The 72,089-nt window shown below is 36.5% G+C and overlaps 3 protein-coding genes and 3 long non-coding RNA genes across 11 annotated transcripts; 2 read left to right on the top strand and 4 right to left on the bottom strand.

Moving 5' to 3' along the window:
• Positions 1-33,655: 33,655 nt before the first annotated feature.
• Positions 33,656-38,152, bottom strand: LOC113292771 (putative S-adenosylmethionine-dependent methyltransferase RcsF). Of its 2 annotated transcripts, XM_026541633.1 has the most exons (9): positions 37,993-38,152; positions 37,763-37,884; positions 36,743-36,843; positions 36,372-36,567; positions 36,176-36,268; positions 35,992-36,051; positions 35,804-35,878; positions 34,516-34,596; positions 33,656-34,241 (listed from the first exon to the last, which is right to left on the bottom strand). In XM_026541633.1, exons 1-9 carry the CDS (start codon positions 38,078-38,080, stop codon positions 33,891-33,893), a joined length of 1,167 nt encoding a protein of 388 aa, XP_026397418.1. In that variant the 5' UTR covers positions 38,081-38,152; the 3' UTR covers positions 33,656-33,890. The 2 variants fall into 2 exon arrangements, with proteins under 2 accessions (XP_026397418.1, XP_026397419.1); XM_026541634.1 differs by lacking the exon at positions 37,993-38,152 and having other exon boundaries at positions 37,741-37,869.
• A 762-nt stretch (positions 38,153-38,914) lies between these two features.
• Positions 38,915-42,364, bottom strand: LOC113292835. 2 transcript variants are annotated; one of them, XR_003331897.1, is made up of 7 exons: positions 42,214-42,364; positions 41,382-41,455; positions 40,873-41,013; positions 40,470-40,610; positions 40,101-40,179; positions 39,449-39,623; positions 38,915-38,976 (listed from the first exon to the last, which is right to left on the bottom strand). It is a non-coding gene; the product is annotated as an uncharacterized LOC113292835 (long non-coding RNA). The 2 variants fall into 2 exon arrangements; XR_003331896.1 differs by having other exon boundaries at positions 40,873-40,990.
• Positions 42,365-42,507: 143 nt separating this feature from the next.
• Positions 42,508-44,685, bottom strand: LOC113294834. Its single transcript, XM_026543209.1, has 3 exons — positions 43,750-44,685; positions 43,516-43,650; positions 42,508-43,296 (listed from the first exon to the last, which is right to left on the bottom strand). The coding sequence occupies exons 1-3, from the start codon at positions 44,683-44,685 to the stop codon at positions 42,508-42,510; spliced, it is 1,860 nt and encodes a 619-aa protein (XP_026398994.1).
• A 6,725-nt stretch (positions 44,686-51,410) lies between these two features.
• LOC113292841 lies at positions 51,411-53,337 on the top strand. 2 transcript variants are annotated; one of them, XR_003331900.1, is made up of 5 exons: positions 51,411-51,785; positions 52,175-52,202; positions 52,306-52,356; positions 52,742-52,871; positions 52,979-53,253. It is a non-coding gene; the product is annotated as an uncharacterized LOC113292841 (long non-coding RNA). The 2 variants fall into 2 exon arrangements; XR_003331901.1 differs by lacking the exon at positions 52,175-52,202 and having other exon boundaries at positions 52,979-53,337.
• Positions 53,338-55,746: 2,409 nt separating this feature from the next.
• Positions 55,747-58,076, top strand: LOC113297755 (protein FAR1-RELATED SEQUENCE 6-like). The gene is made up of 2 exons (XM_026546329.1): positions 55,747-55,975; positions 56,147-58,076. The coding sequence occupies exon 2, from the start codon at positions 56,149-56,151 to the stop codon at positions 57,451-57,453; it is 1,305 nt and encodes a 434-aa protein (XP_026402114.1). The 5' UTR covers positions 55,747-55,975; positions 56,147-56,148; the 3' UTR covers positions 57,454-58,076.
• Positions 58,077-66,806: 8,730 nt separating this feature from the next.
• Positions 66,807-69,683, bottom strand: LOC113297754. 3 transcript variants are annotated; one of them, XR_003333649.1, is made up of 5 exons: positions 69,268-69,683; positions 68,627-68,819; positions 68,239-68,486; positions 67,881-68,115; positions 66,807-67,765 (listed from the first exon to the last, which is right to left on the bottom strand). It is a non-coding gene; the product is annotated as an uncharacterized LOC113297754 (long non-coding RNA). The 3 variants fall into 3 exon arrangements; XR_003333650.1 differs by lacking the exon at positions 68,627-68,819 and having other exon boundaries at positions 68,234-68,486; XR_003333648.1 differs by lacking the exon at positions 68,627-68,819 and having other exon boundaries at positions 69,268-69,678.
• Between the last annotated feature and the right edge of the window lie 2,406 nt (positions 69,684-72,089).

The raw sequence follows: 72,089 nt of genomic DNA, 5'->3' as shown, positions 1-72,089 counted from the left end.
AAGACCTCTATCTTTTATAAAATTCTTGAATTCATTATTAGCAGTGATCAAATTTTGACTACCTCCCTTTTTCTCCTTCATTGAGCAGATGGCATTTAGGTCTTCCACTAGGCACCAAGGGTTTTGTAACTGAGCAGTGTAATGTGAGAAATCATACTAGAATTTGTTCCTGTGTTGGTGCTGTGGAGGTCCATAAACACATAATAAGTCCCAATCATCCTCAGTTGTGTGATGAATCCTGCTATGTATTACATTCTTGTCCGCTCTTACCACTTCCAGATCAATAGAATTATTCCACAATAACACACTGCCACCACTTCTTCCTACTGCTGGAATATACTTGTGCTGATCGAAATTTAAAGAATTGAACAACCTATCTGAATTTTCCTCTCCCAATAAAGTCTCCGTGAGAAATGCAATTTGAGGGTTGCACGCCCTGAGAAACGCTTTAAGGTTTTAGACTGTTGAGGTGTTTCCCAAACCTTGAAAGTTCTATGAGAAGATTAACATTGATCTTGTGGCTGGTTTCGGGCAACCACCACACTCGTTGAATGAGGAGTTGTAGAGGTAAACTTCTTAATTGGTACATCAATCTCCATTGGGCACGCCATTCTTTTCGATCCACATCGAGCTTCATCTCTATGTTTACATTGCTGCTCATTTTTACAGCTTTTTGCTTGTCTCTTCCATCCTTTAACCTTCTTTTTCGTGCTTTCTTTTGTAGATGTTGAAGAGGAGCTGAATTCATCATCATCAGTGTTATTGATTGAACGAATTGTTTTTGATTGAAAGCTGAGATTATCTGAATTTGGGTTTATAGGGTTAGGTTGAGAAAGAAGGTTCTTTGTGTAACTGATTCGATTCACTATGGTTTTGAATGGATCTTCTACTATACCCATTGGTTTCTTAGTACCCACTCCTGTAGGGCTACCCGTATTCTGGTATGGATCTGCATACGTGGTCTTCACATCATGTCCTCGTGGCAATGACTCACCATTCACATCTGTCTCTTCATTAAATGTCTTTTTCCTTTCCGTTACTAGTCTCGTCAAACCCTGCTCCAATAACTGTTTTTCTGCCATACTTGTTTTGTCTGTACCAGGTTTTTTCCTTGGATTTGTTTGCCCACTATCCTCTGCTGCTGTCACCCCACCTGTGGTACCCTTTGATGCACCACCTTCTGCAGCTTTGTCCTTACCCTGACTCACTTTTGTAAGTTGCAGTTTTAACCCATTTGATTTTTGTATTGCTTCTTTCTCGCCGTTGGATCCATCCATACTCATCGCCTCCAGATCCAGATTGAGCAGCCGCATGTCATTATTCTCACCGTCTAGATTAAGATCCTTCATCAACGGTTTTTGTACGTCCATGTTCATCTTCTTTACTCCTGCTATGCAGCGATCCATTTCTTCATCTGTATTTTTGTAGAAAGCACGAATCTCTTTGTTGTATCTCGCATAAGATTTGTCTGTCATCCTTTGTATTATATCCTCAGTGCTTAAAGTTTCATCTTCTTCCAGTTTCTTTGATAAGTGAGGGCATTGTTTCATGATATGGCCAAAAAAACCACAGTAGAAGTATAACCTGGGGACTTTCTCATACCTGAAAGTAATTTTGATCTTCTTTTTGTTCTTCAGAGTGATATCCATATCCTTTGGAAGTGGTTCTGTTATGTCTAATCTGACTCTCACCTTAGCAAATTTACCCCATTTTACAGCCATAACTGGATCAATTAGTTCTGGAGTACCAAAAATACTTACAATGCTAAAAACTTTCTCAGCCTTTAACATACTTAATGGAATCCCATAGATGTGTAAACTAACCACAACATATATGAAATCATAGTCTTCTAATAGGAAATCTTCATTACCTCTTTCTATCAGCATCAAATCTTCCTTCACGGCCCAAGGGGTTCCTTGAATAACAGCTATCAAGTCACACAAAAGAGAAAATCTGGCATTATAGATACCACCTCCCATCTCCTTAATCGTAAAAACCCCTGACGGTCTCCAAGCTTTAGTTAGGATCTGATGTATTAGGTTTATGTTGTACTCTCTCCCTGAAATAAATTTGAATAATAAGTTCTTGTTGTGTTCATTGATACTTGCATTTGAATCCTCCGTATCTTCAAACTCATAAGTGACTGGGTCTTCAACAGAATTATTTGGAGTATGAATTTCTTCTGAAACTACACCTTTTTCCTTTGATGTAGATGCCATTCTCAAAGCCAAAAAAACGTGAAAAACTGAATCTAAGAAAGGATCGTAGTTGCTAGAGTTGCTGAAATAAAGAAGAATCTAAAACAAACCAAAGAGACAATCACAATATTGTGATAAAGAAGAACACCCTGATGGTGAAGAAAACACATCCTGAAGATGAATAAAATCGCCTTGACTAAGTCCAAGAAGCGATGGCCAACATTGACCGAAAAAGTAATAACTTTGCGTACTCTAGTATGATTTTCTTTTTTTTATCAAGTCTTATTAGGAAGCTCAAATAACAAGGATGCCGTCACTGCTTTTCATTTCTCTAAATAAATTTTGGAATTAGTATTTTATCCTGGTCAAATATTAATTGGGGTATACCGAATGAGACAAAACCCGGATCATTTAGAAGTAAAATAGGCCATCCCTTAACCATGTATTTTCTAAATGGCTAATATATCCTTGTTTAATTAACACTAAAAATTCTGATTAGGTTAATTGATTGAGTAGATTAAAACTTCTGAATTTATAAATTTAAGTTATGAAATTTTGTTTTTGATTGAACTTAAGATTTGTGATGAAATAAATTGTTCTGAAACTATGAAAAATTGGAAAGGTCGACAAATGAAGAAGATGCCGACTATATTTGGCCGGCAAGGTAGATGAATGAAGACGACGCCGACTGACTTTGGCCGGCAGGGTATTCAAATGAAGACAATCCCGACTTTATTTTTTTGACACACAGGAGACGACTAATATTAGTCGGCAAGGTCTACGAAAAAAACCCTGCAGGTTGTTGAGAAAAATGTGGAATCATGTATTAGTCGGCAAGGTCTACAAAAAAATACCCTGCCGGCTGTTGAGAAAAATGTGGAATCATATATTAGTCGGCAAGGTCTTCAAAAAAAGACCCTGCCGGTTGTTGAGAAAATTGTGGAATCATGTATTAGTCGGCAAGGTCTTCAAAAAAATACTTTCCGGTTGTTGAAAAAATTTACAGTCGCCATGGCTATTATGAAAAGTCGGCAAGATATGCATGTTACGACCTTGCCGACTAAAGACACATAAATCATAATTTTCGATTTCTAGCCTAATATAACAATCATATAACAATCAAACCACACAACACAATGATGGGTTTGAGTTTAGACATCACTTACAGTCTTCTTTTCGCCGGTAGAATCAACCATTTTTTTGGAAAATCAAAGTTGAAGATTTTCGGTTGATGGAAGAAATGGAAGAAGATGAAGGGGAAGAGCAGAGAGATAAGAGAAGAGAGATTAGCGAAGATTAAGAGTTTTTTAGTTTTTAATTTTAAATTAATTAGTTCAAAGGTATTAAAGTAAAATCACCAATTTTGATCACCCCTTAACAAGAACACTAGGTCCATTAAAATTTGGGTATATCCCAATTAATCTGGGTACCCCAATGTGGCCAGGTATTTTATCGGTGCATGTGTGTATTATGCTAGTTGCCAGGTTAACTTATTGAGACAGACTGCTTGATTTTGGCTGAAAAGGGGTTTGGATTATGAAGGAACTTCCACACTGACTGAGTATGTAACTACCCCCCTAATCGAGGTTGCACGGTAAAAGGCTAAGAAACTTCAAGTACGATAATAAAACAAGTCGGGTGAAATTATCCAACAAATTGTACGTATTATATATGTTGCTAGGTGGCTGATCACCATTGGGTGGGAACTTTAATTCTATCCCTAAGTGCATCGTGTAATTGTGCATGGTGTATGTGTACACCAACATTCGGAGATGCAGTGTCTCAGTGATACTAGTGCATGTCTTCCGCATGTATAACTACATATATATTAGAGTGATTCTACACTCACGGAAGTTTACACTCCAAATTCTTTCAAGAGTGATTCTACATACACTCAGATTTCACACTTCGATCTGTACCGAGAGGGGAATCGACGGATAATACCAAACCTTCTATGCATTTGAAACAGTAAGGGTTAAAAGTGGGTCCCGTCGTCTGTTTCAGTCGGTGCATATTTCGGTGAAAAGTCGAAGTGTATTTAGACTTTTCGTTGTTCCAAACAGCATCACACGGATAATAGGGAGCGTATTTAGCATCGGGATTAGAAAGGGTATAAGTGGGCCCGATATTATGTCTCTTTCGGTGGTGATTTCGATGAAACACCGAAGTGAATCTAGAATTATTGTATATATTATAGGTAGGAAGATTTTTCTTTTATATTTTTTGATTTTTTTTCTTCATCGGTATAGAATTTGGCGCTAGCGAGTTCCGAACCAATATCATTATCTAGCGACTTTAACATTTGATTACAGTGACACCGGCTATTATAGGTTAGTAGATTTATGAAGTGAGAATAAGCTACCGTGAAATAATAAGATTTCATTCCACTCTTTTTCTAAATGGCTCCTAAACTAGATACTTGTTTATAACAAGAGTGCAGGACGCCGGGTAGTTGAAAATGATATAATACATTATCAGCATGAATTATCCTATGATAATCGGCACAGGACTGACGATATTGTAAAGGAAAATTCTTTTCAACCCTTACATATATAATTATACTATTCTTTCCTAGTTATATGCATATTATTTGTATTATGTCTGAGTTGATTTTCCTATTTATTTAGGACTTGTTAATTTAGGACTTGTTAAAATGAGTTAGACATCTCATTGCACCTTGTACAGTAGAAGTTCATTAAATTAATAGCCTTGGGACCAAAAAAATTTTATTAATTTAGAGAGATTGTTATTAGTTTACCGAGTTAAATCTTAGCTTATGCAAGCATTATTAGGATCATAGAAAATTCTATCAATTTAGAAAGATTATTATTTTAAAGAGTTTCTACTATATGTGTTATTGGCGGTATAAATAATTGTTGCGGTTAAGATACGATATCCAAATAAGTATTATAAGAAATAACTCATATTTGTGGTATTTAGAAATGACATTTTGTGTTTATTGATCGGAGGAGGCGCTGCTGGTTTCAATAGCAACATTTATATATCACTAGGGTTTACATTATCTAGGGTTTCTCTACATCCCGACTCAATCTATGCTTAGATTATTACCTTTCCTTGATTTAAGAAGAAACAAAGAATGAAGATAGCAAAAGATTTAAGAAGTAGAGAAAAATATGACGTTTGGCCATACATTCTCAATTGATACCGGGAAATTCCATGCATTTGCTAATAAAGGAAGTAATTACAATAATGGATTACATTGCAATAACGAAAAATGCAACCAATAAACACAAAATTGTTGTAGTGGAAATGTAGGGAAGACAAAGAGGCAAGAAGTTTCTACTCATTTAGTCTCTTAGGGTTACATGGATACAATATATATAAAGGGAAAACACTAGGTAACTAGATGGACCGCACATCCATGGGCTGTAGGCCCTGTAACACTCCCCCTTGTGCGGTTCAATAACAAAACTTTATACATAATGCTTCACATATAGTGCTTCGAATGTAGTTCTTCAAATGTCGTCCTCTCCTTGATGACTTGTGATATAATCAATTTCCTTACTAAAACTTTGACAAGGAAAAACCCAGTGGGATAAAACCTTGGTACAACTCTTCATATGTAGTACTTCACATGTTGTCTCGTATTTTACATATAGTTCATCACATGCAATACGATATTCAAAGATCGACGAGTCTAAGTTAATTGCCTCGTTAAGGCTTCGTCAAGAAAACCCCTAAGGGAAAAACCTGAACTAAAGAAAAAGAGCACAATATTAATTAAACTTAGAACGTAGTTGGATTCGTATACGTTACCTCATTAAAACCTTGACAAGGAAAACCCAGTGGGATAAAACCTTGACGAAGGGAAAAGAGTACAACATGACAAATGCAAGTAAAGGTGATCTGTTGCAGATGATCACTTTGCTCCATTGAATTTGACTAGTTGCTCCACAACTCCAAAGGCAGAAAATCCTCGTGACAGAGACAATAGCCTTAGCTGGGAGATTACAATCCTGGTGTTTGTTGTTGTCTCATTAAAAACCTTTCCGAGCAATAAAACCCTGTGGGAAAAGTAACCTCGGTGAAGGAAAGAGTTCAACACACCATTAGATGCTCCCCCTGATGTCAGATAATTTTCATTAGTCTATTGTAGTCAAAGAAAGTTTATCACACTTTAGTTTGGTGACTTGCGTTAAGACCATGTTGTTGATTCTGGAAGTTATGTTGCTTAAAAGACTATCGCGTTTCATTTCTTTGATTCAGATATTTTCAGTAATATCAACGCGATGTTTATGTCTTCAACGTTTAACATACTTGATGTTTTTAGTGTTGTCTCGCTAAAAACCTTGTCGAGTAACAAAACCCATTGGGAAAAACTATTCTAGATCGAAGGGAAAAAGAGTACAACAAAGCTTCAGTTTCGAAGTAAATTATGTCGACATCATATCCTTGGATCCTCCCCCTGATATCGGCATCTCCCCCTGATTACTTTCAGAGTTATTCCAGACAGTTCCTTTAGTCATGTACTTTTCGAAACTGGATTTCGGTAATGACCTTGAAAATAGTCTACCATATCTCCCCTGATAACTTTGGGTGGAGAAGAGATTATTTTTCCTTCATAATCAACAACCTTTGGATTGCAGTTCCTTAAGCATTCCTTTTTATGTCTTTGCAGGGATAAAAGAAATTTATGTCAATGGTTAATATTAAGTACATGATTACATTCAATATACCATTCCAATGACATTGTGTTGGCGCTGAGCTATATCTAGCTAACAATTTCCCTGAGGATGTAAAATTTAATCGAGTACATTATTATACTAATTACAACAATGCGTCTATTGTACTTAGATATGGGAATTTCATCTCCCAACACATCTTCGTCATCTTCCTTTAGACGAAATAGTCACTTACTTACATTTGAACCTCGACTAATCATGGGAGTGCTATCAGCATGCATGTCTTTGTTAAATTTCCTGACAACTTTAGACATATGCAAACTGGTGGAATAATATACCACAAGCTCAGTATTCGGTCGAGCTTTACCCAAATTTTTCATCTCAAATTCAGATTTAAAATAGATTTTAAGGTCTCTTATTACATCAAGAGTACCCATCATGTCTGTACCATCGACATAAATGGCTATAATTCCAAATCAGGAACTTTCTTGTGAATACGCAAGAAAAAAAAATAACTTACTTGTCTATCCCCTCCAAATTAAATAGCCACTTAGACGGGTATACCACATCCGCCTGATTGCTTGAATCTATAAGTGAGCGTTCTATCTAACTGTAAACGCACTCTGTGGTTTAGAATCATTTGATTTGGGAAACAAAAGTCTATCAAGTACTTTTGTAAATATCTTCTATCTCTTGATTCTTTCAGAGATACGTAATAACCACATACATATGCTGCATTTCAAGTCCTTTTGAAATTATCAAGCTAACTAAGTAGCGGAACTGTATAACGTTCATTACAAGAGAACAATTCCAGGGCTTTGTGAGAAACCTCGCGCCACAAGGCAAGTCTTTGTACTTCAATACTACTTTCTTCTCATTATGCTTTATGACAAACTAATTATGTATGTCCAATAGGCTTTACACTTGGTTGGTTAACACTACCACACCAAATACCCGTATATTTACCAAAGAACTAAGTTCTACCTGGATTGTGTAGGCCAAATATGCTATTTATTTGAAATTAATCAAAATAAAGCATGGTTTGATCTCATTGTGCTCTACTTCTGGAGCAACTATTTATGGATTATATCATCACTGTGCACGCATGATCCTTCCATTGACTCATGTGCATTCTCATAATCCGTACAGGATTTCATTGTTCTCTAGAATCATTAAAACTTCGGAGCGTCCTCCATTATTGATTCATGGACATAGTCAGAGACAATCAAATGAGATGATTTCATTAATGATACAAATTAGGTTGTGCCTTGCTCATTTACTTCCTTTCTAGGTGAGCGTTGATCGAACCTGGTGGTCTATCCATCTTCCTTTATGGAGCCACGGCCTCAACTACACTTCCACCAAGTGTAGTTGCAACACCTTAGTCTATGGTGTACCCCATACTGAGGATTTCTAACCTTGCAGGAATATTTGCAGCTGGTATGTGTGATCTTGTCACTTTAGCGACATCAGTGTACATTCTGAAAATTGATTATTCTTTGTCACTTCACATTTACATTTGTGGAGTACAATAATCAATATGAGACACAGTGGGAACGCAACACGACAATTCATGTCGTTCCCTTAGAAAATACTTTTTCTTATCTCCCCCTAATGATGGGAAGATTGTCTCATTAAAGTGATAACCTGCAAATCTAGCAGTAAGATACCTCCTGCCAAAGGTTTTAAAATGAGGAGAATTGTTGAGAGTAAATATCCAACAAAGTTAATCATTTTCGTGACCCATCATAGTACGATGTGGACTCGCAATGGCACATATATAGTGCAACCAAAAATGCGTAATAACACAAATGTCAGGCTTAAATTCAGTTACCAACTGGTACACAAAAAAAGGTTGACTAATATTGGGTTCTAAAACGAATTAAGTAAAGATGCGCGTAATATTGCATATCCCCAAAGCAATAAAAGGTAGGTTGGTACGCATAGCCTATTCCTTAGACACCGTCTGTAACCTTTGATGGTAGCCTCTGCGATATCATATTGGGTATAAGATGTTCTATATTGATCTTATTAAACATGCAATATTCATCAAGTCCTTTTGATGTAAATTCTCTAGCATTAACAAGGATGGTGAGCCTTTGCACTTTGCTTTGTGTAATATGTGCTAGGAATTCTACAAAAATTAAACGCATCGTTTGTTATGAACAACAACTGATTCAATGCGTCGAATCATCCGCCAGAGCCATAAATCACTTTGAATGGTCCGCATTATGCGTGGATATATGTTCATTAACAATACTTTATTTCTTTGGAGAATGAGTTATTTATCGTTTGCATCTAAGTAAAACAAGATGGTCTCAATCATGTTTCACTAAAGAGAGACTTTGTAAGATGAGTGACGTGCTTTCTTACTCTAAAGCATAATGGGGAGAGATAGTAACTTTAGAAATCACTGATTATGATAGATGTCGTAACTTCGCATTCTATTAGTTCATTTTCTTATACACTCAAATGAAGTGATGCTCGTGTTAGTACTTTCAAAACGGAACATCGTGTCACAACCAATGTGCCTTATGGTTATGTCAAAGTCTTTATGAATCAATCTCAATCATTTCATTATCGGGGTTAATAAGGATTCAGTAATTCAAGTTCTAGTGATCTACAAATCACTAGATTGACGCGTTAATTTTTCTAAGAATATGCTTCCTTCCACATTCATTAGAAATAACTTATAGATGCAATCAAATCCATTCTCACTGTAAGGGAAGACATATGATCTAGTTCAATTAAATAGTCAATTGGCCAGGAAAATTTCTTGTTGGCATTAAAGTTGATGTGAAAATTGGTTGCTACTACGATACACATTACAGTGTATATATCAACACCTATGACCAGGTGCATTTACAACTATTTCATTTATGATGGGAGCTAGAATTACATCTTAGCTTCATCCCATATTCAGCTGATACTGGTACTTTGGTGTCATTACTACTGGGAAAAATACATTTCCGTCTCATGATATATATGTCCTTTCACATGCTTTATATGAGTACGACTAACCCTTATCACTTCGGGGTTCTTTCAATTTTCAATTGTGCTACATTTAGATTAATTTGAGAAATTTATTTATCTCAATAGGCCAAGAGAATCTCACTACACATGTCAACCACTTACTTTAGGTTGAATATATTATTAAAAATAATTAATTCTTTTGTTGTCATACTTTAACATATACCGGTTCGTTAGTATTATGGATGAAGTAGAGAAATGAAAATTTTCTGACTCATATCATCTTTTGCGAGTTCTTCCACAAAAATTGGAATACATGTGATTTTATTTGAACGTATGTTTTGAAACAACTGACATATTAATAGTCGAGCAAGTGGATACATTTCAAGGAACATTCAAATTTTGAGAGAAAAATATCAAGTACACAATAATGGTGCTTAAGTCCTTTTAAACCCCAAATGAATACATTGAAATAGAGTTGGTACAACCAATTGAACAAAAAACACCATTCAACTATGGCCAATATCATATTCAGAAGAACAAATAGAATCAAGACCAAAATTCTTAATGATCGAGATCACAATCATAATTCAAACTGACTGTTTATATATTGTGGCTTATCTTAAGAAAAAATAAACAAAGCTAGGCATGTTCTAAAACAAATAAATATGCCTAGCAAATATTCAATGTAAAAACCCATGTTATAGTTACATACCTCGAACTTTTGTTCCCACAGTATATACACAAAACCCTTGGTCGCGTACATCCCAGAACTGGGTCGGCACAGCTGAAACATGACAGGCTAGGTTGGTCCGGAACTGGTTGGACCGGAACTGGTTGGGCCGAAACTGGTTGGAACGAAATTGGACCGGATTGGGCTGGGCCAGTTTGGATCGGACCGGGTAGGACCGGTTTTGGCAGGACCGGGTGGGACTTCTCCTCTTTCCACAGATCTGAACATACGAGATGTCTGTAATGGAACTTTTCTTTCGCTTTTTCCCGGGTGCTGATTCCAAGCTATTACCACATAAATATAATAATCGATCACATAAACATTCATACGCATAAACATACGTACTCATATTATGATATTAATATTTCAAGAAAAAATACAAGTATGCTATGCGATTCCAGGGAAAAAAAAGTTTCAGTAAAAATTAGGAGAAAACAATCCCTAATTCCTGATTAGTGCATATGATTAATATACCCAATGATTAATCTAATCCCTAATTCTCATCGATTTGATACCTGATTAGTACATATGATTAATCAAACTAATCCCTAATTCCTCGCAGATTTAATATACCCATATTTATTGCCAAAATCAAAATCAAAAATAGGGGAAAAGAAAAAAAGATTGTATAGGAAAAAGTAGATGCAACTTAGCTGTGATTTGATTTCAGCGATTTTCACATTAGCTTAACGATAATTACATAGCTACGTTGATGTAAATCATCCATGTTGAAGAAGAAAAAAACTTCCAAACCCAATCTAGCTAAACGGCACAGCATCGTGCGTGATAACGTGTTGTAGTGGAAATGTAGGGAAGACAAAGAGGCAAGAGAGTTTATATTCATTTAGTCTCTTAAGGTTACATGGATACAATATATATAAAGGGGAAACACTAGGTAACTAGATGGACATGGGCTGTAGGCCCTGTAACAAAAATTTATTTACAGTTCTTCTCGTAAGACCAAATTCCAGCTGTAACTGGTTTATGATTGGGTTTTCCCTATTTTAACCAGTTACGGTTAGAAGTTCATCAAATACCAACCGTAAATGCGTAAATGCGTCTTACGATTGGTTTATATGAAAAACCCCAACCATAAGTTGCTCTTAAAATCTAAAAATTTATTTTAATATTACATTCTTCCACCAATTTTAACCAATAAAAAAGATATTGGAGTTAAGTTAGAGGTGTATCTTGTAGTTGCAGGAAATCCTACACTACACCCCTCATAAGATTTCATTAACATTCAACTCATTTTTGGATTAACAATCTTAATTTTATTGATGAATCTTTGAACAATCTTACAAGAAAAGATAAAGGGATTAAGAACAACAACCACTCTTGATTTTCTCTCTCCTAATTGTTTTTTATTCCTCTCTCTAAAAAGATCTCTCCCTTTCCTTTACAACTGAACGACTATTTATAGAGAATTACATAGTGGATGACAGCTAATCTGTCCTTTATTTTCGGATATGACTTGTGACATTATCACAATCTTATAAATATCAATCTCGCAAACTTCCTTATTTTCGTAGGACCGTCACACTTTTCTCATGATTTGGCTGATGTCGTTTCTGAAGTTGTTCTGCGACACTGTCGTGTTGTGTTGTTAATAATTTCGTTGAGGCATTATTGCTGCGAGATTCTGATCCTACATCTTGCCTCTTCTCATATCTTCTCTGCGAAGTAGAGAATGATGTGATAAATGCCGCAACTATCCATCACTTCATATTCTGCATTTGTCACACGTATCCTTTCTCCCATCTGTTTCTTGACACGTCTTCTGTAACTGTTGCTTTTCAACCGCTCACGTCTTTTCACATTAATTGTGTTTATCTTCTCGAAAATCTCCTCTTTTCAACCGCTCACATCTTTTCGCATTAATTGTGTTTATCTTCTCGAAAATCTCCTCTATATATACTCTTCTTACTCTCCTTTTTCTTTTTTTTACTCTCTTTTTTATCTTCTCTGCAACTTCATCATTTTCTCCGTAAATTCCTCTACTGTAATTTTTCTTCTATCTTCCTTCTTCAATCTTCTTAATTCTTCGTCCATTCCATACCGTTCCCTCTGTAGATCTTCACTGTTCGTAATTTGCTTCCTTTTTAATTTTTACGAATTAATCTTCCTGCTGGTGTTTTCCATGGATTCATCGAGGTTAGTTTTCTTTTTTCTTTCTTATGGGTTTTGCTGAAATTGATCTTGCTTACTGCCTTATTTGATGCTATTTATGTGATTCCCATACTATTGTTATTTCAGCAAAAACGCCTCTAATACCAAATTTACGGTTCAGAACCCTAATATTCCCATATCGCAGCATAAGGTTGTTGTAAACAAAAGAAAGTCTGCGGATCATAAGGTAGTAAGAAACATTATTCTTTTCTAATAACAATATTGTTGCCTCCGTTTCTTATCTGGATTGTGATTCGCAGGGTGATAAGGATGCCAACAAATCTCTCAAGAAATCTCGCCACCTCAAAACCGTTGAAATCTTTGTTCCCTTTCACTTACTTATCCCTTCAAAATCTCCTGCGACATCTTCGCAAGTTAAACCATTATCTCCAATTCGTGAAAAGGTTGCCTCAGATTTCATCCCTTCAACTGACCTTTCAATGATTGAAACCCCCTTATTAATCCTTCTGCGAATGAAACTTCTTCTCCTCCTATTGATAGTGTTTCCCAACCTTCTATCATTGCCAGTTCTCTACTTGAGCCTCTTCATTTTTCGAAAGAAACTGTGGAAGGGATAGATATTGCTTTCAAAGTTTTGTCTGAGGTTCTGGATGATGTTAAGAAGTCTCTCATTGATCCTGTCAAGTTTGGTGTTTGCGAAATTCCGAGTAAGTATTTTGTCCCTGACAGAGCTGCTTAGCAAACAACTTTGGAAAAAGAGATTGAAACCTTGAATAAGAATCTCCAAATGATGACTTTAGAGTGTAATGCTCTTCGTCTCGAAAATCAAAAGCTCCATAATGTTTCGCTGAATCGCGACAATCTTCGCAAGAAGAATGATGAACTGAGAGGTATGATTTCCTTATCTTTGTCTTCAATTTTCCTTTCTCATGATTTTATCCTTTCCATATTTAATTGTCCTTGAAATCCCTTTTTCGCATGTTAAGCCTTAAACCAGAAATGAATAATGGAGAGATATCAATTTGAATCTGCTGTTGAAGAAGCCCGTGTTGATAAAGAGATTTTGACGGATCAATATAACCAATTAGATAACCTCTATTCATACTCTGTTGATCATATAAATAACCTTACCAATGAAAATACCCAATTAGTTCGGAGGCAAGATTTATTAAGTAATGAAATATCTCGCCTCTCTTATTCTTTAACTAAAGATAATTTAGGGATGGAATCTTTATCAGATGAAAATAAAACTCTGTCTCAAGAGAAGCGAATTTGTTTAAATAAGATGGCGATATCTTCGCAACAACTTAGCATCCTTCAGAAAGTATGTGATGACCAAGAACAATCTCTTCGCTCTTTGAGAAATGAACTTAAAGAAGTAACAAAGTCGTCTATCGTTGAAAGAGATACACTCATTCAAGGTAGAATAACTTTAAGTGTAAAGGCGAACCAACTTAAAGAACAATATTTCAAATTAAAAGAATCTTATTCTTCACTTGTGAAGAAAAATGCCTTTATTATTTCTAAAGAGAAAAATCTTCAGTCTCGACTTAAAGGTTTAGTTGGAGATAAATTTGATGATGCGATGGACCGTTGGGAGAATAGTTGTCTGACCTTGATTCAACACCTTATTTCGCAAAAGTAAGGTAGTCATAACAGTTTGACTGCCTTAACTATCTTTTCTTTGTCATACCCTTTTGAGTTCTTCATCTTATTAAAACTTTGTATTCTAATTTTCGCAGAGTCTGAGAAAAATCTTCATTCCTCCATTTCTGTTTTGGGGGCTAAATATGCCAAAATTTGCAAAGAAAATGCACTACTCGTCTCTATCCTTACTGGTTCTTGCGACCGAGCAGAAAGAAGACTTGATTATCTTGCTTACTTTAAGGATATTCAAGATAGGAATCATCAGAGAGCACTTCTTCGTCAAGTTTATCTCCGGGCTGAAGTTCTTGTGAATGATATTTTATTGTCCAAATCTCTTCCTCCTACATCAATTGAACCTTTGGAAGTAGATGATGATGAAATTCCTCGTCCTGCTGACAGTGATTATGATTATGAAAGTGGTGGAGAGAATAATATTTTGGAAGATGAAGAAGAGATCCCTTCTAAGGAAGCAACTGCTGGTGCTAATCAAGATGGAAGCGAAAAAAAAATCCCTTCTAAAGAAGTAATTGCTGGTGATAATCAAGATGGCGGCGAAAAAGAAGTCCCTCTCAAAGAAATTATTGTTGGTGAAGATCAGAATCGAAATGAAGAAAAGGCTGGCAATAATGAGAACATTGGCGAAGAGTTTCTTATCTAGTTCTATCTTCTTGAACTGTTTCATCTTTATTATTTCTTGCGAATAATATTCTTCAACCAACTTTGGAATTAATTTTCTCTTTTAGTATTTTTCTGGCGAGAAAGATAATGCCTCTTGTTTACTGATTCCCATACTTGCCTTTCATTATCTTTCTTGCGAGAAATGATCTGTTATGAATACTTATAAATATTTTGTTTTGTCATGTGGTCTTATTTTTCCTTCCTAATTAAAGGTCTTATTATGCCACCTCTTATCATTGCGACAAAATCGCAGGACATCCTTGCATTTTCATGCAAAAACCCATTGATCTTGCCTTAACTTTTTCTTTTGTATTATTGCCTCTTCAGGATTGTTGCGACAATATGACAGGCCTAAATATTCTTGCGAAAATAAATCCCCATGACATTGCCGTCGTGCGACGAAATCGTAGGACGTCTTCGCACTTTCATGCGAAAACCCATTGATCCCGTCTTATCTTTCTCTTTAGTATTATTGCCTCTTCAGGATTGTCGCACAAATATGATAAGACTTAATACCCTTGCGAGTAAAAAGCCTCATGACATTTGCGTCTTAAGACACTTATCAGCTCCCTAATGGAGGGTGCCGCCTTTATCTTCCCCCTGGTTGCCCCTTCAAGGAGGCGTACCTCTACCATACAAGGTTGGCTCCTCCTATCCGGTCTTAACAACAACCAGTTGTTTTCACAGCCGCTTATCCCTTTTACCTATAGGGTTTATGGTTACGAGACTGCACCCTAAGTGGGGTTTTCTTCGGGCCGAGTGCAGTATAAACCAAGACTTGTCAAGAATGGAAAGGTACGCTCCAGACGCCCCTGGCACTCTTGACTCAACCGTTTACCTCGGCGCCTTGGTCAGATTCTGCACTCCTTGGGAGAGTCCTTATTACCTTAGTCGCCCAACCTAAGTCATATGCTTAAGATGAGAATCCAAGGTTCCTCTCCCGGATGGGCTTTATTGACCCCAAATTTCCATGACTCAGGTTCCGGTGGCGGTGTAGCCTTTCCCTGAGCCATGCAACAGGTACCCCCTTATATGACGTACTTTAGGTCTTACATTTGCCTCTTGCGAACTTTTATTCACGAACTAGGGTGTACGCCATAAAGGTTCGCCCCTTTCTCTTTTGTCATTGTTCTTTGATTATCTCTGCGAAAGTTTCACATATCATGATCTTGTTTTGATATGAATAATCTCGCAACTATTCTTTCATTGAATGTTTATTCGCAATCGTTTTGTTGCGTCATACGTAACTTCTCAAATCTTCTTATGGATAATATCTCTTTAAGTACAATCTGTTCCATGGTCTGTCAAGTCTATGACCAACACCTCTACCTTGTGGATCCATTGATTTATAAGCTCCTGTCCCAACTATCTGTTTAATGATGTAAGGTCCATCCCATTTTTCGCTAACTTTCCACTATTTTCTCGCTGATATATTGGTGTCTCTCGCAGAACTAAATCTCCTGGTTGAAATTCGCGTACTTTGACATGTTTATTATATTCTCGGGCTAATCTTCGCTGATAATTCTCCATATGATGTAAATCTCTTTCTCTTTTTCTTCTAACTCATCAAGTTTTCTTGAGATCAAACCTGCACTAAGATTTTTCTCCCAAGCTTCTCTCTTTGTCGTCGGAATAACAACTTATGTTGGTAACACCGCTTCAACTCCGTATGTTAAACAAAAAGGTGACATTCCAGTAGCTTCTCTCCTAGCTGTTTTATAAGCCCATACTGCATTATGCACTTGTTCGCACCATGCTCTATGATGTCCTTCTAATTTTTTCTTTAATATATCTGAAATTATTTTGTTTGTTGCCTCTGCCTGTCCATTAGCTTGTGGATACAGAGGACTAGACTTTCCACATTTTATTTTAAATGCATTAAGTAACATTTCTATGTTCTGTCCTTCAAACTGTTTCCCATTATCAGATACCAACTGCGCGGGAATTCTGAATCTGCAAATGATATTTTTGAATATGAATGTAAAGATATCTTTGTTGCGAATATGTTGTACTGCCTTTACTTCTGTCCATTTTGTGAAATAATCTGTTGCGACTATTAAGTATCTTCTTTGTCCAGATCCTGGTAAAAATGGCCCCACAATATCTAAGCCCCACTTTCCAAAAGGCAATACACTGGTTGAAGATGACAATGGTGCTCCAGGTGCATGTATTTCCTTTCCGTGCCGCTGATAATCTTCGCAACGTCTTGATATTTGTTTTGCATCTTCGTGCATGTATGGCCAGTAATAGCCTTGCATTTTTGCTCTATGTGCCAAAGATCTTCCCCCGCTATGATTGTCATCATCCCCACTATGTAACATTTTTAACACCTTTTTTCCTTCTTCTCGTGTCAAACATCTGAGTGATGGTCCATTAAAGGATTTTCGGTATAGCAGCCCATATCTTAATTCATAATTTGTTGCGCGGCTTTTTAACTTGTGTGCTTCCATCTGTTTCTTGGTGTTTCTCCTTTCGCCAAATATGCATGAAGTTCTGTTCTCCAATCTGCGATATTGTTCGTTTTTTCTTCTTCTCCACCTTCTATCATCATTACGTTCACTTCTTCTTCTTCTTTATTGATTGATGGTGACAGAAGTGTCTGTATTTTTATGCATCTCGCAGTTGGATCTGTCATCATGCTTGAGATGAAAGCAAAAGCGTCTGCGAGTCTGTTATCCTTCCTTGAAATGTGCCTCCATTTTATCTTTGGGATTTTCGCTGACAATTCTTCAACGAGCTTCTTGTATTTCTTCAAGGATGGTTCATTTGTAGTGTACTCTCCCTTTATTTGGTGAATAACTAGCTGCGAATCACTAGTGATCCTGGCATTTTCTAGTTTCATTTCTATTGCGAACTTTAAGGCATGTACCACAGCTTCATATTCTGTTTCGTTATTAGTGGATGTGAATTCCAATCTGAATGAAACCTTTCCGTGTGATAAATGCAGAATATGAAGTGATGGATAGCTGCGGCATTTCTCACATCATTCTCTACTTCGCAGAGAAGATATGAGAAGAGGCAAGATGTAGGATCAGAATCTCGCAGCAATAATGACTCAACGAAATTATTAACAACACAACACAACACAACAATGTCGCAAAGTAATTTCAGAAAAGACATAATAAACGACATCAGCTAAATCATGAGAAAAATATGATGGACTTGCGAAAATTAGGAAGTGTGCGAGATTAATATTTGTAAGGTTGCGAGAATGTCGCAAACCATATCCGAAAATAAAGGACAGATTAGCTGTCATCCACTATGTATTTCCCTATAAATAGTCATTCAGTTGTGTAGTTGCAGGAAATCCTACACTACACCCCTCACAAGATTTCATTAACATTCAACTCATTTTTGGATTAACAATCTTAATTTTATTGATGAATCTTTGAACAATCTTACAAGAAAAGATAAAGGAATCAAGAATAACCACTACTCTAGATTTTCTCTCTCCTATTTACTTGCTTCTCACTCAGAAAAGATCTCTCTCCCTTTTCTTTACAACTGAATGACTATTTATAGGGAAATACATAGTGGATGACAGCTAATCTATCTTTTATTTTCGGATATTTTGATCCATTGGTCTTTTTAATTTCGCCTCCCTTCTTCTGCGTTCATGTCTTTCTTCTCTCGCGAAATTTTGCATTTATTCTTCATCATCCTCATCTCGTCTTCTCCTGCGGTTCTCTTCCTCATCTCTATCTTGAATTCGTATATGATGATGTCTCTCATTTTCCCCTCCATGATTTTGTGATTTCTTATCAATTCTATTCGCTGTCTTTCAGCCCTCCTCTGTACTCTATCATACTCTTCATTGAGATTACCGTTATTCCAATTTTGTGTACGCCTTCTTTCTCGATAGTCATGATTGTTCTGGCGAATTGCCTCCTGAAGCTCTTGTTCTTCCATTTCCGCTCTCAATATTTCACGTTCACAAGTTAAACGTGTTTGTTCAGCATAGTGTCTTTCAATTTCTTCTTCAATCGTTTGTTGATTTCTTTGAGTTTCTCTCTCATGTAAAATTCTCCTTCCTTCCTGTCGATTCCCTTCGCCATCTTGATTATTTCGTCCCTGAAATTGTCCATTCTCCTGATTTCTATCATTTTGTCTATCATCAAAAGTTTCATTTTGTGGAACGTAACGATCATCAGTCCTTTCTCTACCTTCGCGATGTTATTCATTCGGATTTCGTATTTCTTCTCGAATATTATTTCCAGCATTAACTGTGGATGAGTTTCGCCTCATCTCTCTTCTAGTCGATCTTGAATACGATCTTGTAGTACTTCTTGATCTTCTACTCTGTAGTCTCATATTTTCCATCCTCAATTCGTGATTTTGCCTTGTTATATTTGCACGCTCTTCTGTCTCATCTCTTCTTTCTTCATGCATTCTTCGTCTCAACATCTCTACTGCTCCAATTTCCTCATCTTCACGAATTATTCCTTCAACTATTTCTTGTCCTCCCTCTGTTTGTCTATTATTTCTCGTTTGTCGTTCTTCTTCTTCATCTGCTAAATTTGATCGCCAAGTATGTATGCTCACTCTATCATAATCCATAGTTCTATTTTGTACCGGTGTTTGTTGAACTGGTTGTTGAATTTGATTTTCTCCATCATTTCTTATTCTAGTAGATTCTCCTGTTTCACTTCTCTCCCTTCCAACAAGTCTTTTACTTCTTCTTCTAGCGGTTGTTGGTTGTTCGGATATATTCCTCCTTCTAGCCATTTCTTCAATACTAATGAATTGTAAGAGATTCCGTAAAATTCTTCACCAGTTATTCTAATTTCCCACAAATCAGAATATTAATCTTCAACCTTTTCTAGGGTGATCTTCAATCTTCGTCCCTGTTTCTAGCGCCATTATATAGTTGCAGGAAATCCTACACTACACCCCTCACAAGATTTCATTAACATTCAACTCATTTTTGGATTAACAATCTTAATTTTATTGATGAATCTTTGAACAATCTTACAAGAAAAGATAAAGGGATTAAGAACAACAACCACTCTTGATTTTCTCTCTCCTATTTGTTTTTTATTCCTCTCTCTAAAAAGATCTCTCCCTTTCCTATACAACTGAACGGCTATTTATAGAGAATTACATAGTGGATGACAACTAATCTGTCCTTTATTTTCGGATATGAGTTGCGACATTATCACAATCTTATAAATATCAATCTCGTAAACTTCCTTATTTTCGCAGGACCGTCACACTTTTCTCATGATTTGACTGATGTCGTTTATTATGTCGTTTCTGAAGTTGTTCTGCGACACTGTCGTGTTGTGTTGTTAATAATTTCGCTGAGGCATTATTGCTGCGAGATTCTGATCCTACATATCTGATTATTTTCAGCAATTGATTCCTTATTTTGGTTGAGTGAATCAAAACCTAGAGTTTTCAAAGAAATCTCCAACTATAATTTTTTCTTTCTCTTTACTTTTTATTCCCACCAAAATAACTCTTAAGAGCATCTCCAATAGAGGGTGAAAATCTTATTTTTCATTGACACATAGGATTTTTAGACCCCCATTTAACGAAAATTCATCTCCATTAATAGTTAGGTCCTAAATATTAGGAGGGATGAAATACTAAATACGGAGGTGTTAAAGAAAGTTTTAACTACACCTTTGGATGCACCTCCACGTCATTAATTTTATTTAAATATATCCATATTTGATATAAAACTATACTAAAAATAGATAATATTATTTTTATCTAAATCTAAAATGCAGGATATAACCTTAACTACTGGAGACGAGTTTTAAAACAAAGGTATTATTTGGACCAAAATATGAAAACTCTCCATAAATGAAGGTCTAACAATGACCTGCACATAAGATTTTATTGACCCACTATTAGAGATGCTCTAACCTAATTTAGTTTTTTGAAGAAGAATAAAAGAAACCATATATCTAGTTATTAACTAATTAAAAGATTAACACTAACTAAATGAGGGTTACATAAAAAAAAAAAAAGAAGAAGCCTAAATGACGGTTGTTTAGCCATCATGAAAAAAATTTAGATAAGAGATTTTTGAAATTACTAACTGGTGATCCTATTTTGTCTTATTATAACAACCTTTCTATTGGAATGTGAATCCCCTATATAAGGTTTCATATAAAATGAAGTAGATGAGTTGCTCAGAGCCGGAAATTTATTACAGGTGGAGCTGCCAACTAGATATGACGCTATGATTAGGTTCATTTGATTATTTCTCAACTTCTAGTCATTTATGTCTGAAATTTGGTTGCATCATCCGAAATATATGTGACCAAAATTTGTTGGTTCAGGCCAAGAAATGCAGGTGGAGAATATGAATGGATGGACGATATGAAACTCTAACTTAATTGGGGCTTTAAATATAAAAAGGACGAAGAATTTATTAAAGTTCAAGTAGGAACAAGTTGGTTACGAAAAATCAATGGAGACTGATGTTTCAACAGATTTGGTAGTGCTAAATAAATACATTTGCTTGTTGACACCCACTTCATAACCACCAGGCCTACTAGCAACCACACGCCACTCCAATTGGGCAGAAGAGATATTTTGGTAGTTGCAGCTTCCCACAGTAGCTTTTTCCATGCAAGATGCACTGTCTAAAAACTTGGTACTTGTTTTTGTTGTTAGTACAAAAGTACTTGGGTAGCAAGATGCAGACTAATATCTAGACAAGACTCTGGACAAGTTTTCGGTGAGATGATATGATTTTGGATAGGCTCGATGATGTCGGTGCCGTGAAACTAGTATTTTTCAGATGTAGTTGCCGTGAAATTATTTCTTGAACCGTGGAAAGTACCCACACATGTAGGGTTGTTCATGGTCGGTTTTGGTTCGGTTTCTAGCCAAACCAAAACCGAAACCAATATTATTGGTTTCTAAAAATCTAAACCAAACCAATCCATTAACCATTGGTTCGGTTTCCAAATGGTTCTAGTTGGTTTCGGTTTGTCCCAGTGGTTTTTGGTTAACCAATAATTATGCCAAACCGAAAAAAAATACACAAATTTACAGATAAAAAAATCGTAGTTGCCGATAGTATTGGTTTACACAAATATACAGACAAAAAAAGAAAAATCAAGAATAGTTAAAGCTTACTCTAATTCTAGAGATCAAAAGAAGATATATAATATATCTTAATTTAGTTATTGACAAATAAAAAAGAAGGAAGACGGGAAGAAAAAAGTCGAGTAGCAGCAGCTGTAGTTGGGGGTGGAGAAGGGAGGCGGCTGAGAGAAAGAGAAAGAGGGAGAGTATCATAATGAAATATTAGATTTAAGGTTTCTATTTATCCTCTAAATCAATGGGTAGAATCTAATACTTTTAAATCGACGGTAAAAACTAAGTTTAAAAATTAATCGGTTCCCCAATGGTTTTTGGTTCGGTTTTCAGGTCAAACCAAAACCAAACCAGTAATGTCGGTTTTTCAGCTTTTTTTACCAAATCAATCCAAATCTAAATGGTTTGGTTCGGTTTCTTTCTTATTGGTCTGGTTCGGTCGGTTTCCAACGATTAACCGACACCATGTTCAGCCCTACACATATGATCAATTAGATGGTTGAAGAACAGCACAAATACGGTTGTCTACCTGTCCCGCTAACTTTTATGAAAAGAACAAAAATGTGCTTTAAAAATGGTCCTAGGGATGATTCAGTTGCACACTGCACAGTTGCACAATAGGTATTATTTCCCCACAAATGATGTGGAAGAATCGACCACAGTTGTTGCACAATAAGTACGAAAATTACCCCACAAATGATGTGGAAGTATCTACTTCACAAAGTATCAACACCTACTCGTATACAGTCCTATCATTACTCATTTGAAATATCTCAGTCGGCAGGGAGAGTCACAAACTCATCCTTTACATGCAGACCATCCTCAACTAGCGTGTCTTAGTTTTTTCAACAATTTTTGTGTCACGTGTTCGTGTTAGTGCTAATCATCGTTACTAGGGCTGCACATTCCCGACCCAACCCGTACCCGACCAAAAATATCCGCATCCGATTCTACCCATCTAGGCATGGGTCGACTATGGGTGAGGTACGCCAGAACCCACCTATCTTGGGTCGGTTGCGGGTAGAAACTTCCGTCACCCGAACCGACCCACCCATCTGCCCAAAACTAACATAGGATTCCCGACCCTTAGATATCTAATTCTAACCTAGAATGAATTATCACAGCCGTGGAATTGATGGATAAAAGACCTAGCCTAATCGCATTTTTCACGAAACTCTTCTCTTCCGCGGCCTCTTCTCTCATTCTCAGACAGAGTCCATTCTTTTTTCTTCGCTCAGTCTCAGATTCGCTTTGTGAATCACCGGCATCACCAGAAGCAAACCAATAACGAAAGGTAAGATTAGGAACCGCTGTAAACTTGTAATTTTTTGATGATGTGATTTCTTGTAATTTTCAATTTAGGGTTTATCTGTTTAGGGTGTTGTTTTTTAATTTCAGTTTGAAATGAATTGGTATGATGTTAGAACTCAATAATGAAGAGTTTAATCAGTAGATTCTAAGGATTCTTTGAGATGGTTATTGAGAAACCCAAATTGGTTTTGCTTATTTTACTGATTCATTGAGATAGTTAGATGAGACGAATACAACTTGTTTGTATAAATGATAATATCAGGGAGAAGTCTTACTATGGTGTTTGATTGCATTCTTAACTTTCGAAGTTGTGTTGATCACGTAATATCGATAGCTTCACTAGTTCTGACTTTATTATTTATGAATGAAGATGATTCTGCTTGAAAATATATCATTTTGTAATGTGTTTTACCGATGTAACTTGTTTCTTTTGTGCAGGTTACCATGGTTGAAATCTCAGAAGATGATTCTGCTTCTAATCCTCCAATTATGCATGGAGTGACATCAAAAATGGGACCTCCCCCTCCACGTCCACCGCGTTCTGGACAAGTGCATGGACCATCAGCAGGGACAGGGAGTACCGCTGGCTCATCTACACGAGCTTCTGAACCTTCACATGCTTGTGCCGCAGATGAAGCATTAGCTAATAATCCTAATGCTGGTGTGAAGAGATCAAAGGTATAGGATCACTATGATTTATGAAAATGGTGAGAGAGCGAAATGTAAATATTGCAAAAAGGCTAATTACAAGATTGGCAAGAAAAAATTGGATGGTAAGAAACATGGGACTTCTAATCTCCAACATCATTTGGATAAGTGTCAGAAGTATAAGAATGAAATGAATGAGGCTAGAGCTGACGGACAACAAACACTTGACTTCCAACCTTGCAAGCTTGGAGAGGAACCACAATTGGTTGGGGTGTCTTTTTCTCAAGATGCGTTCAGGAGAGCGCTGATTAGATTTATCGTTACCGATGAAATGGCTTTTAGAATTGTTGAAGGTGAAGATTTTATACCTTTTTGTAAGTATCTTGAGCCTCGATTTAAGCTTCCAAGTCGTATGACAATATACCGTGATGTGTGCAAGATGTTTTTGACAGAGAAGGCTAATCTATAAAGTTATTTCAAAGCAAACAAGGTAAGAGTGTGCCTTACTACTGACACTTGGACGTCATCGCAGAATTACAATTATATGGAAGTGACTGCACATTTCATTGATCATCACTGGAAACTACATAAAAGAATTATCTGTTTTTGCTTGATTGATAGCCATGAAGGTACAAAAATTGGAGAGGCTTTGGCGAAATGTTTGCTAGACTGGGGACTTGAAAATGTTTTCACTGTGACGCTTGATAATGCGTCTGCAAATAAAGTTGTTGTTGATTATTTGAGAAAGAGAGTTCAGAGTTGGGGTTCTGCATTACTCGGAGATAAACATTTACATGTTAGATGTGCGGCTCACGTACTTGCACTTGTTGTGAAGGACGGTATGAAGAAGTATCATACATTACTTCTTAGGATCAGGAAATCTCCCGCAAGATATAAAAGGTTTACGGAGGCTGCTGAGTCGGAAAGAATAGATTGTAAAAAGGGTCTGATATTAGATGTGAGAACGCGGTGGAATTCTACTTACTTAATGCTTGTTGCTTCTGAAAGATATGAAAAGGCATTTGAAAGGCTACGTGAGTTGGATAAGGCATTTTGTGAAGAGTTTTGCTTTTATATTCCAGTACCAGATAATATTATGGGTGATGGTGATGACACTGTTGATCTTGATGCTGATTATGATCTGGAATCATACAATGAAGAAGAACTTGATACTACTGAAGAAGAAGATTCTGCTGCTGTCAGGAAAGCCAAGAAAAAAAACAGGCCAAAAGTGCATGCTCCTGAACGATATGATTGGTGCAACGCGAGAGTTCTGATTAAGTTTCTACAGGTATTTTATGAAGCAACTGTTGCATTTTCAGCTTCTACTTATATTACTTCTCATTCTTTCTTATTAGAACTTGGTACTGTTCGTCAAGAATTAGAAGAACGGAAAAATACACACGAGGACCCTTTCTTAAGCCACATGGGTGCTGTAATGTTGCTCAAGTACAACAAATATTAGGGAACATACCGAAAGATGAATTCGTTGATGTTTATGGTTGTACTTCTTGATCCACGAGAGAAAGAACATGGATTATTTGTGACTATTGAAGATTTAATTATGCATTATGACCCAGCAATGAAGAAAAAACTTGTAGAAAAATGGGTTGAAGAAGTTCTGAAAAATTTTGTGGAGTTGTTTGCATCTTATAAAGCAGAAAATGTTAGATGTGCAGTATCTTCATAGGAATCTGTGGGTGAGATTAATTCTACTTCTACTCAAAGTTCTTCGAGTTTTGGAAATACTATTTCTAGCAAGGCCAAGTATATGGCGGGAAGGAATAAGCGAAAGCATCAATTGAGTAATGTGGAGGACAATGGGAAATCTGAGGTAGAAAGGTACTTGGCTGAACTGATATACAACCCCACCAATGAAAATGCTACTTTTGATATATTACAATGGTGGAAGGTAAATGCTGCGAGGTTTGACATTTTGCCACTTATGGCTAAAGATATATTTGTTATTCTCGTTTCTTCCGTTGCTTCAGAATCAACATTTAGTATCGGAAAAAGAATTTTGGATCCTTTTCGAAGTTCCTTAAAGCCTAAGACACTTGAGGCCTTAATTTTGTTACAAAATTAGTTACGTACACCAATAGACATGGATTCATCTACCCTTGGAGTCGAGGAGGAGGAGATTGATATTGCTGAGTCTGGTATGTCTAAATTTTCCTTGGCTCTATTGTTTTTCATGACACTGTGAGTTTTACTGCAGCATGTTTATTGCATGAAAGTACATGGTAGTTTACTAAACATAATGCATGCTATGTGAATAGAGTAACTGCCCTGTTATGTGAATAATCCATACTTAATGATGTATAAACTGCCTTGTTATGTGAATCTTATTATTCTAAATATCATATGATGTATAAATTGCCATGGATGTGGAGGTTTATGTGTGGTTGAATTTGTAAAGGTTTTAATCCTGCATGATAATACATGTTGTTGTTGTAGATGTATAAACCCTTGTTTAGCTAAATATCAGATATCCATTTCGAAATTGGTGTAGTACTTGTACATTTTTTATTTGGAATTGTTTCTCAACTGTTGTTTATGGATGCCCTTGTTGAAAGATGTGGTAACTAAGCAACCAATGACTTGCTGAATTTGATTAAGAAATACATAGAGTTTGGCTTGTGTGTTTTATGATAGAAACGTTGCTGAATTTTGCATTTCTGGCAAAATTTCATCTTGTACTAAAAGTTAAACTTCCAGATTGTGGAGATTTATGTGTCTTTGAATGTGTAAAGGTTTTTATCCCGTATGATAGTACTTGCTGTTGTTGTGGATGGATAAACTAAAATGTTCATTTCGCTTGCAGAGTTATTTTACTTGTTTCAAGAAATTCATCTACCCTTTCATTCATTCTAATTGTTCATTTCGCTTGCAGAGCTATTTAGTGACCTTGCTGCTTCTTTCATCGTCATAGATTATTGATTCCTATTGGCTTAGACAAGGTAATGACGCCAAGGGTCATTGTCAGTAGCTTGATCTTTCTGAGTTCATTGTTTGTTTGTTTCATCTTTTTTATTGTAACTAATTTACATACTTCGTTTTATTTCATGCTTTCAGCGCATTCGGAGGTAAAACATCCACATCTTTCTGCTGGTCGCTTTATATGATATTAGGCTTTAGTATAGTAGGCAATACTCAATAGTAATGCACTCTTTTATCTTTTGAGATTTGAACAATTGAACTGTGTTCCTTGTTATTGTTAGCTCTATCACTTTGGAGTTTGCAACTTTTATCAACTTCTTACTTCTCTGGATTTTTATTATGTAAACACTTTCTAAATCTGTAATGTCATTTTATTTTATGGTGGATAACCCACCACCCACCCGACCAAACCCGCCGTAATGTGGGTCGTGTGAAAACCGACCCATTGTGATGTTGGGTCGGTTGCGAGTGACAACTTCTATTACCCGCCATCAGTGGGTTGGGTGGTGGGTGAGGCCAAAATCGACCCAAACCGACCCATGTGCAGCCCTAATCGTTACCCGACGACAAGCCCTTCTAGATGTCTTTTTTTTTTTGAAAGAAAAAACCCAAAGATAATCATTGAGAAGAGCCCAAAGGCAAAGTTACACAATACATGAAATTTTCTCAGACACCATCTTAGAGGTGACACAAACATGAAGATTAACACACCATTTCCTACTACAAAGATTGTCCTAGCGAACTTGGCTAACAGATCTGCCACTTGATTACCTTTTCTATTCTTAAAACAAACAACAACACTTCCTAGACAAAGAACTAGATGCTGGCATTCTCTAATGATATTACCATCTTCCCAAGGAGAGAGATTGCAGAGACCATTTATGTTGTCCATAACTGTTTTGTTATCACCTTCTACTATAACATTCTTCAGTTGAAGCTGATATATCCATTGGAGAGCTTTTAAGGCTGCAACAGCTTCAGCTTGGGTAATATCTCTCACTCTTTCTACCATTGTCCAGGATTCCACGAATTGACCTGCAAAATCTCTGATAATTAGAGCAATTCCAGAAATGTTACTATCAGGAAGAACAGAAGCATCAGTGTTGATTTTTAACCATCCTCTTTGAGGAGGGATCCAACTGGTTATGTTAGTTCTGCTTCTAGCGGTTCTGTTGTGGTTGTTGCATAGCACCTGCACTTGGTTTAGTTTATTGTTAGTTTGAATTTTATTCTCCCTGCAATAATCTCTAAATCTGTTGGTAAGACTGTTGGTGGAGCTTCTTTTGTTGTCAAAAACCAGTTCACATCTTGCCTTCCATATGAACCATAGAGTAATGACAATAAGATTAATGGCTGACTGTTTTCTGAAATTTATCCTTGAATTTGTGTCACTCCAGGATTTAATCCACTGCTGAATATCTTGAACATTTTCAAGCTCTTGAGCAACTTCTTGAGATATGGCATTCCACACACTTCTAGCAAAGGTGCACTGAAGTAGCATATGAGTAGTAGTTTCCTCTCCATTCATACATCTTTTACAGCTCCTATCTTGAACTTGAGAATGTCTAGCCAGTCTTTGATTAGATGGCTGAATATTTTGAGCTAGTTTCCATAAGAACAATTGGCATTTGTGAGGAATTTTGAGATGCCATAAACCAAGCCAGAATTTAGCTTCTTCTTCCTTGCTTCTCAGGTCCTGATTGTACTCACCGAGAATTGCTTTATAGGCTGAGTTGACTGTGAAATTACCACTGTTGGTCAAAGACCATTGTATTGTATCTTCATGTTGAGTAGATGGCTTGATATTTAAAATTTTCTCCATCTGCTCTTACGTAAAATAGTTTTGAAGAAGATTAACATTCCAGCTTTTTGTCTGACTGTCAAAGAAATCTGCAACTTTCATATGCAGAGGAATATCTTCTCCATCATTGAAATTTTGTTGAACTTGCTGAGCTGTATAACCATGAATCCAGTTGTCTCTGAAATCATAAACTTTTTTGCCATCTCCAATCAGCCAAATATGAAATTTCTTGACCCATTCTAGACCTTTGCATATGCTCTTCCAAAATTCAATTCCCTTATCAGAAATATCATCTTGAAGGATGTTGTCATGTTTGAAGTATCTAGCTTCCAAAATGAGGGCCCATTCTTTGTCTTTTTCCTGGATAAGCCTCCGTGCCAATTTGATGATGGCTGCTTCATTGTAAACCTTTAGGTTCTTAAATCCAAGACCTCCCCATCTTTTTGGAATGGAAATAACACTCCAAAAAATAAAGTACAGACCTTTACCATTGTTCTTATTCCACCAGTACTTTCTTTGTGTGGTTTCTAGCTGGTTTATTGTTGCTTGAGGAAGGATGAAGTAACCCATCTGAAATTGTGCCATGGAGTTTGTGACTGATAGGATTTGTGTGCTTCTCCCTGCCTGATTGACTAGACCAGCTTGCCATTGTTGGAGCCTTTTCTGCATCTTGCCTTGGATGTTGCTGAAGCATTTTGTTTTTTCTCTGCCAATGAATAAATTTATCCCCAAGTACTTTTCTTCAAGAGGCATTAAATTCATTCCCATTACTTGAAAGACATCATTTTTCAGGTTATCATTGAGTCTCTTACTGAAGTGTAAGCTGGATTTATTTAGATTAACCATTTGCCCTGAAACTGTGCAGAACTTGTGAATGACATTATTGAGGCTTTCAATTGAGCTTCTTTTTGCAGTGGAGAATAAAATGCAGTCATCTACAAAGAATAAGTGAGAACTGGAAGACTTCCTCTGGCAGGGAAAACTGGGCTAAGGTTCTTTCTCTCTGCTTCATGTTGTATCATTCTACTAAAGCCTTCCATGCAGATAATGAAGAGATATGGAAAAAGACTGTCACCTTGTCTTAGGCCTCTTGTTGGAGTCATAGTATCAATTGGTGAACCATTGAGGAGAATGGATATTGTGGCAGTAGAGATGCACTGATTTACAAGCTGACACCATCTTTCACTGAAGCCCAATTTCTCCAACACTTTAATGACAAATTTCCATTCCATCCTGTCAAAAGCTTTTGACATATCAAGTTTAACAGCAACTGCACCATGATAAGATTTTGTGTTCTTCATGTGATTAACAATTTCATGAGCAATGATGGTGTTGTCCATTATGTTTCTGCCAGGTACATAAGCTGCTTGCCAATAAGAGATGATTTTTTGAAGAACTGGTTTTAATATGTTGGTCATGATTTTTGAAATAATTTTGTAAGATATGTTACATAAGCTTATTGGCCTAAAGTCAGCTGGGGTTTGGATGCAATTGTTTTTTGGTATGAGGGTTTGGAAAGTGTGGTTGAGTTCTTTGAGGAGTTTACCATTTCTGAAGAATTCCTGCACCATGTTGATTATGTCTTGACCAACAATTTCCCAATTTTGTTTATAAAAGCCTGCTTGGAATCCATCTGGCCCAGGAGCTGACCATGACTTTATCTGGAAAACACAGTGTTTTATTTCCTGGGAATTTGGGATGACAGTTAGCTTTCAGTTATCTTCAGCTGAAATGCAGGGGGATATAAGGTTCATAATCTCTTCATCTTCATCAGGGTTAGTTGTAGTAGTGATTTCTTGGAAATGGTTTAAAAGAATTCTTGAGATATCTTCTCTTGTGTGCTTCCATTCTCCCTCAGCATTCTTTAGGGAGTGTATCTGATTACACCTTCTCCTATAATTTGCTTTGGCATGGAAGATTCTGGAATTTCTGTCCAGGTATTTTATTTCATCCTCTCTTGATTGTTGGAAGACCATTTTGTTCTTTGATTCATAAAGCTCCTTTAGCTGTTGTTGACATCTTTGTTGGGCTTCAATGTCTATGATATGTTGATTGATAGTCTGTTGAATCTGAGCTTGTGTGTCTTTAATTTTCAGATCAATGTCTCCATACTCTTTAACTCTCCACACTTTTAGCCCCACCTTTGTATTCCTAAGTTTGTTAGTGAAAATGAATGCTTCTGTGCCTCTTTTGTTGCATCTCCACTGTCTCCTAATCTCCTCTTTACAAGTAGTATTTGAGAACCAATGAGCATAAAATCTAAAGGGTTTGTTGAGACTTTCGGCTTGAGGGTTTGTGTTTAACAGAATAGGAGCATGGTTTGAGCCACAAGGGATAAGGTTGTGAAGGATGGCATTGGGAAATATATTCATCCAGGTTTGAAGACATAGGGCTCTGTCAAGTCTGGTTCTAACTTGATTGAGTTGATCTTTGTGGTTGGACCAGGTGAAAGGACTGCCTGTGTAAGGGATGTCTATTAGCCCCAAATCATTGACAGTGTTGGTGATGATTGGGTGTGACTGAGTTGGGTTTATAGAAAAGCTTTGCCTTTCATATCTGTACAGGGTGGAGTTGAAATCTGCTATGATGAACCATGGGATATTCATGTTTTCAGCCATTTCATGAATGAATCTCCATTGAACCTGTCTTTCAGTGTCATAACAAGAGCTATATAAACAAGTGAGGAACCATTCAGAGTTAGTCTCCATATTTTTGATTATTAAATTGACCATGTAATTAGTGGAATGTATGTTCCATCTTTCCAGAGTAAAGCTAAACCTCCAGCTCTAGTTTTATCCTCATTGCACCAAATGTTGGGATATCTCATTTGTTTCAGCAGGTAAGTGGCTTTCTTAACGGTAGATTTTGTCTCAGAAAGAAATATAATGTCTGGACTATAGTTAAAAATGCAGTTTTTCAGGTGATCTCTAGTTAATTTATTTCCTAGGCCTTGCAGGTTCCAGCTAAGGATTTTCATGTTAAAGGGTATATAATGCAAAACACCAATATTAATATAAGAATTTGAGGAAATAAAGAGCTTGAGGTTTATAGTTTTATAGCAGGTTACCATTGAATTTCCTTGTCCTGCATCAGATCCATATTAGTTCACAATGTGCTTGTCCCAGTCTCCAACTCCTTCTTGCTGCTGATTATTCTCATCTTCCTCCTCAATTGGTTCAGTCATGTTGTCAGAGCTAGCTCTGGAGCTCTCAGCTTCTCTAGTCCTCTTAAACCTTCTGAAGAGCCCTCTCCTGCTACTTTGACCTCTTTCATGAGTAGAAAAAGCCGTCGAACTATCTTCCTCTTGAGCTTGTTCTGGATACACAGAGTTGCAATACTGACCATCTTCTGGCCTGACGAAGAGGACCGTATTGGCTCTCCTGCTTCTGTTGTTTTTCTTCGGAGAGATTCTTGTTGGAGCCTCATGGATGTTCCAAAACTCATTAGTAGTCATGTTATAAGGAATCTTGTCCAGGAATCTGTGGAGTTTTTGAGACAACTCTCTGACATCCTTTGCTTTGTTTTTGCAATCATCACTGTCATGATCGATAATGAAGCAAGCTGGGCATAGTTGGTGTGGCTGCTTTTGGTAATAGAACGGAATCCATTGTGTGCAGTCAGCAGCATTTTGGCTAAGGACCCCTCTGATTAAAGGTTGAGCAATGCTTATCTCAATGAGAGCACCAACATCATTTGAATCCACAGGATTGGCATCCTCGGGATCAAGCTCAAGAACATTTCCAAGAATCTTTCCCATCTCATTAACCACAAATACATTAAGGAATTCCGGAGGAAGTTCTTTAAAGATTACCCAGAATTGATGGGTTCCAAGGACACCTCTCTGTGATTTTGAGTTGGGTTCCAAGGTTTGATGATCCATAGGAAACCATCAAGGCACCATGGAGCTTCTGATAAAACCCACCTCCATTCATCAATTGTTTCAAACTTGACAATGAATAAATTCCTGCCCTTCTTTCTCAGTTGAAAGCTTCCAATTTTATTTCCCCAGAGAAGTCTAGCATTTCTTTCAGCAGTATTTCTACTCATGTTTTCACTAGTGATAACTTTGCCAATGATGCTGTTACTTTGACCCCTTAGAACAAGGCTTGGGTTGATTTGGGCGACATTGACAACCTCCCTAATATCCTCAGAGGAGTCAATTGAGGCTGAATCGAACCGGTTTGCAAGATTGTTGATATCTTCTGAGGCCATGGAAGAATGTTGGTGAGTGAGATGTTTCTTTGAATTTAGGAGGCTGGTGCTGATGATCCAAATCAACCAGATACTAATCCAATTTATAACGGGAACTCTTTTCCTTTTTTTTTTCCTGCTGTTGATGAATGGACTGAGACGTGTACTCCTTGTCATAGCGGTGCTGCCATTTTTCTTAAGGGGAGGTGCAGTTCTTACAGCTTTAATCTGCATCTCGTTTAATCTAGGTGACGGATTGAACAATGTTGCAATTGAATCGAGAAAACTCTCTTGGACTGGGACAAACGTCATTGAAACACTACCAGGGTCTTAAACAAGACAAAGAAATTCAGACAAATTAAAACCTGCAAGCCATAAAGGAGGAGACAGTGTAAGAAAAAGATATTGAGAGAGGCAAAAGAAGAAAAGAGGGAACTTTAAATAAAGATCGATGCTAGAGAACAGTAATACGCCGTCTTGATGACAAATAGAAACATATCAGAGCTGTTAACGGTAAATTTGATTAAGAGATCTAGACATGCAGAGCTATTTGAGGAGCATTAATGGTGGAATCGAAGGACTGAGTTAGACTCCGAGTTCCTATTGTCGTTTTTGAGCCTATGTTAGTATGATTAAGTAGGTATGAGTTAGGTTATCTCTAGATGTCATTATCCTGATTTTTAAAAGCAGAGTCGTCAAACATTATGGAAAACTACATTGGCAAATGTATAATTAACACCAAATTAAATAAACATAAGACAAGCTAATCAACCACCAGTGTGGAACACTTTCTGTTTGTTTAGACCAAATCATTTTCTAATTGTAAAACAAAACAATATGCTATTAAGAAAGATCAGAGATAATAATATTACTAAGAAACAAACATTTGAGAGATTTTCCGCTGACGATATAGAAAAAACCAACGTCTTAATTTCTTTTTTTAACTAACCTAGTGTATCCTTCCATAGCATGTAACCTGAACGATTTTGATTATTAATCTTGATGTAGGAGGAAAGCGCGGACTTTTCAACAAGCACATTACCGTCAGGGTCAATTTTGTAAGAGATCTCTAAACCTTCCAAGGTCAAGTGATAAGTAACATCACTGCCAGAGATTTCTTCATCAATTTCATCTTCCAAGTCTGACGTGACCTCATTTATGTTGTTTACTGTTTTTGAAACTTCTTTATGCTTATGAGGTCTTCTTCGTTGCGATACTGACCTTATATCGAATGAAAGAACCTGTTTGACCAACCTTTGGAACTCCTCGGGTGATGCATACAGTGACTTTTTCTCCTGAAACCAAACAAATTCAAATGGAGAAATATAAAAAAAAATGATATTTTAGCGCAATCAGGAATCCTCGCACGCTTTCTCTATTAATGCACAGAAGATTGGGATCATTTGACCGATGAGCCAGGTTCCTAGACATTTTAAGTTTTGAAAAGAAGAAAATTCAGGGCCTCTGATTTCTGCTGGTTTCAAACAATTGACTTATAAATTAGGGGCCACAAACTAATTTTTGAAAAAGTGGTTGATAGCAATTATAGGTTCGAGTTGAAAGACTTACGGCTGAAGCCCAGCAACTGGTGAGTGAGGGCAAGAACTCATCCGAGAAGTGAACAGATGCTACGACTATCTTATTGTCTTCCTGTATGTTAACATTGAATTCAAAAATATGAATTAGAAATATATAATGCTGTAGAAGAATCGCATACTACAGTAAAAGAAGACTGAACTTCTAAGATAAAGGTTCTATAGTCACACGTTGAAGCTAAAATTGACATTTTTCTTACATCTAGTGAAAATACACCAGATAACCACTTATACCTAATATACCTAAGAGTTGTTCCTACAACAAGAACAATGGAGGAGATCAAGATGTGGTGCCTACTAAGGTATCTTTGGGATGCCTGGCCAACCATGGATAACCTTGTGAGAAGAGCGGTTCTACCACCATCCACAAACCAAGCTTGTACACTACAAGACTTGTATACATGGTTTAGGCGTACTTCGTGAAATTTCTTAATGTTCTAACTGTTGTTCCTTTCTCAAACGGCTGTCCGCTTAAATTCACGGAGAAGGAAACGGCAAGATGAGAGACCACTTCATAAAGAACAACTTGCCTTTTGATATTTGCTGGGAGTTGTGGCTGGAAAGAAATAAAAGGTTCCATAACAAATCTCAAAGTGAATACGACACGGTAATCTCTGTCAAAGCTCTGTTGCACCAACGAGCCCTTCCTAAGGGGTTGTTCTTTAAATACTATTATAGTGTTCCTTGGGTTTACTTCTTTAGTTGTTGTTTTTTTCTCTTCCTGGTTTGTGGGAAGTTTAGTCTTTTCTGTTTCAGCTCATCGGTTGATGGGTGTGACAGCAATTCCTGTATCTTTCAGTGCCTCCTCAACAAATTGGTATCTATTAAATCAACTTTCAAAAAAGTGGAAACTTATAGGTGACCGAGATCAACTAAAAGACGACAAAACTAAAACTTCTCAATCCCTAAAAGTGATGAGCGAGACTACCAGAAATCGAATTTATCCTTAAGTCTAGATGACGATTGTTTGTATCTTGCCTTTGAACATTTATCTTCAAAAGTTGATCAACTAGCTCCACCCAGAATCAGGTTCATGGAGTTGGTTTGCTTGTTTGAACATTTATCCTAATGAGGTTTGGTTAGTAGGCACGTAGCACCCTAGTTATAAAATAGCTCTATCAATTATGCCTGGGCAATAAAACATCTCATACTAAGATACTGGAAATTACACTTGAACTGCCATTAACATTAATAGACACATATCAACACAGACATAAAATGAGCAGAATTCATATAATACCAAAGTTTCAGAAAGGAAATACCTTTACCCACTGTGGAACTAATGCTTCTGGGATGCTTTCACAAAATGGTAGATAAGGTTTTATATCAAGCACAGGCTGTTGATTACGGTTCTCAAGATCAGTCGGATAAAATAAAAAATAACCGAAAAAGAAAAATAATCCAATGAAACACGTTGACTGAAAGGAAAGGAAAAAAAAAAAATTGTTACCGTTCCATCAACCAGATCAACACCAGAAAGTAGAAGTATGTGACCTTGCCTTGCTTCCACCTGATAATTGAAGAGTGTAGGTTGACATGAAATAAGAAAGCTTTTGTTCTTTTGCGGGCTCGTAGCAAAAGATAACATACTTTTTGGTATGTACAAGAAAAAAATTGATCTAAAGAAAGTTTACCTTTGCAACTGTAAGTCCAATCGGGCATGGTCGATGAGGAGATCTAGTTGCAAAGACGCCCATTTTTCCACCCATTAGTTTTGGCACTCTCACCTATCCATTTTAAACACTTCCACACCCTTTCATAAAAGTATTAACCATAAGAAGCACGCTAAGAGACTGCCTAAACCCAATGCAAAAATAGTCCAGAACATACCTTTGCTTTAAACGTAAAATTTGCTGGTTCACCCCATACTTTATCTGCGTTTGTGTTTAAATGGAAAACATAAAGAATCCAGCAATGTGAATATTCTGCAAGACCGTCAAGTGCTGCTGTAGGAACCTGGCTTGTATCAAACACCAAGCATGCCCTGGACAGAGGAACAAGCAAAGGTTGCCTTGGCGTCCCGTTTCTGCACAAACATGAGAAGCCATATTTCTTTACGAACATTTCAACATGTGCATGTGGCAGAGAAAGAACTCAGGTTTTTATAAGTTGGTGAAGTAGAATATAAGAATTGCAATATAAGAGAGAAAAAAAAGTGGAAGAAAAATGAAAAAGTAGGAATCACACAAGTTCTTCTGTACCTTGTGGAGAAGCAGGATTCCACAACAGCAATAGGTGTCATGGGGTATGAATTTGCCTTTGGGTTTTCAGCCTTCCCTTGTGACAGTGCTTTTTGAATAGTCTACAAAAATCAAATACATGCATCATAAGCAAAGATAAACAATTTCTAGCCAAGTCAACATATGGGTAAAACAAAACAACGGACAGAAAAAGAAAGGGAAACCCACTAAACTCTGAGCACTGGAAACTCATATTGATTTTATTAAGTGCTAACACAATATTGTTGCAGATTACTTAATAAGAAGAAAAGGGCATGAAAAATATCTTCTTGTTAACAAAACCACCGATGCACTAGTTTTTCCCTTGATCTTCAACCCTCTTGTTTACGAAATTTCATAAACAAGTTAGGAGACACAAAATATGTTAATGGTCATATGTTCAACAACATGGGTCCAATCATGATACATCTGGTTGGTATAATATATATCGCCACAACATAATATAATTATATATTACTGCATACATTTTGGGATTTCGGATAGAATAGGTTTTGTTCCTTGAACATACTTCCCGCCTTAGGAGGTTGCATAACAATTTAAGAATATTATCATAACAGTCGATGAATTTTCTTGTCAAACGGGTTTTTGGATGTGTTCACTTGTAGCAATAGCAATACAAGTGTGGCTGGTGGAAAGGATCCACAATACCAACAAATTGCAAAGAGTAGACTCGACCCATCTAGGAAGAGCAAAAGTTGACTTGTCCTCGAAATGGTCAAATCCACCATCTCCTAGACATTGTTGTTGACAATTCAAGTCACCACGAATAAGATGGCGGTGACTTAATGACTCAATGCCCACAAGTACCTTACCCAAACCCTCAACCATCTTCAATCACACCTATTAATCTTTTCCTAAATCATTTGCATATAGTATTTCCATTTTAGCTTCAATACCATAACCAAAGAAGGAACTCTAAAAATTTTTGATGGTAAATAAGGTAAAGTGCAAGCAAATACCTGAAAAAGAAAGATATGGTACCTGTTGAGCCCTGATTCTACCTTTCCTTTCTGCAGCACATTTCTTATTAGAATGCTTAAGAGAATCTTCAAGCTCCCTAATTTTCAAAATCCAGTGTCTTGATTTCTTCTTATATACATAAACTGCAACTCAACAAGAAAAGAAGGAATAACAAAATTAAGGGTTTCTGAAAGCTTTTGATATTGGCCGCCAAGCACCAGTGATGGTAGGGAGAAGGAGAGATATCATACCTGAAGTAGCTGTAGTTGCGGAAACTACAGCAACTGCAATGGCGATTGTAACCCGAAACCATTTGGAACTATCAGTGGCAGAAGCCATCAGCAAACTCCAGCCGGTGTTAATTAAACCTTAAACCCTAGCTTGGTCGTTTGTTTTGCAATGAACTAAACAATCGTTACCACCTACATAAATTTCAGCAAAAAGACCCTTGGAAGATTTTAATTTTGGCAACACCCCCAGATAGTAGTGCCCAAATAGGGGTGCAAAGGGTACGAGGACCGAAACTAAGAGCAGGTCCTCTGATGGAATCCAACCTAGATTCCGTCTATTTTTTATTTTTTTTGATATTAAGAAAATTTTTATTAATTGGCTGTAGAACAGTTTAAATCGTTTTTCACCAGAATGTTAATGAATTCTGGGAAGGGAAAATTATGCTCAGGCCCCACCCATGGGTAACCCATAATATGAGACCCTTAATTAAAATATGTTTAAATCTAGGTCCCGAATTATTAAAAGATCTTGATACCCTTATGTATATTGTCAAGTCCATAATTAAATAAAATTTAAATATAGGCCCGAAATTATTAAATTTAGGCCCGAAATTATTAAATTTAGGCCCGAAATTATTAAAGTACATTGCGAATGTGTAAATAGAAGTTACACATGCATATGGCAAGTGTAACCAAAAGTTACACATCCTTGTGACATGTGTAATGCAAAGTTACACTTGTATATATACGCAGAAAATAGACATCAAAAAGAAAACACAAAAAAAAAATACATGTATTACTTTAATATTCATTTACAACAATTTTTTAGCATGTGTAACTAGAATTTACACACATCTGTCTAGTGTAATTGAGAGTTACATATGTGTCTATCTAGTGTAATTGAGAGTTATACATGCATCTGACTTGTGTATTCAACGTCAACTCCAGTTCCAGCGAGATCATTACCACGTTTAAGCAATTAGCTTTTATGAAGTTATCTGAAACCTGAAATATAACAACAAGCAATCAGTATTTATAAGATCAAAATGAACAGTACATACAACAATGTATATTCAGTTTCACAAGCATCTGACTAGAGTAACTAGTAGTTACACATGCATCTGAATTGTGTAACTGAGAGTTACACATGCATATAACATGTGTAACTAGGAGATACACATGCATATGGCTTATGTAACTAGGAGTTACACCTGCATATGGAATATGCCATTTATCATGAACTTGCAAGCCTAAGTTACCTAAAGCAAAGTATGTGTAAGTAAAGGTTACGAATCTAATTAGCATGTGTAACTAGAAATTACACATCTATTTAGCTTTTGTAACTAGAAGTTACACATCTAATTAGCATGTGTCACTGAAATTTACACATCTATTTAGCTTGTGTAACTAAAAATTACACATCCATACCAAAACACCACCACTAAGACAAGCAGAATGTAAAGTAGATCCAACTTACAATGTCTAACACAGCTCTAACATCCATACCAAACCTCTCAGCTTCATACCAAAACACCACCACTAACTCCAAATACAAATTATCTTCCAAATCTGATCCAGTACCACCACTGCCTCCTCATCCTCCTCCAAAACCTGCACCTCCACCATCAACACCACCACAAGTGTTGATTTTCCTGTAAAAGAAACATAAAAATATCAGCCAAACTAATCATTGTATACACAAACTAGTCTAGATGCAAAAGCAATACTGCCAGCCTCCAAAAGTCATAAAACAAGCATGTATAATCAACTAACTAAACAAGCATGTGTAAGTCCCAACATCTACAGATGTTTTAACAATCAGATTTCATCTTATCATCTACAGATACAAGTCAATAACTGAATCCATTGTAATCATGAGAGTTCATCGTTTTTAGATGATTGGATTCAACTAGTATTACCAAGAAATTGAACCTAAAACAACAACATCAACAGTAATAACAACAATCTAAACGTACCTAGATTCAAAATTCATTGATTCCAGAAAAATTATATTTTTCTCTCTGACCTGAATAGAACAACCAAAACAAGAATCAAAACCTAATCAAACTAAATAAGAAAATAGAACTACTAAATGAGTCAATCATATTGAATCAAAACAAAAACGTTACCTGAAGTAGCTTCAAAAGAACAAATTGGAATAAATTGATTGATTCAAATTGGAGTCACCACAATATCACCAACTGAAACCTGAATCATTCAAATTGGAGTTCTTATACAAGATGACAAGTACTACCTAGGTTTAATCATGAATAAGTTGTTTCCAAGCATTAAAAACCTTCAGCTGTTGTATTCAATCAGTATGTGTAAGTAAAAGTTACACATCTAATTAGCATGTGTAACTAGAAGTTACACATATATTTAGCTTGTGTAACTAGAAGTTACACATCCACTTAGCTTGTGTAACTGAGAGTTACACATCCATAATAAAGCACAAACGGAGCTAATACCAGCAGATTAATGAGGATAATCGGGCATACCTGTATGAATTGAACATATCAACAGCACCTTGGAGATCAAAAGCCCATGTTTCATGGTCCCCAGATTTCATAAGGTTATTGCCAACCCACTGGGAAAGTGATTTGAAGAACCCAAGCTCCATCATGTAATCTACAAGCCACCTGAGTTTTAGAAACATAATATGACATGTTAGATAGTTGATCTACTAACGTCAATTCTCTTACGAAGGTATGATTTTCCATGAAAGAAGAAAACACTTCCAAATGTGTTGTTCACTGGCAGTTCATGAACTCCAAAAGTCGTCCACCTTTACAGTGGATCCATATAATGGTAGTGTAGATGAATGTATATCAACTTCCCAATTGCACAAATGAAAACTGTAGTATACATAAGTACAACAAAATGAAGGAGAATAACTCTTACTTTCTTGATGGGATTTCTGAGGGTAAACTTTGCAAGGTCTGGAAAACCTTCTCAACTTCTCCATCACTCTCTTCAGGATTTACATCTCCAGGTACAGATTCCAGTACCCAAAGTTGTTCTGCATCAAGGAAGTGTAGAAAACTTCATTACATGGAAGGATGGACATACTGGGTTTATTAGCAATTGAAAGAAGTAAAGATCTCAAAAAAGGTTTTGTGTGTCCTTCTTCACATTTTGTAACAATTTTGTTTAGTAAAAACTGAGAATATGTAAATAAACATACTAAATGCCAGATCCAAATACTTCATCTACATTTCGTATCCTTAAATTACAAAAATTAAACAACATCAATAAAACCAAACAACAGAAGCAATTCATCAAACATTTAGAACTCAAAAACAGAATTTTCAGATGTTGGTGATACCGAATCTCCAGATGAAAATTATTACTATTAACAGCTTCTTCATTAGTTGTTTCCAAAGCAAAAGAAGAATCAGATTTTGAATCACCTGTGAATGACGATTAGTTGTTATCTTCTTTATTTCTGTTGTTGTTGAAGATCTTCATAGTTCCATTGTTGAACCTGCACAATAAGTAAGTCCTAAGGTTTAAAACATCATTACATACATGAAAAACAACAAAGAAGAGGAAATCCCAACTTAAAAAAACCTTGAAAAAAATGAAAGAGATGAAACAATAACTAATTAGATTATAGAAGACTTCTGACTTGAATGGAGACTGAGAAGAGATGATGAAACCTTAACTTGAGATTCACAAGCTTTAATTTCAGATTCAAAATAAAATTGAAATAATATTTGACTGATTCGAATTCATAGATTATTTGATGCTCAACTATTTTATCTATTGAATCAAATCCATTCAAATCTCTAAATAACTAATCATAACCAGGATGAACTCCAAAAATGCACCAAAATTCCAAAACACCGAGAATAAAATTTCGATTTATCATCGTTTCTAACAGATCTTCTTCTAATAAACAAACACGCAGATGATTTACTATCATTCTTCCAGATCTAAAAAAGCAAATGAAATCAATGAAAGAAAGAAATATAAACCTAGAAACTTTATATGAATCTTCAAACAGAAAACTAAATTAGAACGAATCTCTGCAGAAATGAAATCAGATTACGAAATCAACCGATTGAATTGAAATTTTTCCTGTTCGATTTGATTTTCTACGAGAATCTTCATATTCAGTTCCTGCTGATGAATTTTCATTGAATCTCCGAAGAATAATTGATGTTGATTTCGAATTTATGTTTAGATAATCAGGATCTTTTTTTGTAAAGGTCAGATCTAAGTTATAAAATAATTACTCACTGGAAATTTCGATTAGAAATCGTGTTCTCGGCCTGTTTCTTCGTCTGAGAGAGAGAGCAAACCCTGAAACTTTTTTCTCTGCAACCTGCAACCGAGCGAGAGAGATGAGAGAGAAAGAAAATGAAGAAATGAATGGATCTTATGATTTTTCTCTTGTATATATTGAAAAGGGTAAATTTGATATTATGAAAATGTCACTTTATTATCAAGCCCTAAAAATTAAAGTTCTGGGCCTAGAAATATCAAAATGTGAAAGAATGGAGTTGACAATGAAGGATCCATTTTGTTGGGTTTCTATGTGTTGATATAGTAGGGGGTTATAGTATTTTTCACTTCTGGGAAATCTGACAAGAAACAGAAATTTGCTTCATCCTCAATTGCTTTACGAGCTAAGGAATGAGCGACATTATTTCCAAGCCTATGAACAACATTAAAGAACCAAAGTTTACTGACTCTATTACACTTAAGTTTCACTCTCTCAACAATACTAGAATTGAACCAATGAACCTGTGATTGTTGTTCCTTGACAGAATTTATTACATTATCACAGTCTGATTCGAAAATCACTCTATCTTGCTGCAGCTCATCCATCCAGTCTAAAGCCAACTCCATTGTTTTACATTCGAAATGCTCAGCCCCATAGTCCTCTTCCACTTCCACATTAAACGTCATACCTCGAGCACCTATACAGTTACCTGCACAATTACGAATTATTAAACCAATGCTTCCTTTTATAGTATCTGGAATGTAAGAGCCATCCATATTAACTTTCACAAACTCTTTCTCAGGGGGAACCCAAAATTTTATTTTAAAACAATTAAGAGTATTAGACATAGAAACAGTATAATCAGCATACTGAGCTATAAGATTTCTGATTCTAGCAGTTGTGCTTTGAACATTTGCCTTTTCTCCTTGAAAGATTAGAGAACATATGTCTTTCCAGATGTACCACATTGTGCACATTAATCTGCAGACATATCTTGCATTATGTAAGGATAACACATTATCATTATTAGCATCACATGAGAACCAAGTGATAATCCAGTCCTGAACAGAATGAAAATTAGCTGCTATAATATCAATCTGTATATTCATCGCTATCCAATCAGATCTAGCAAAAGGGCACTCAAAGAACAAGTATCTCATAGATTTCATACTACAGTCACAAAGAGAGCAACTAGTTTGTATCTCAGGCTTATAGACATAAATTTTAGCTCTAACAGGAACTATATCTTTAATGCATTTCTATATAAAAAGTTGAACTCTATGAGGAATTCTACAGTGCCATAAATGAGACCAAACCTCTTTAGGAGTGCTATCTATTGAGATAATGGAGTTAACATCATCAGCACAAATGGTGTTATATGCACTTTTAACAGAAAATTTGCCTTTTCTATCAGGTTTCCATATAATGAAATCTTCACCAGAAGTGGGAATCTGCATTTAGATAATAAGATCAACACAATCATGGGAAAAGAGAGTATTAAGAATATTAATATCCCGTTCTCTTGTGCCAGGTAAAAAGAGATCACAGACCAAGTTAAAATTATTATAGCTAGATGCACCAACAATGGGAAAAGGTGGGCTATTTAATCCTATAACCCAGCAGTCTAGCCAAATGCTAATTTTAGTACCACATCTGACAGCCCAGATTGTGTGTTGTTTTATTATTTCTAATCCAGAAAACAAACCTCTCCAAAGCCAAGAACATTCATCCTTTAATTTATCCAAATGTAGAAAGCTACCATCTTTAGAGTATTTAGCCTTAAGAACTTTAAAACATAAAGACTCTTCATCATTACAGGATCTCCAAGCCACTTTAGAAAGAAGGGCAGTATTAAAATGTTCTAAGTTTCTAAAGCCTAGACCACCTAGAGCTTTTGGTATCATAAGCTTACTCCAACCAATGAAATAAAGATCTTTTTCTTTACCCCACCAAAACTGTCTTTGCAGAGTATCCATCTGAGTTATCAACTTTTTAGGAATTCTAAAACTACCCATTTGATGAGAAGGAAGAGTGTTAAGCACATGTTTAACCATAGTGGTTCTAGCAGAGTGGTTCATGGTTTTACCTTTCCAATTTTTGTATCTAGAGACAAAAGATTGAATAATGGGTTTAAAGGCCTTAGTTTTATCTCTTCCTATAAGGAGAGTAACTCCTAGGTACTTATCATTATCTTTCATCTCCTCCATTCTAAGTGCATTAGCAAGAAAATTTATATCCTCAGGGTTAATATTATTGCTAAAATATACATTGGATTTAGAAAGATTGAGGACTTGGCCAGAGTACATACCAAATTTAGCAAGAACATCCAAAATACCTTGTATATTATGCATATCTGCCTTAGAAAATATGAGAATATCATCTGCAAACAAAAGGTGAGTTATACCTGGTGCATTTCTAGCAGCTTTAACCCCTGAAATCACATGATTAGTCGCAGCATTCATAAGCAAACTAGATAGAAGCTCCATGGAAATAATAAAAAGGTAAGGGAATAGAGGATCTCCTTGCCTTAAACCCCTCGAAGGACAGTAATCTTCAGTGGGAGATCCATTAAGAAGAATGGATATTTTTGTGTACTAATACATTGCTCTACCAGTTTACAAAACTTATCAGGAAAACCTATCTTTCTAAGCATACCAAGAATAAATGGCCACTCAATTCTGTCAAAGGCCTTAGATAAATCTAATTTCAAGGCCATTGTACCACTAATACCCTCCTTACAGATTCCGTCTATATTATAATGAAGAAGAGTGTCCGACTATGGGTCAATTACGGCCTTTGATATTAGTCGTCCTATGGTCTCAGTTAAATTTTGGGGTTTGATTTTGAGTCAAAGGTGGCTATTGATTTTAGGCATCATGTTGCTAGAATTGCCCGTTTAATTTGCACGAGAGGGATTATGCCTCGGTCCGGGCCAAAACTAGCCCTTGCCTGATCACTAACACGACTAACCTTAACATGATTCCTGATGTAACTATATTTCCTAAAATAACTTTACCGGGTAAATCTAAATCTTTCTCTACATACAATTAAACTTTCAAAACTTTCAAAAGAATCGACTAATCCAAAGTTAGAAAATCAGAGAATTTACACAAAACCCATTAATTTATGTTCACATCGTAAGGCAAAACTTATCTTAGTACAAATTTTGGGTGTATTGTTTGCAAACACAGAATACAATGCTATTAGTGATCAAAGATTAAATGGATCAGATTTTGATGCTAGCTCCGGTGAGGATGAACCGAGTATTCGAGAAGTAAGCACTGGAAAATATTTATCAAATTTCTAGTTAAATTCTTTCTTAAATCCCAATGTTTATTTTGTTTTGTTATCTCAACAGAAGTGGATACTGTAAAATCTGTATATACAATAGTTTTGATCAAAAGGGGGTGACGCACCGTAAGCATACATAATTTTGTAGTTGGTTCATTGTTACCTGTGGTGGAAGCCAATAATTGAAAGAAAGAAAAATAAATATGGGAAAATTTGAAAATAACGAAAGGTGATGAAGACAAAAACAAGAAACTTCAATCAAAAAGATGAATGATGAATTGGATATAATCAAAGAGTTAACAATTATGAATTTACGATAGATGAATATAATGTGGTTGCAAAATCCTTTAAGATATACAACAAACTCCTATGATTGAATTACACTTGCGAATTATCAGTTTCCGAGAAAAGGATGCTAGACAGTAGAAAATACAACTTACCAATGTGTTCAGAAGTTACAGCTTTAATAGTGATACAAAGATATCATAGTAGAACACAAAGATAAAGGTTTTACAAGAATCTCATAATGACATCCATGTTATAGGCAATGCAATACCCTTTGTTGTTCCAATATGGTGAGATGGTTGTTCAATTAATATTGCTTACAAAGACACGAAAGTCGTTACAAATGGTGAAGTCATAAAACGTCAAAAGATCACTACAAGAGATTTTTATGCCTTTAGAATAAAAAAATGATTTGATTAAGGACAAATTTTTACCTGTGGTGGCTGGTTGTTCCAGAAGTACGTAGTTGATGCTTATGCATGTATTGAAGACTGTCGACTTAGATGTGTGAGGGAAAATCAAGAGCAAATAGAGAGATAAATTGCATTTGTAGATTGAAAAATACACTGTTGAAAGGAGACACATCAAAGGATGAACAACAAGTGAAAATAAATGTACTGCTATCATCCCACAGCGAGAGTCCAAGGTACATAATAAAGCACTGCCAAGATGCTATTGAAATTTGTAGATGTATTGGTATTCCGGATTTCTCCATAATTCACCCGCAATCCAAAATGGAAAGAGATTTTAGCAGCATTGCAGTTGGTATCATGGTAACATATTCGGCGAGAAGATATACCTGATATTGTCGGAAGAGTGTTTAAACTGAAGCTAAGACATCAAATGGAAGTTCATTGTGAAAGAAAACATTTCGGGAAAGTAAAAGGTCGTGTTTCTCCATCTAAAAGTAGGGTTTAACCCGTGCCATAACGGCACGAGTGTTATATAGATTATGTATAATCTTGTTAGATTATTTATTGAAAATAGTTGCTTGTCAAATCTTCCTGGACTTTGATACAGAAGCCCGAAAAAAAGGCATTATATATACATATATGATCATTTTTTAAATACCAACCAATTGTCAAATTATAATGTGTAATATGAGTGATTTTATAAATTTCTATCTAAGTGTATCTATCAAGATGTAACCAAAATCTATTTCCGCTAAAGTCTAAACAAATAGAAAGGATAAATTGGTACTTGAGAAAATCTCACCTTTCTAAAACAAAATTTCTGAATGGATTGAAACCCCGATGACCTGCAATAGCTAAATTTCGACCATGAGGTTATTGTAATCAATTATGCTATCTTTGAAAATGTATACTTCGGTTAAATATACAATGAATGAAATTCAGAAAAATGATGGAAACCCCAAAAATTCATACATGAAGCAATGTAAAGAAAGGGTTTTGTCAAACGTTGTTACGTCGGGTTAGTTTGATTGGTCATGGATGTACGTTTTGGTGGAAGAAGATTGAAAGAACAAGGAAAGAAGATTGAGCGGAACTATTATTCTTGGATTTAAGTTTTTTCTCTCTATGCAGTCTATCTCCCCTTCTCAATTTTATTTATGATTTTCGTTTGCTCCAAAGTTGAAAATTAGGGTTTTCAAATCCACTCATCCTACTGAATGTAAGCGAGACGATCAATTGTTCAATTTTATGGGAAAGCAGGTTTGTTATTGTTTCAGTTGATCAAATTTCTCCGTTTTGATTTTGACTTTTGAGATGGGATGAAGAGAATATGTTATGAGTTTTTCTTAATTACAACGTGTATTTATGGGATAGACCGCAGTCGTGAATTTATCAATTGGGAGGAAAAATCAGTACCAGTCTTTATATTTCCCAACTTAGCGAAGCTTCGTTTTATAATACAGTACAAACAAATAGGCAGAAAAGTATACCTAGATAGGGTACAACCCTTACCGTAACAACACATGTCGATAATAAGTAATTTTTTGTGCATTGTTTTGGTCTTGTGCCATTTGTTTTCAGTAATTATATAACACGACATTTTGTTATTCTTTTTTTAATCTTTCATCTACTTTAACCGGGTTTATTTTGTCATTAAGATGATCAACCACGTCTTCTAATTGATAATGTTGCCCATTTTGTGACGACACGAAATTAACATATTCTATTACTACTCACCAACCGCTGCCACCACCACAAAACCATCTGATATCATTTATTTCTCCAACACAATCGCCGCCCATATCCTGTTGGCCTTTGATCGTACTTCTAATTTTTAATCACAAACATCATGTATAAAGTTAGCAAGGGTACCGTTTAGGTGACAACTTTATTTTAACGGTTAGAACCATGATTTATACAATCAGGTACTTAAGGTAGCAGTGGTACGGTTTAGGTGAGTCGGCGACCGTGATCATTTTTCCTAAATGTTATGGTATCTAATTTTATCAATCGTGCTAAAAACAACTAACTACGTCTTCCGCAATGCAATGTTATCCGTGTTGTAAATATACATGACTAATATTGTCCACAACTATTCATCAACCCACCGCCATAAAACCACCCATAACTAATATTTCTTCCACCACCACCAATATTATCGCCTCCACCACTCACTAACACCCGCCATCGCTTCTAGAGGCCACTACTTCTTTCATTACCACCACTAATTTCTATTGATATAATTTCTATTAAAATTATTTATTAATGGGAATATATATTCATTAGATTAATTAAGAGAAAATTTATAATGAAAAATTAATATATCATTCATTATGAGCAGTTAATGAGACACTCATTAATAAATATTTACAATGTTTTTAAGTTGAACAAATCACAACCATTGATTTATCTTCTCCCTAGACAAGTCTGGACCTCTCTTTATGTTGCCTAACTTGTCCAAACTTTGTTTTGTATTCTAGATTTTAGATCGTGTTTCCTCATACATAATTTTTCTTCCCGTTCATGTTTTCATGTATTAGATGTGTAAGCTTTGTGTTCTGTAACTTTTGGTTACTTTTCTTTTAGAGTTATATATACGATAGAATTTCAGAAAAGAGAATCACCAGATGCACATAACTAATTGTTCTTGGAACATGCCTACAAGCAACAAACCCCAACCGAGAATAATAAGATTATTAATGTAGAAATCCCTGACAAATAAAAAGATTCGGATGGATACAAAGTTTCCTGTTTTTCCAAATTAGCAGTGCAAGTCAACGAATTCTCGCTTTCATTAATTGGCACTTCCAAACTGAGCTAATGTCAGTGTGAATTGAAATATAAAATCACATAGCTTAAGTAATAATACTAATATCATTTCAGCTATGCATTGTGCAATTGTTGGCTCATCATCACTCTATTTATCTAACCCTTCCGAATATCCGAAGACTTCGAAAACAAATCCACTATACATTCTAATGGGGAGATATAATGGATATTGTATAAGGTACAAAATATACAGAGTACAGATAATTTGGAATACATAAACTTGCTCCAGAAATTTGAACACGGTTTTCCATAAAATAACCGCTAGGTTTGTCAGGAATGAGCAGACCTATTTATAGACATCTCATGACTGGGGATGTCATACATGTGTCCTCCTTATCTTTCTCTGCAATCTCATGTATTAAAAACCGTACACGTATTCTTTGGGGTAGAGTGTTTTCTGGCTTCTCTTTATCGTTAAGGGGAGGTCTTTTTGGTCTTCGACGTGTAGTCTAAAGGGATTATCTTTATGTAAGCGTCAGTTCTAGAGACGTCGCTGGTTGCTCGTGTCTTCTGATGTCGTGCCGCCGACCCTATGCTGGTGCTTTCTGTTGGTATTTTCCAGGTGTCTACATTAAGTCCCATGGTTGTTTGGTAAGGCGTCTGGTCTTTCCAACAACCCATACTTCTTTCATCTTGCTTCTTCGTCGTCACCTTGGCGGTTGTGAATTTTTTCCGATGGTCGCCTATTTTGTCACTTTCAGGGCGCCATTTTTTTTGTAATCCTTTTGTTTCATACTTCCTTGGACTTACACCCTTCTTGCAAGTCCCTATGTAACACCCTGTGTTTTTAGCGTGGCGTATGCTAAAAGATGCGCCATGGACTGAGATTAAGCTTCACCCAAAGCTTCCATTGCGTAGTAAGAGGCATATTGGCCTAAGGCCAATATTGCGCAAAAAGTGGCGCATTAAGTTTCACATATTAGCCAATATCATGTTTCTAGCTAGCTATATTGGCGAAAGGCCATTCTCGCATCAAATGATGCACTAGGCCAGTTAGGTAGATGACCTCGAGCTTTGTGGTGCTACTCTAGCGCATTATGCAGGTAATTGGGCTAGAGACAATATTGCACAACAATTGTGCAATATGCTAGAGTAGGCTGGCCGAGTGAATATTATGCAATCATTGCTGATCGGATTTTGTATAGTGGAAAATAGGATGTCCAATCCAGGTGCAGTTGTACAATCCAGATCTGAGACTATCAGCGCTAAAAGTTGAGAAGAAGCAGAAGCTCTGGGCTTACTAGAGTCACCGCAATGTGCCAAAAGTATGAACATCATGAACTTTCAGATACAAGGAGACTTTCAGAGATTAATAATATTTGGTTAGGATAAAGGAAATAAAGTACAATATATGAATCAGGCTATAGTTTCTGAAGTGAGGAAGATTCTGAATTCATGGAAAAGTTTTTTTGAGTATTTAGTTCAAGGACAAAAGATGTAATGAAGTTGTTGATATCTTGGCAATGAAAACAAGAAAATACAAGATCAACAATGGATTAGAATGCCAAGCTACATTCCTTGTGCACCTTGTTTCGGTTTTTAAATCTGAATGAAATTTCTTTTCGAGTTTCTGAGGATAACAGTGAGATGCCAATATTTTAATTCTTGAACAAAATACTATTGTAATATTTTGTTTCTCTAGTTACAGTAAAAACTCTACATATTGATACTCCATATATTAATAAACTTTATATATTAATAAATAATCATGGTCCCAACTTGGGCCAGTTGTAAATAGTAATAAACTCCACATTTTAATATTAATAGATTTTCTAGTCCCACCATAAGGAATTTACCCCCTATATTAATATAATTCACATAATCGGAAAATTATAGATCTTCTTACATCAAAATTTAATATAAAAAAAATATGTATCTATAATTGTTTGAGAAAATGATGTAAGTTTTTGGATTGTTATCGCATCTTTTGATTTGCGTATACGTAAGACCTCGTTATTATGTGCACCTTCTTGTTGAATCCAAAATATTTCCAACTTCTCGAGCAGGTTTAAAACTTCTTGTCGAGCAAATTTTTTTTGGTATACCTCCCTATATTAATAAACTCCATATATTAATAATTTTGTGAAGTCCCAAAGCTATTAATATATGGAGTTTTTACTATATCTAACTCCTTTAAAATCCTAAGCTCCTTAGACTCCACGTTGAACGGTGACCGTCACCCTCTCACAGAATTGCTCTGTTTCACTTTTCCTCAAATGGGAGAAAAAAGAGGAATTCCCACACAAATTTCGGGCGCAAAACATAAAACCCAAAAAAAACATACCAAACCCTTTTCTGTTTCGTTCATAAAACATAAAAAGAAAAAAAAAAAAAAAAAACTAACCCTAAAAACAAACCCTAGAATATGCTTTCTTTATGGAGATGATGATACAAAGAAAATAAAAGCAACTAGCCAGGGGACAAAGGCCTTATCCCCTGGTAGGATAATAAGAAACTAAAACCTAGAAAAATATGTGCAAAAAGTCTCTCTAATGACGTTCTCTTAAAACTCATTCGCTCAATTTCTGCTCTCACATCTTCTTCTTTTTCCTCTATTTGGTAATCTCACATATAGCCATCATCATGAACAATATCAACTAATGTTCCAGTGAACGGGAATATCTTTAATCCCGTTTGATTAGGGTTTCGTTTTCATCATCATCTCTATTTTGATTGATGTTATTAGGGTTCACTTTTTTATTAGGGCTATACTTGGATAAATAGTTTTGTACCACTAAGTTTGCAGGGAGATTGGATTAATCTTCAAGGTAAACTCTAATCAATTTTTTGTGTTTCGTTTTACTGTTTTCTTTTTCAACTCGACTCTGTACTTGAAAGTGATTTATGTCATTGTTAATGGATTGATATAGAGTGCCCAGATTCGGGACAAAACTAATCTGTTTTATATATTCTAATAGGTTAAGGGTTACTTCCTTTTTTGAATTCTTAGATATGGGTATGTTTGATTTTTAAAAATCATGATATATGTTGTCCTGCCTCTCTATCTTTTGTTGTTCATGTTTCTTCTTTGTTAATAGCTTATTTTTCTCAAGTTAATAAAAAAAAAATTCTATCGTTTTGATCTATTATGCAGGTACGATTTTTATTAAAACAAATAGTTTTGATTTATTCTGCTGGTATGATTTTATTGAAACAGATACACTACCACATCTCATTCTCTTTTGGTAAATTGTAACCATATTCTTCCCTTTCTTATTCATTATTGGTATATTTTGGTCAAATTGATGATTTTGTTATAAATATTGTTTGTTTGGTTTAATTTTGCAGCTGCGATTTGTGTGGTTTGTTTGTTTAGGAAGGACAACAGGAACAAACCAGGTATACATAATTTCAAATATGAGAACAGTAGGCAAAGCCAGATATTTTGGGCTTCAAATATCTCTAATTTTAAGTTTTTAAGATTATGCTCATCATATTAAAATTCCTACAACAATGATTCTGAAACTCGACGCATACCAACTATTAGAAATGAACATAGTAGTAAAGAAGACAGTGGCATAATGAAAACATTATGGTGTTATCACTTCTATTTTTATGTAATTGTTTTGAAGGGTTGTCAGTAGGTGTCTGGGTATTGTCAGGCGGGGCTGTTTCTATCATCACTGCTCCCTTTAGATGTGTTCAAGACACAGAAAATGATTGATGCTCAAGGTCTTCAAATGTTGGGACTCATTCATTTTTTATTTTTTATTTTTATGATTAGGTCCAACTGATGGTATGGGACATAGCTGTGTCTCTTATGGAAAACATGGGGATTCGTTCCATCAACATTTCATCTTCGAATGAAGCTTCTTTTTTCAGTGCAGCTGGATGGGCACAATGTCATGTCTCGGGTAATAAATGAAATTGATTTTGAATATGGTTGTTGCTATTGGAATTTTATTGGTTGTTGAGTATCAAAAAATATTTACAAGTAGGTACTAACCAAGGTTCGGTGCAGCATACCTTTTATTTCGTTGGGAGAGGTGAAGCCAAGCCACACCAAATCAAATATGATGCACGATGGGGACAGGCGAAGCCACATTACACCAAATCAAAATTATGGTTAAAAGAAAAAGATGTCGGTACATAGCCCGAAGAGGAGGTTTATATTCTACCATCGTGCTCCGTCCTAGGCTACTATGGATTCTTATATTGTGATTTATGTTCTTAGTTTGGGTTCTTATATATACTTTTGGTCTTTGTCTAATCTGAAATTTTTTACTTTATTTTTCATTTCTTTTCTGATGACTTGAGAAAATTTCATTGAAGACCTGTATATCTAACGTATACTCAATCTATTCAATTATTTTCTGTATATACACCCTCTAGATACCTTAGATCTTGCAAACTGACATGCCTGAAAATATTCTTGATGCACTACTGCCCCTGCATCAATTCCAGTGTCACTAGAAAGAATAAAGTAATTACGCTGACGGTGACAAAGCTCAGCAACATGAAGTGATTTAGAATGTTATTTTTTTGGTACTGTTATAGTCTTCCTAATACTATGCAACATGATTTTACTATGTTGTTAGTTGCGTGAGAAATAGTACAATAAGGATCTTAAGCAATTACATGAAGCTATGGAGAAAAGAGATTCTCAAAATCTAGATTTTCATATTAAAGAAAAAAACCTACGAGAGAGAAAAAAAACCATGTTGCATAATCTCTTAGAAGTGACTGAATGGAAGAAAAAAAAACCATGTGCATTAACTTTTCATTCTTAATGCACATGCCTTGAATATGTATATACTTAGGACTTGACCAATGATATTGACACTGACTGAATGGACAATGTAAGTGTCAACCACAGATACATTAAAGATGTGTTCACTATCCAAAAGGATATGAACGGATACTTGCTTTTCCAATGATATTGCCACTGAATGGTCAAGTTAATTTTTCCTAATGATTACGAAGATCGCCAAGCGTCCACAAGAACGACGTGGATGCATTCCCGTTTGGGTTATTAATTTCTGCTAGGGTTCGTTTGCAACAACTTCCAATTAATTTAAAGGACTTGGGCGAGGCGAAGCCGAGCTTTACCAAATCAAATGGGGACTTGGGCGAAGCGAAGCCGAGCTTTACCAAATCAAATGGGGACTTGGGCGAGGGGAAGCCGAGCTTTACCAAATCAAATGGGGACTTGGGCGAGGCGAAGCCGAGCTTTACCAAATCAAATAAAGAGGCAGTGATGCATTGTATTTGTAGTTTGTAGTTGTAGATTGAATTGGCGAACCAAGTTTGCAACGCCCGGGCACAAAATCTAGTTAATATATATATATATATATCTATATTATAAAAAGAAGTATTGTGTGTAGCCTCACAAATCCGACCATCGATTTCGTCATCCCACGGCGTGGATCAATTCGTTATATGTTTTATATAGGCGTCCGTCCGATCGGTGGGTTTCCTGATTTTGCTAAACTACCATAAGATACGTGTATATTTCTGGATACCAATTATTGGTATTTATTTGATTTTGCCAAACTACCATAAGATCCGTTTAGTTGCCTTATTTTTGGATTTCCAAGCACACCGTTACCAACTGGACATAGACCAACGAAAAAATGTTTAATGTTCACGTTCGTCCAACGGAAGCACACCGTCCGTCCGATCCCTTGGGTTTCCTATATTTTGGACGGACTCGATTATGCCATGGCCTGGTATTAAACTACTAGACATAGACCATTAAACCTTATGGCGACTAACCTTACGACCTCAACCTAGACACAGTTCTAATCTTAGCTCTCCCCGACAAATTAAAAGAAAATACCTTAACCTTTAAATTATATCTTCCACATAATTAAAATTAGAAGTGTTTGTTTTTTTCCCTTTTTGAAGCAAGATTAATTAGTGTTAGGGTTACGTTTAGCCTATAGATACTTAAATATGAGGCTTTGTGTTTTCTTACTCCATAATTTTTTTTTCTCCCTCTACATGAAACTTTCACCCGATTCACCGTAACAGTACGGCTCAAGGGTCTGTGTGGATTCACCATAACGGTACGGCTCAAGTCAAGGGTCTGTATGAATTGTGTTTCCTCTTCTTTTGTATTAGTGAATATATATAATGTCGATCCACAACTCAATTGAAGACGGATAACCTTAGCACCAAATATAAATTGGCAAAAACATTATGGGGTCATGGTCGGGTTTATGATCGCGGTTAATTTGACCCAGCTAATTTGATCCGACCAATAAAATAACTGGAATTTGTGTAAGGGAACACGACCTGGACTGTAAGCCCCGACCAACAAAACATCGAGGCTGTAAGTCCCAGTTAACTTATATGCTCAACCAAATCACAATTAATTTAATATTAATGTTGGACTGTGTTTGTCCCTAAATTTTTCAATCCACGGCCGGGGTCTATGGTCCCGGCTACTAAGGTATGACACGACTATCTAAATACATAGACCATCCTTAATCGCGGGTCCACAGGCCTAATCCTTGACTAATATGACTCGACTAACTAATTAAATACAATACCCAACAATTATAGACCGAATAAAATTTTGTGAGATGATACTGACTAGCCGACCAAACAACAAATAAAAATTTATGAAGGTTGAGTCCTGGCCGTAGGCCGGGGTGATACCTAGTATATGTATAAGAAAATAAAAGAAAAAAGTTGTGCACGCAAGAAAAAGCGAAACTTCCATGCTTCAAAACCAAATAAAAAAGCGGCCGTCACCGTGATCGTTTGCAAAGAGTAGGGTTAAACTAAATTTCACGGTCGTACAGTACTCCGTCGTAATACCGTAATACTGGTTAAAGCATTTCCAGGCTACTCTACCTAAATGCATTCGAAATTGGGGAGGGAAATCCAAAACCTGAAGAAACTTTTGGGAAATTTCCAATTCTGCATCTTTCTTCTCATCAGTCTTCACGAAGGCAGAAACAGTAATTCAATTCGAAAAGAAAAAGAAAAACCCTAATATTCAGACATCCAGGTAAAATTCTGAACTTCTGCAAAATCTTAAAACCTAATTTTTTCTAGACATGAACACAAGAAGTTATCTTTCATTTCAAATTTTGACTTGGTTTAGAAATTAGACCTTAAAAATCAAATCTATTATTGAAAGGATTTTAGCATAGTTATTATATGTAATTTGTTTATGCAGAGATGGATGTAAGTGAGATTGAAAATGTGGAACTCGGGGAGAGTCATGATGGTTTAAATGAGAAAAGTGATAAAGGTGGAAAGGAGATCATTGAGGTTGTGGATGATGATGTTACTATAGATGAAGAAGGTGAGGTAGCAATGCCCAAAATGGGGATGGAATTCGATACAGTAGAAGAAATTTATGAATGTTATCGACGTTATGCTAAACGGATGGGATTTCCATGTAAAAAACGATCATCAAAGAAGGATAACGGACAATTAAGACATGTAACTTTTACTTGTATTCGAGAAGGTAAGAATAAAAGAGTTACAGATGCTTCAGTGGTTCTCAATCCGCCAATCAAAACTGGGTGCAAGGCTAAACTGACAGCGCGATTGGAACCTGATGATAAATGGCGGATTAGTGTGCTTGTTCTTGAGCATAACCATCAGAATATCCCCATTGAAGCTCGTTATTGGAGATACAACAAAGTAATTAGCAACCCTGTGAAAAGGAAACATTTATTGAATGACAAAGAAGGAACAAGAATGCACGAGCTCTACCATACCGTAGCAGTGGAGAACATTCCTGAAATTGTTGCTGTGCAAAGCCCCCAGGGAACGTTCAGTCTGAATCGTTGTGATATTGGAGAGACACAGTTTTATAAGTTCGATAATGACAAATCTCATGAGAAGTTCCATCCTGGTCAGGTATGGGCAAGTTATTGCAAATTAGATGACATGCCAAAGTATTATGTTGAGATAAGCAGAGTTGAAGTGTTCCCAGATTTTAAACTGTACGCAAAATGGCTTGAACCATCTGCTCCACCAAGGGAAGTGATCAAGTGGCTCGATGAGAAAATGCCCGTGTGCTGCGGAACGTTTAAAGCTGGTAAAGAAGAGGTGTTTAGCGATACTGCTTATATCTCACATTTGGCAACAGGAGTATCAGTCAATAAACAAAGCTTGTATGAAATCTATCCAAAGAAAGGAGAGGTATGGGCGATGTACAGGAATTTCAACTCTGACTGGACGTGTAATGACCTCAAGAATTGTGAATGTGATGTAGTTGAGGTCCTAGAGGTGTATGATGTTCGTTGGCTTATAGTATTGGTTTTAGTTCAAGTTGCTGGCTTTAAGACTGTTTTCAAGGCTAAAAGAGAAGCAGCGTATGATTATATTATGGGTATACCATGGATTGAATTGTTTAGATTCTCTCATCAAATTCCTGTCTTCCGATTTACAGAAGTGAGATACGGGAGCTTGCGAGGTTGTTTGGAGCTTGATCCCAAATCAATGCCCACTTGTTTATTCCCTCTGAAGTGAAAGTTCACAGGTGCTGTAGGACCTGTTCTGTCCAACACAGAATCTTTTCAAAGAATGCACACCCTTTTGTGCAGTACTCTTTTTGGTTTTCAGACTGATATGTGTATCTTGAACCGAACTATATATCTCTATTAATACGCATTGGCCGAGATTTTTGTTGCTCAAGTTATTTGTAACTAAGAGTAGCAGGTATCTGGTTAGAAGATACTCTTACTTTTTTTTTCCCTGAAGAGCTTCTTAGAGCTGTATTCTAACATTTCAGGTTCCAATTGTCTTCTGAAGTTATGCTGTCATGCTTATCAAATTGTGGCAGTAATATTAAATTACTTAGTTTTGTATGTAACCTCACTTTTTCGGTTATACTTGTGAAAGACAATTGTATAGACAGAGTAATTTGATATGGTTTCCACTAAGTTTTTACTCACTGTAAACTTAGCTGTAAAATCTGCAGGTGAACGCATAATTAAAAAAGAAAAATTTGTCAGAAGTTGTTATGGAGATGGATTTGTTTGGGTAAGAAACGTTTTAAGGTAAAATCTTCTGTGAGTTTCGGGTAAGTAATAATCTGTCTTCGTAGTATATAAAATAGAACCATTGCCATATTGATCTTCAACAATAGTGCATAGGTATATGCATATGAAACTGCCAAAAGAATATATGAATCAGCAACTGCAGAGTCAGAAATTTGATGTCTTTGAAGTTGGTTCTTCTTTTTTTTTTTTTTTTTTGACCCATTTCTTTGAAATTAGTTATTCGTCTGTTTTGTGTACTAAACGAATTTGGAAAGCTAGAACCCTAATGATGCGAGTACAGGTATTGCATAAGATGCTGAAACTAAACTCTTGCAGGCAATCCAAAAATGAGAGCTTTACGAGGAATTTGTTGGGTTGCATATATAAGATGGATACCATAAGTGTTCAGTTCGTAGGAATGCTTCTGCACCGTGCAGACCTCTGATACTGTTGAATGCAATTCAATGTCATGTATAATGTATGAAGACTAATTAATTTCCCTGTGGAATGTTTGTGGGGTACTTTGTATATGTTTCTTAAACTTGTGTTACTAGTGGATTCTCGGTCCTATTTAAAGCCCTATAAAGTTGCATTTAGTCGTCAGCGAAAATAGATCATCTTTACGAATTTGAACAAGAAATTCAATGTGGTGTCCTTTTGTTTCCCCAATTTTAATTACTGCAATGAGTAATACTTCAGCTCAGTGAAAGAGATTGTGAAACCCGAGAAGGGAGTCGAGGAAAGGACTTGCGAATCTCTATTCTGAAACTGCGATTTGGGACTAATTTGGGACTATACAAAATAGAGGTTGATGTGATCTCGAGTCATAATTGTCGTATAACTTTCTTAGACACTACCAGAATATTCAGCTAATAAACAAATTTTTCAAATGTGAAAGTTATATTAAGAGAAAAAACTTATGCAGAAGCAGTGAGTAGAAAACAGGCTCATACGAAAGCACTGAGCAAATTACAGAGGCTATAGTATCATAGCGTACATGAAATACAGTAGACAAGAGTTGCTGACTCATTAGGACATCCCAACTACTCCAAATAAGAGAAGAGTTTACATATGTGATGTACTGAGTTATTCTGTGATGTAATAAGAGAGGGGAGATTGTACTATGAGCATTCAAGTAACTCAGTACCACTGTACTGGCTCCATTAACTTAATTCTGATGATCACAACAATTCCGGGTACAAGCTTATTTAAGAGAAAGGGACCTAACGAAACCCTAAGCAACTCGGACTGCACGCGTGCCAGACTTGCATCCGTACAAGTAAAACTTAAAGCAGAATTAACTGAAAGTAAAAACGGCTAATTAAAGTTACTAAAGCTAAATACACCCCAGATGGTTGTAGGCACTCTGGTATCATGACAATACTCCCTCCTTCAGAATATCCTTGTCCTCAAGGATGGTAATGTGGAAAGTGGGCTCGTACATGCGATAAGTCCTCCCAAGTAGCATCAGCCGGAGTAGTGTGAAACCATTGAATCAGTAGTTGTTGCACTGCTGTTCCCTGTCTAAAAATCTGGCGGGAGTCCAAAGTGGCAATTGGTTTGAGTATGATTTCACCCTCTGAATCCACCAATGGCAGTGAAGGAGCAGTAGTTGCAGAAGCGCCTATTTTCTTCTTCAACTGTGACACATGGAACACTAGGTGTATCTTGGAGTTTGGGGGCAGTTGTAGTTTGTAAGCAACTTCACCAATTCTTTGAAGCACAGTAAAAGGACTTTAATATCTGGCAGATAACTTGAAGTTCTTGCGCAGGGCCATAGAAGTCTGTCTATAAGGCTGCAGCTTCAAGTAAACAAGATCACCCACAAGGAATGACCTATCTGTCCTTTTCTTGTCAGCAAACCACTTCATTCTTTCATGTGCCTTATGCAAATTCTCTTTGAGAATGTCTAAAACAACATCTCTTCTTTGTAAATATTCTTCCACAGAAGCTACAGATATATTAGATGTTGTGGGGAAAGCTAAATGAGGTGGTACATACCCATATAGTGCTTGGAATGGAGACATCTTCAAGCTGGTGTGATAGTTGATGTTGTACCACCATTCAGCCAATGGAAGCCACTGAAACCATTGTTTTGGCTTATGGCTTGTCATGCATCTCAAGTAGCCTTCTAAGTAAGCATTAACTCTTTCAGATTGGCCATCTGACTGAGGGTGATAGGATGTGCTCATAGAAAGATGGGTGCCTAAAGTTCTGAAAAGTTCCTGCCAAAACTTGCTTGTAAAAACCTTGTCCCTGTCAGAAACAATTGAAGTTGGAAGTCCATGGAGCTTAAAGATAGTATTTAAAAATTCCTGAGCCACTGTAATGGCTGTGTAGGGATGCGTAAGACCAATAAAATGACTATACTTTGTAAATATGTCCACTACCACTAGTATAACATCTTTGTTCTGTGATTTAGGAAGGCCCTCAATGAAATCCATGTTAATGTGCTTCCAATCCTGAGCAGGTACTGGAAGTGGCTGTAAAAGTCCAGCAGGGTGTTGATGATCAAGTTTGTTTTGTTGGCAAGTCTCACACTGGCTGACCAACATCAAGTTGTCTTGCTTTAAGCCTTTCCAGTAAAAGTATGTTTTAGCTCTAACATAACTACCATGAATGCCAGAGTGACCCCCAATGGCAGGTGAATGAATAGAATGTAAGAGGTGTTGCCTCAAGTTAGAGTTGGTACCCACATAGATTCTTCCCTTGAACCTCAGAATGCCCTCCAAGTATATGAAGTTAGGGACTGCAGATAGGTTAACCAATATATGTGGAATAAGAGTAGAGACCACTGCATCATTGGTGTAACTATTGATAATATCTTGAGTCCAAGCTGGAGTAGGTAAGGCCATAGCACTACAAGTTGATATGGAATCAGTATGAGGAAGTCTAGAAAGAGCATCTGCAACTTTGTTATCCAGCCATTTTTTGTAATGAATGGTGTAGTCAAATCCCAAAAGCTTGATGAGCCATTTTTGCTGCAGTAAGGTGGTAATCTTCTGCTCCATAAAGTACCTAATGCTCTGCTAGTCAGTATTGATGATGACCATTTGAAGATCATCATTTGGTGACCAGTGAGATAGTGTCTCCATTTGGTCACTGCATTAACCACAGCCAGTAACTCCTTTTCATAAGTGGATAACCCTAAAGCTTTGGGCCCTAAGGGTTTGTTGTAGAAGGAAATTGCTCTACCATCTTGCATAAGAACAACACCAATGCTTCTAGAACATGCATCAGTTTCTACTACAAAAGTTTTGGTGAAGTCAGGGAGGGCAAGGACAGGAGTGGTGCACATAGCATTTTTAAGGGTGTTGAAAGCATCTTCAGCTGAGGGAGACCACAAGAATAAATTCTTCCTTAATAAGTTTGTGAGAGGTGTACTGATATTACCATAGCCTTTCACAAACTTCATATAATAGCCTGTGAGGCCCAAGAAACCTCTTAGCTGTTTAACAGTAGTAGAAACAGGCCAAGACTACATACAAGCAATCTTCTCAGGATCAGCAACCACTCCATTTGAAGTAATAATGTGGCCTAGGTACTCTAAAGAATCTTGAGCAAAACAACATTTAGAAAATTTTACAAATAACTTGTGTTCCCTGAGCAAGGAAAGAACCAAGGAGAGATGTTGAACATGTTCTTGGATGTTGGAGCTATAAATCAATATGTCATCAAAGAACACAAGAACAAATTTTCTCAAATATGGACCAAATACAGAGTTCATAAGTGCCTAGAAGGTGGCAGGTGCATTGGTTAGTCCAAATGGCATAACCTTGAACTCATAGTGGCCCTTATGGGTTCTGAAGGCTGTCTTATGTATATCAGGTGCATGAACCCTTATTTGGTGATACCCTGCCCTTAAATCCAACTTAGTAAATATTCTAGCTCCATGTAATTCATCCAATAACTTATCAATAATAGGTATAGGGAATTTATCTTTGATAGTGATGGAATTTAGCTTTCTAAAATCAACACAAAACCTCCAAGTGTTGTCCTTCTTTTTCACCAGAAGGATTGGGGAAGAAAAAGGGCTATGACTATCTTGAATAATCCCATTTTTGAGCATTTCTTGTACTAAGGACTCCACCACTGACTTGTTTATATAAGGGCATTTATAGGGTCTGAGATTGACATGTTGGGAATCTGGTTTAAGATTGATTTGATGGTCTAGAACTCTTGGTGGTGTAATTGTATTGGTTCCTCAAAAACATCAGAAAAGTTGTGGAGCAACTCCTGAATTGGTGTGGGTATGGGAGCAGGTGGAGGAGTCATTGTAATAGAAAAGAATTGCCCCACTAGAGTTGGAGTATTTTTCTTGATAAAGTTTTCATAGCATTACCACTAAGTAGCATGAGTGTGGGTTTTGTAGAAGTACCTTGCAGAGTAATTGCTTGAGCCTTGTGAATAAATGAAATAGATAGCTTGGCCAGATTAAAGGTGACATCCCCAAGTGTTCTCAACCAATCAGCACCCAAAACTATATCACACCCTCCCAAAGGAAGTAATCTTAAATCTATAGCAAATTGTTGTTGGTGCATTGTCCACTGTAGTTGTGGACAGATCCCAGTACTTGTGGTCTTAGCTCCATTGGCCACATTGACCAACATGTGAGCAGTTGGTTGAACTTCACAACCCAATTGAGTTGCTAGGGCAGAGTCAATGAAACTATGAGTACTTCATGTGTCAACTAGAACAGTGACGACTCTTTTCTTAATGAATCCTGGGATCCTAATGGTGTCAGGATTGACATTGCCAGTAAGGGCATGGAGAGAAATCTCCATATCTGAGACAACCAGTTGATCTTCACTAGGATCTTGAGGAGGTGAAGGTTCCATATCATCTGCTTCATGATCAGCTACCATCATAAATAATTGTTGGGATTTACATCTATGGCATGATTGGTATTTTTCACCACAATTGAAACAAAGGTCTTGTGTTCTTCTTTTACCCATTTTCTCATAAGTGAGTCTTCCTATGGGTGGTACATAAGGGGTTTTAGGTGGGGGTCTAGAAGTTTGAGAGATATGTGTAGATGGAGAAGCACCCATTGTGGAAGGAACTGTAGGTGTTCTTGGTGGTGTAAATTTGGTGTAAGTGAAAGTGGTGGGTGTTGGTTTATATGGAATGGTTTTTGAATTTGAGGATTGTGAAGAAAGAGCTAGCTCTTGTAGTCTAGCCAAATAAAATGCTTGAGCAAGGGTGGTAGGTTTGTGCACATGCACAGAGCTCTTCAAAACACCCTTTAACCCACTAATAAAGCTCAACACAAAGTAGTCTTCAGTAAGGTGAGGATTTTTACTCAACATTAATGCTTTTAACTGCTCAAATTGCTCAAAATATTCTTCAACAGAGGTAAGCTGAGATAACTTGTTGAAACAACCCACATAATTATCATTTGCTAGATCCTCAAAAGGATTACAAATAGCTTATAGAAAAACAGGCCAAGAGATGAATGTTTTACCAGTAAGGAAATCCAGAAACCAAGAATCAGCTTTGCCATCCAAGTATAAAGATGCAATTTCAGTCTTCTGCTCATCAGGAGTTGAGTGGATCTGAAAAAATCTTTCACACTTGCGGATCCAGTTACGAGGATTTCACCAGTAAATCTAGGGAAATCTAGTTTAGGAATTTTAGAGAAGGTATTGAAATTGCTCTTGCGATGGGTGTTGTTGAACCTTCTTCAGAGTTAGGTTCAGGTGGATCTGGTGGTGTTTTAGATAGAACTTGAATAAGAGTGTCAAACTTAGCTTGGTTTGCCTCAGAAATTTTAACCAAGGAAGCAAGTAAGGTATCTTGTCGTTGAGCGGCTGCCTTACGATATGCTGCATCACGAGTGTGTAGATCTGTAAGATTTTTGATGAGTTGAGAAAGTTCACGGGTGGTAGAATCCACATCTTTGATAGTTGGACCAGTCATGGCGTAGAAAAAGAGAGAGGAATCAACTGGGTGATACCAAATGTAATGTACTGAGTCATTCTGTGATGTAATAAGAGAGGAGAGATTGTTCTATAAGCATTCAAGTAACTCAGTACCACTGTACTGCCTCCATTAACTTAATTCTGATGATCACAACAATTCCGGGTACAAGCTTATTTAAGAGAAAGGTACCTAACGAAACCCTAAGCAACTCGGACTGCACGCGTGCCAGACTTGCATCCGTACAAGTAAAACTTAAAGCAGAATTAACTGAAAGTAAAAACGGCTGATTAAAGTTACTAAAGCTAAATACACCCCAGGGATGGTTGTAGGCACTCTGGTATCATGACAAAATACTTGAAAGTATCCTTGTCACAAGACCAGAGAACCACTGAAAGCTTCACCAAATCAATGAGTTCAGCTGCAGTCTTGTGTCTATGGCCGAAAACTCGATCATACCGTTCCTTCCACAAAAGCCAACAAACAGTATAATGCAAAATATTCCAGACTTCTTTCCCTCACCCTTTAAGAACATTATTGGTCCAGGCATCAAAGAGCTCTAACAATGTTCTTGGCATAGGCCATGAAATTTTAAAGGCCTTAATAAAGTAATTCCAGATTTCAAAAAAACAAAAACAAATTAAAAGCAACACATCTTGATTGTTCTCCACCTTGGTAGAAATCGCTTGTTTGGCGAGTAAATTGCACCTTGGCAGAATTCATTTGTTCAGCAGAGTCGATTTACGTCCTAGTTTTTACACAAACAATACTTTTTATCAGGGTCCCCAGAACAGTTTGGGTGGGAAAACAAGAATAGAGCGTCAGAGTAGCTTGGGTTGGAAAACAAGTATAGAGCAATCTGAAAACTCAGATAGGATCAGGGTGTATAAATTTCCTAAACGTATGGAAAAAAACTGAAACGGGAAAAGTGCCTAGAGAATTTGGTCCTAAGGCTGTGCACAGACAAGATTAGCAGGTGAAAATCTTATGGACATTTGCTACTATGCATAAAACCATAACTACAAAATATTGGTCTTTGCAGCCATTGTAACCAAATAACTCCCAATAGAAAATGTCACAATAGCGACCCCAATTTCACAATCTTTATTCAACTTGACAACTACGAAAATTGTACTGTAATATCTTTATAAACAGTCTAATTGTACCTGAAGCATATGGAATCACAGCATGCAGTAACACCCTGTTATTTAAACAACTGAAATTTCAGATGCACCAAGGTATCATTAAACTCCAACCAAAAATTTCAAGTACCAGGTCTGATAAGAGACAGAACTTAAAAATAAGAGAAAAAGGATTTTCTGCTGGAAGAAAACTTGATGCAAATTTCCATATCTTCTTTCAAGCTTCAGCTCCATCCGAACGCAATGCTATAGATGAAACGGTAAAGGATTTCATTAGGAACAGTAAATTCAAAAATGAAGGAATAGAAAATAAATACCTAAACGTTAACAAATGCACAACGCACAAGTAGAATAACTGCTACCGCAGGTAAATAAGTATGCATTTGTATGGAATTATGTAGTTATCAGAAAGCAGGCACAATGGCAATGGCATGTATGATACCACGTCTTAAGGGCTGACATAATTTATTGGGAGGAGGCAAACAACTAAAACAGGTATTTCCTTTTTCTCATTTCAACCATGTTATATGTCTAAAGTAAAATAAGACAGACTCAAGACACCACCATTCTAGTAGGATGGCAGGCACCACCGGAGCAATGGATCAAAATCAACGCAGATGGAGCGGCAAGAGGCAACCCCAGACCAGCAGGAGCAGGATGTGTATGCATATCACACACTGGACAGGTAATCATAGCACTATCAACACCATTAGGGATAACTACATCGATATTGGCAGAAACATGGGGATTACTAGTGGCAGCAAGAGTAGCACGACAACAACAATGGCAAAAAGTATGGTTCGAGGCTGACTCTCAGGCACTGATACAACTAATTCGCAACCAAAGTAACAACCAACCATGGTACCTGGAGGAAATCCTCAAGGAAATAAGGAACCTAATAGAAGGAATAACACAAGTGGAACTAACACATGAATATCGTGAAGCAAATCAAGTGGCGGACAAACTAGCAAATGAGGTAGTAGAGCATCAACAAGAACACCCTACTACATCGGCAACAAGAATTTGGGACAACACTTGCCCAACGTTTATCTCTAATATTGTACTTGATGATAGAAATGGGGTAAAATTCATCCGCATTGTAAGAACTGTAATATCGTAAGTTAGTAATGAAATAAGGTTCCCCGACCGAAAGGGGGTTCCCACTTCAAAAAAAAAAACACTAGACTTTGGGCCCGTGCTACGCACCGGGCGGACCCTCATTTTTTTTTTACCCATATTTTTGAGTTGGTGTGATGTGGCTTCGCCTTTGAGTTGGTGTGATGTTTCTTCGCTTTGCATGGTCATACATTTTTTATTAGGTGTTGTGTGGGATTCACCCCGCCACGTCACGATATATTTTTGATTAGGTGTGGCCCGGCTTTGGCTTCGCCTCGCCTTATCCCGATGTGTTTTTGATTTGGTGTTGCACGGTTTTGCCCCGCCTCGTCGTGATACATTTTTGATTAGGCATGGCTCGGCTTTGCCTCGCCCTGTCCCGGTGCATTTTTGATTTGGTGTTGCACGGTTTCGCCCCGCCCCGCCTGATGCCTTTTTGATTTGGTGTGGCTCGGCTATGCCTCGCCCCGTCGCTTAAGATTTTTGATTTGGTGTGGTTCGGCTTCCCCTCGCCCCGTCACTTACGATTTTTGAGTTGGTGTAGCTTCACCTCACCATACATATACAATTATTAGAAATTATAATTTGATCTGAACTCCAAACCATTATTGCTCTATGAGAACATGTGTACAAATACCGCTACCAGAGTGATATCATGCCTGTGTCGTCGAATGCAATTTCTTCCATTAACATAACTCAGGGTGATCCCACGGTCAATAAAACCCATTAGATTAGATCCAACTGAAAAAAGTTATCCTTCAAAAAAAAAAAAAACTAAATAATTAATCTAGACAATCTTAAAAAGCAACGATCCAATTGCACTTGAAATTTTTTTGAACTACATGAGACTGGTGTTGGTATCACTTCAGATTACCGAATATCTTTTCATAAACAACTGCGTTTTCTATACATCCTTGATGGCTTCGGCTTGTAGTCCTCGAAACTTCAAACGCAACTGGCCATGAGAGAAAACAGGTTCATCTAAATAAATGGAAACACATCTTCAATGGAAACTGCCTCCTATGTAGAATGAGTGAGAGTTGCGATCGCCTGCATTACATTCCCACTTCTTTAACGATAATTCTAGTCCATTGCACAAATCCTGGATGATCAATATTTCTGAGAAGCATTATGAAAAACCAACTTAATGTGACATCTTGTGTCTTGGCATGCCTGATATTTGTAATCCATTTAGAAATTTCTTAATGTTCAACACCACTGCTTCTTGGAAATTGTACGATTGCGGATTGATTGAATCTGCACTCAACAATTCATACTCTTCCGCAGGTGTCTATCATATGATAATTCACCTCTTTTACACTTTGATTAGTTGGTGCTAAGATAATGAAGAATACCGAATGGTTTTGTGTTAGCAGTATCGCCACCTTAGAGTGTCATCACATCTCTCAAAGTTTTATCCAGTGCCTCGAATGCATATCGATTTTCCATGAGAGATTCATCCCATATAATTAAGTTCGTCTTTTTTTAGCAGCCCGGTAAGTTCATCTCATCCAGCCTTATAAAAATCTTGAATCTGGAACGCGTTGTATGGCCACCGGAAAGTGATATATATGCAATACCCGTGGAATGAAATGATGGTCAACATGTATACATTTCGCACCACTGTATTGAAGTATGCATTACCAAATTCGCAAAAGAAATAAATAACCCAACGCACATCAAGAATGAGGAAAGGGGAATAAAACAAAAAAAAAACATAGGGATGGAAACACTACACCTGAAGTTGCAACAACCAAACTATCTCGGATCTCGCACGCATCGAAGAAATAATGGTTTTCCCTCAGCCTGCCAAATTCTTCCTAGAGTTCCGATTTGTTGTAGACTTGTAGTATCTCCTTCATGATTAACGAATTTCCAAATCCCTCATGCTTGATATATCAGGGTATCGTATTTTCTGAATAGGAATTTCCTGGAGCGAACCACCATTTTTTTCATCAAGATCTCTCTATATCCTGGAGTATGAAATTTCTAATTTATTTAGTCTAAGCCTAAAATCATTGCAGGGGACAAAGACAAAAGAAATTTAAATGCATGACAAAGGATAATTCTGGACTGATTTTTCAAAATCACCTTACCTTCCTTCACTCTTCCAAAATGCCTACTGTCGCGAAGATCCAGTTACAGCTGCTTTAACTTAATGTTAAAAGCACGACTTACTACATCAGGCTGATCTCTTAGTTGTCAGTGTACTCTTCCATTCTTTACTTCAAGAAAGCCGGGAATAGGTAACTCAATGTTTACCTCTCATAGCCAATTGACCCCCAAGGATAACTGATAGGAATTCCCAAAACTTAATTGGCTCCATATTGGTGATAAAGTAGGCCTGCAAGCACGAATCATATTTTAAAGATGAAGTATATGCCAGAACATAAACTAACAATGAACCCGAAACAAACTAAAAACTGAAAACACTAACAAAAAGAGTAACAACCATAATTGACCAAAATCTAAAAAATTTATTACACATAATCAAAGGGAAAACTCATGGGCCTGCCACTCCCGTTGGTTTAAGATTAGTTTTGGTATTTGTTCACTATCTTTTACTTGGATCCCAAGAGCCAAGTTCATCTTTACAACTACTTCAGCATCTATGTATACATATTACTATTTATTAATCATAAATTGGCACAATCCTCTTCATTCTTTTCCATAAAACCTGAAATGGAAATCATAAGATAGCCGAAACAGTAATCAGTATACAGGCAGTCTAAATGGTAGCCAAAATTGTTAACCATAGTTTGATGAAAGCAATGAGCGAGAGGGACGCGAATTAGTTAGTCCTTTTACCACTATGTTTTAAACAAATCTTCTGCACAAATCACGGGCCAATTCTTAGTAAAAAATTGACAGCTTATGCGACTGTCAAGCGCATATGCATAAAATACAGTGTGAACCTTTCGTTAAGGGACAGTGGATAAAAACAAAACAATTGTCATCTTTGAGCTGATGATTATTGTGACAACTCTAACCTCCACAGAATAGATCTCTACAAAAAAAAAATCAGTGCAAAGCAACTTATTGTGTCTCAGAGATGCTAAGAATGTATGTATATCAACACATATAATTTTGAAAGTTATCAGTAATTAGAATAAGAGTAAAATCACCTTGAATGGGTATTAGGGTTTCTCCGTAACTTATCTTGGACAAAAATCGTACCTGCAAAATTTTTTTTAAAAAAAATAGGGTTAGGATTTATTGCTTCAGAGAAACAAACACAAAATTGAATCTGTTTGCAATCCAGTGTATCAAAAACCCAAGCTTTCCTTCAATCGACGAATTCCTACAACACAAACACAAAACCCCTTCTTCAAATCTTAAAAGAAAAAAAAAGAACAGTCTCAAAACCTCAATCAACAACAAAAGAAGATTAAAAGAGAAACCCCCAAAACTATCTACTCTCCGTCTCCATCTCGCGAAAGAATCAAAAAAAGTAGCACTTAATCACAGAAGAAAATCGAGTGGTGAGTTCGTGAAGAGACTTCAAAGAAAACTCGAGTACAAGTTTTTCTCTTTTTTTCTTTTATGTTTACGGGAAGACTGTTTTTTCGTTTTTCATTTTGTTTTTTCATTAAAAACCGGTATTTACTGTTATATTCATATAATTCAAAAAAAAAATGGAATAGAGCAACTTTAAGGGGCGGGGACGCTCACCCAGTAATAAATATTCTCACCGCACAACGCACGGCCTGATATGACTTACGAGTTTAAAGGGTTTGACACGACAGACGGACTCTATTGGCATGGAATATTAATTTTCATTTCTCTCCACCTCTGACTTTCTTTCCCCAACCACGTCAGTAAAGGAGTTGGCAGAAATATGTATCCCCCAAAAACGAAAACACCAATCATCACCCACATTCATAGTCCAGATTTTTCACCCAACCTACGCGGCATTCAGTAATTCGTACATGATTTCGTTTGGGTACCACACCAGTCATTCTAGGGTTTTAGAATCTTTAGACAATGAGTAGTGCCTCCCCTCCACAAAACAAACCTTACATTTATCCTACACACAGATACCTAAAATTCCGCTTTTTACTTTTAACATTCACGCCCCAAGTCCTCTACAATCTCTGTGCTTCAGCTGCTTGGTCATTTGAAGTTCATAATCATATGGTCCAAAAAATAAGGCATGCATAGTTTTTGTAACACTGTAATCATGATACAAGGAAGAAATATGGATTCCTGTACTTCTTCCTACTGAAGTAGTCGATGACACATCTTGCAGATTTTTAACACACCACCAAATCTACAAACTCATAATACCTCTACACTTCTGATAGGCAGCAAAACCAGGACTTTAAGTTCACATTCAGTAGTCCATTTTAAATATATCACCTCTTCTCTATGACCTAAGAACCCTCTACATGTTATGCACTTTCAAGTATGAACTCGCTGGATTACTCTGTGTGTTGAAACCACGACCAAGGTGTGACACCTAACCCCACTAACCAGTTAAAACATACAAAATATATATGTTCTGATTTCAGCTTGGAATCCAAGATGTGCCCTATTTTCTTGATCTAAAGCATCTAAGAAATCGGGGTAACATCTCGGCCGGTATCGGCCTACATCCCGGATGTACAAGTGACAAAATCGGTTAAACATTCGGGCCAGTAACTCGGTCTACATCCGGCGTACACGGATTTGGGTCTGGAACTTAGCTCCGATACCATGTTAAAATTTGCGGGCATCTAATTCAAAACCAATTAGCCATGAGTGAAGCGATCCTTTCGTATTATATTTAAATTAATTAAGCGGATACTAGGGATGTTGGACTGTTTTCCTTTCACAACCTAATACCAATTTCTATCCAAGGTTTCCATCCACAGAATACATGTACAGTGGTTGACAAAACATCTACTCTATCTACAGACTATAAATAAGGTGCTTGTCAAATACCTATAAAAATGTTTTAATTCAGCAACAAATAACAGCAAATTGGGATACAAATTAAACCACGCCCAGTTCATCAAAAACATGAAAGCATAAATCCTAAAATTCCAATGTCCAAAACTTATGTTAAGATATATTCAACAACAGGATATAATAACAACTCGACTAAGCTTACGAACATAGTTAAACTCATCAGATTTTTTCATACTAACAGTTATGGTACATCTAAATCATCCAAACCCTAACATAAACTTTCATACTAGATCTGAAACAAGGATCTTAAAAATCATCAAAAACACTAAAAAATTCAAACCATACTACTAACCATGCTCCACTCATGACTAGGTACTCTTGGATTATGCTCATTATCGAGGCCATAAGAGTCGTTAGATGCAGAGGGGTTCGATCTCCACCGTAGTAAAAGTTTGTATTTAAATTAGTTGTATACAGGGGTTTAGCGGAGTTGGATCTAGCAGTGGGGCTAGTCCAACTGGCTGGATTTGGGTAGGGGCCTGGGTCCGACTTTAGCCTATCAAAAAATAAAAAAAATAAAATAATAACAGAACAAAGAGAAAAGGTCCCATGACTCCAATGGAATACCTTTATTTATCCCGGCTAGTTTGGGGCCTATTGTGATTATTTGAGGCCTACGATTACAAGACAAAAAAATATATATTTTGAAGTAAAATGGATAACCTCTTATCCAACTATTTTATTATAAATGGCAAAATTACCTCTAATTAATTAGTGCTAGTTTGGTGATTAAGTGATGTTTAATCAAGTTAATTTTGAAATCAACTGTCATTAATTCATCAGCAAAATGTGAAATTTTTTTATTTCTTTTTTGAAAAACTCAGAACCAGAATCGGTTGATGTTAGTGAAGTTGTAGACCGATTCTTGGTTGGGTTTTTTCATTTGACGAAGAAAACCCAGAATCAGTTTTTGTTAATGTCCACATAGACCGATTACTATAAACGGAGTTTATAAAAGTCCACATGATCCGATTGTTATATATTTTCAGAAACAAAA

The sequence above is a fragment of the Papaver somniferum genome, chromosome 7, assembly GCF_003573695.1.
Source record: "Papaver somniferum cultivar HN1 chromosome 7, ASM357369v1, whole genome shotgun sequence".
In the NCBI taxonomy this organism is placed as follows: Eukaryota; Viridiplantae; Streptophyta; class Magnoliopsida; order Ranunculales; family Papaveraceae; genus Papaver; species Papaver somniferum.
This window is presented reverse-complemented; position numbering and strand designations above follow the sequence as displayed.

What these genes read in the sequence shown, in the direction of transcription:
- LOC113294834 (XM_026543209.1), bottom strand. Translation starts at nt 44,685, where the DNA reads ATGGAGCTTCTATCTAGTTTGCTTATGAATGCTGCGACTAATCATGTG. An exon ending in GCTATAATAATTTTAACTTG is followed by an intron (nt 43,651 to 43,749) that starts GTCTGTGATCTC and finishes ATCTAAATGCAG; the next exon opens with ATTCCCACTTCTGGTGAAGA. An exon ending in TAGATAGCACTCCTAAAGAG is followed by an intron (nt 43,297 to 43,515) that starts GTTTGGTCTCAT and finishes ATGAATATACAG; the next exon opens with ATTGATATTATAGCAGCTAA.
- LOC113297755 (XM_026546329.1), top strand. Translation starts at nt 56,149, where the DNA reads ATGGATGTAAGTGAGATTGAAAATGTGGAACTCGGGGAGAGTCATGAT.
- LOC113292771 (XM_026541633.1), bottom strand. Translation starts at nt 38,080, where the DNA reads ATGGCTTCTGCCACTGATAGTTCCAAATGGTTTCGGGTTACAATCGCC. An exon ending in CGCAACTACAGCTACTTCAG is followed by an intron (nt 37,885 to 37,992) that starts GTATGATATCTC and finishes GTTGAGTTGCAG; the next exon opens with TTTATGTATATAAGAAGAAA. An exon ending in CCAGTTGCTGGGCTTCAGCC is followed by an intron (nt 34,242 to 34,515) that starts GTAAGTCTTTCA and finishes GTTTGGTTTCAG; the next exon opens with GAGAAAAAGTCACTGTATGC.